Source organism: Hydra vulgaris, chromosome 11, assembly GCF_038396675.1.
Source record: "Hydra vulgaris chromosome 11, alternate assembly HydraT2T_AEP".
Taxonomy (NCBI): Eukaryota; Metazoa; Cnidaria; class Hydrozoa; order Anthoathecata; family Hydridae; genus Hydra; species Hydra vulgaris.
The window spans coordinates 9,253,454-9,306,099 of record NC_088930.1 but is presented as its reverse complement, the minus strand read 5'-3'; the positions used below and the strand labels follow the sequence as shown (position 1 = coordinate 9,306,099).

Here is a 52,646-nt window from a genome sequence, read left to right as displayed (position 1 = left end):
ATTTGATTATTTTATGGCTTGTTGTTTGATGATTTTTTTCGATCAGTCTTCAAAACCAAGCCGATAGGACCTCTCCCAATATTTAACCCTCTCTCCACTTGCTCCACATCATACAAATCTGTCGAAGAAAATCTTTTGTATCTGATCGAAATGAAATCAATAGATTTCGATGGCATCCGAGCGCTTTTAATTATTGTGCAGCAAGCTTTGACATTCTACTGTGCATCATGTTCTTAGAGTCACTTCAGGCCGGTGAAGTACCGTCTCAACGGAAATCACTCTTATCTTCAAAAAAGAAATCACTCCTATCGTGCAACTTCAATAATTCAAACTACCGACCTATTTCACGCACTTTGGTCTCTTGCAAGGAAATGCAAAGTCTTACATAAACGCATGTTTGATCACGTTGCCATAACTAAACATATCAGCCCTGTCCAACACGGATTCCGAATAAAAAATTGCCTCACAAACGTGTTCGAAACTTGCGATATCTTAATAAAAGCTGCCACAAAGGTCACCCAACTGACATCATATTTACGGACTTTGCGAAAGCATTTGACAAAGTTTTGCACCGTCATCTACTTAACAAGCTGATATTGTACTGGATGATTGACACCTTACACAAATGGATCGAGAGCTGGCTAACCAAACACTTACAAAGAGCAACTTTTGGTAATAACAAATTTGATTGGAAAACAATCACCAGCGTTGTGCCGCAAGGATCTGTTCTTGGGCCACTCCTATTTCTTATCTATAAAAATGATCTACCAGACAAAATACTACACCATTTCAAAATGTATGCAGACTGTAAAATAATTGAGGTTATCATAATTATAATCGTTCATAATATGAACAACTATGGTGTCTTCGTTCATAATCGAACGAAGACACCATAAAGCTTCAAGACGACTTCAACAATTTAGTGAAGTGGTCACACACACAAGTACTCAACTTTTTTGAAACTGCATTTGGAACAAAACAATTTCTTTACCGACTGTATGGTCAAACCGTGGAACACCTAAACCTTAAAAGAGGTGAATTCAGCAAATATTAATAACAATAATATAAATAAATATGAACTATCTATATTAGCACTTAACTGTAATTTCAAAGCTAAAGACTTTTTTTATTTGAAAGTTAGACTGTAATTTCTTCATAGAGCGACCTGGCACCCGCTCTTTATTAGTAATTTGTAAATTTTATAGTTAGTGAATATGTTAACTAACTAAAGTTACAATATGTTCCCACGATCGAAATGGATCTTGTTAATAAAAGCGTCCTTCAATACCGCGATCCTAAATCAAATGTAAATTTAAAAAAATATTAAACGATGGCGGGCTTGATAATAAAGAAAAATCATGCGAAGTTAGCCGAAAGTCTTTATAAATCGACACATAGTAATTTTTTTTTTTATTAAATGATTTTTTATAATGATAAAATATGAAAATAAACTATAGTATTTAACTCATTTATAGTCACTTTTACAATTTAATTTTTAATTAATTTTACAATTTTAAATAATTTTACAATGACATATTAATAAAACTAGATGCATGACTTTAATTAAAAAGTGAAGCCATCGTTCGCCATCTTGCGGTACGGCAAAAAAACTGAAAGCAGAGAGTGTAACATGTGAAAAATACAATACATCCTTGTTATTATCTAAACAAGAATTTGAAAAAAGCTTTTGGTATTAAAAAAATCATATGTTTCTTTAATTGTATAGAAATGGTTATTTCGTGCTGAGCATATGGATGCACAAATCGGCAAAAATTGAAATCACTTCAGAGGTATCATGAAAACATTATTTTATCTTTTTTTAATTAACTAAAGCTGTTGCTGAAAAAATAATAATTAATTATAGCCGTTGCTTGTTGTTTAAAACTTTAATATTATTTTTTACTTAAAACATTTTTGTTCTCTCTATTAATAGAGAGTTATCAATAACTCTCTATTATAAGAGAGAATAAAAATGTTTTAAGTGGAAAATAATATTAAAAATTTAATAATGTTATGATATATCATAACATGTTATGATATCAATGTTATGATATATCATAACAATGTTATGACATATCATAACAATGTTTTGATGTATCATAACATCGTTAACTAACTTAGGTTAACCAACTTTTACTTGAGGTAGGGACAAAGTGTTGTCCTTACCTCAAGTAAAAATTAGTTAACCTAAGTTAGCTAACAATGACATCTAGGTTTACAATGTAACATTGAATGTTACATTATTAAACTACACCTTTTTAAGATGTAATTGAGAGAACTTGAAAGATGTAATTAAGAAACGTAAGATGTAATTTAGAAGATGAAAGTTGTAATTGAGAAACGAAGGATGTAATTTAGAACACGAAAGTTGTAAATAAGAAATCGTTAGATGTAATTGAGAAGTTAAAAGTTGTAGTTGAGAAAAGTATAATGAATACAAAGTTCTTTGTGTTTTGAATTTTGTAGTCTTTATATACTTAGTATTTAAAGCCTGGAAATAATAATATAATATCAATAAAAAATAAAAGTTATGAAAAAGGCATTTTAGGTTTAGGCGGTAACTGGAAAAATCCTATTGGGTGTCAATTAAAACTTTATTTTTGTTTGTGAAAAATTTAATTGAGGTATTCAGATGAATAATAAATAAAACACAAATAATTTATTTACATAAGAATTTAAAATTTAAATTTAAACAACGTCATTAAAAATCATTGCAATATTCAGTAAAGCACCAACTTGGACGTCTTCCATTTAAAATCGTTGCGTAATGCGTGGTCATGTGTTGTACAGCGCGTGTTCAATCACCTCCCATTAACGTATTTTTGGCCGTAGTAACAATTCTTTCTAAATACTGCATTCGTTGTTCCATAATCCCAGTACTGAATACTGGTGGAATGCAACTCACATTTTTAACGTTTATTTTTATTTTGGACCAGATAGTTTCCACTGGGTTTAACATTGAGCTGTTGGGTCCTATTCGTAACAACTAAGCCGGTGAATTCTCAAACACCCTTTTTCAAAACGAGCGTGACATGGAGCATTGTCTGTTACGACGACCTAATCCTCTAAACGATTTCCGGATGTAACCCACTGGTTAAACAAAGTCAACATCCGCTCGTTACAAGAATCTGCTTTAAATAAACCTCTGCGAGTCTCCATCATGACGACATTTTTTGTTGATATAGCTGCAATCAAATGTATGTTTGCACCTATTGAAGAAGGTATTTTTATTATTGCTCTTTTCCCCTGTTTCTCGTCCTTGCGTTTTTCTACAAAAAAGATTAAAATTTGGTTCATCCAACCAAACTATCTGATGACCATTTGTGATGTGTTCGTTAATGTTCCTAACATATTCAGCTCTTTTTTGTTTGTTTTCATTACTATTCATTATAGTAGGCTCCTTATGCACTTTTTAAATGAAAACAGTCTGCCTTCAAGGTATTTGGCAATTGAGGTTGTGCTGACGCTAATATTAAATTATCTTTATATCCTTGTTTTAATGGCCACCAATGTCAACTAACAGTTACTTTCAATCCATGTTAGTGTTTCTTCGTTTTGATCATTGGTAAATTTTTTGATTTTAAACCACCTCTTCCAATAAAATTTAAATTTTCGCTGCGGACCCAATTGTATGCTGTCTTATGTTTGACACCTAAAGTTTGCACCAGAGTCACCCAATCGTCGTTTCGCTCAGCACATTCAATTACTCTTCTTCTATCATTCGATGAAGATAAAACATAATGTTTTCTTTCAACTAGTTCAGTTGTATTTGTTTCATGTCTACAAATTGGACAAGGTGGTTCTGGTTGTTCCAGAAGTGGTTGTAAACAAATTTGGTGAAATAAATGCTTGCACGGGTTCAATTTAATAACAGACTTTCTATTTATAGTGAATTGACAAATAACACAACGATCTTTCAATTCTATTACTGTATTGTTGGTGAATACAAATGCCAAATTTGATATTATTAACTTGCATATATTAAAATGCATGTCCAAGAAGGTCTTTTTTAATGACCTTTAAGCTTACATTGAATTCGCAATTACAAATAATGTATTCTTGTTTACATATTACGAATTCTAAATTACAACTTTTGTTTTTCAAATTACATATACGACTTTTAAATTACATGTTGCATTTCTCAATTACATCTTACTTTTCTTAATTACAACTTTCAAGTTCTCAATTACATCTTGAAAAGGCGTAGATTATATAGTTAACTAACATTGTTAACTTAGATTATCAAACCAACTATTAATTGTTAGTAACAATTAGTATTTGGTTCGATAATCTTAATCAATAATAATTTTTAAGATTAAATTTTTAAGATTAATAATTTTTAAGATTTAAAAAAAAAATCTTCATATAGGTTTTATGTCATATAATCATAAATTATGTATATTATTATTATATTATGTCATATTATATATTATTTTATATAATATATTAGTTATTAATAACTTATTATGCATCAAAGTTTATTAATAGTTATATACTATTAAATGTATTATATTTTTTTTTTTTTGCATGTTCCATTATAAGTTGTAATAAATGTTGTAATTGAAATACAATGTGAACTACGCAGCTTTTTTAGCTATTTGTTGTACTGGGTGTTTACATACTTAAGATTATTTTCAGATTTCCATTAAAAGATCAAAATAGAAGCAAGCTGTGGCTAGTTGCGCTGAAGCAAGATAAATTTGTTCCTTAAAAACATCATTATGTCTGTAGCGAGCTTTTCCTTGCTGAAGATTTTTTAGTACGTCCTGGGTGTGAAATACATCATATTGCGTCCTAATGCCATACCATCTCTTTTTAATTTTCCAAAGCATCTAATTCAGAAAAAACCCATCGGAAGTCACCAAAAAAGAGAACTGTGCAAGAAATTTCACAGAGCAGTAGCACAAATTATGCTTGCTCATCAGATAAAAATAAAATATTGAACAATATAAATTACATGATCCCTATATGAACAATATAGATATCTAAAAAAAATTTATTTTTGGTTTTTAGAATCTTTTATAATTATTTTTTACTTAAAATTAGAAAGTTACAAAGTTTTCACATTATAAAGTTTTACATTTTTATTCAAAATAAGAAAGTATACTTTTAATTCAAAATAAGAAAGTATACTTTTTACTCTTTTATTAGAATTTAGCTGACCATCCTAAAGTTATTTGTAGCAATTGTTATAAAAACCTTTATTGTTCATAAAAAAAATGATACAAAATACCTTAATCAATAGCTGAACGAAATTTCTCAGGTTAGTTATTTAATTGAATTTAAAATTATATTTATGACAAAGCATTTAATTACTTGCATTATTACTATCATCACTTTATAAATCATTTTGTATAGTTTTAATTTAAATTTTTTTTTATATATATAGTGTGTCGCAAATAGCTAAATGTACGCCGTAGTTGAAACATAACTGGTAAATTGCTGAGCACAAGATGACACAATATCTTTATCAAAAGGAATATAAAAATTTTTTAAATATTTTACTTCCGAAATATATATAATATAATAGAAATTATATTTATGATAAAAACAAGAAAAAATTAAAAAAATAGAAATAGTTTTAACAGTATTAACAAAGTAAATTTATATTTTTCTAAATATTCCTCTAACAACTTTAATTAACTCACCTGAGCTGATTATAACAAATTCATCGGTTCATATCGTTCTAAACACTTTGGAAGAAGCTTTCTTAGTATACATTTTCCTGACAACTCTTTTGTTTTAAAACATGATTCCACAAGTCTTTTTAACTCATTACAAAAAGTTTCATTAATAAAGCATTTTATTTCTGTAATGGGCAATATACTATCCAAGTAAACACAATTAAAATCTTTTTGAAATATGTATGCACAACCAGTTCATATAGGGATATAAAAATAATTATAAAAACAAAATAGATCAGTTTTGCTCTAAATTTTGCTATGCATCTTCTAGCAGGCCCGTTTATGCTTTATTAGATGCATGCCATATGCTTAAATTAGCAAAAAATGCTCTTGTTGATATTGGTTTTTTGTATGATAATAGTGGTCATGTCATTAAATGGAAACTCTTGCATCAACTTCGTACTCTTGCACTCGTACTCTTGCATCGACTTCAAAAATCAGAAGGATTGACACTTAGTAACAAACTTTATAGCAGACATACAATTTCAACAACATAAAATGAATGTAAAAGTTGCTGGTCAAACACTGAGCTCATCAGTAGCGGAAGCAATCAAATTTTTGATGAAATGTTATCTAAAAGGGTTTGAAGATGCAATAGGTACTGTGAGTTTTATACGTACTTTCAATAGATTATTTGACATGATGAACTCTAAGAATGCATTTGCAAAGAATTATAAACAACCACTTAAACCTAGCAATAGTAGTTACTGGATGTAGGCGTTTAGTAATAGTATTGGATATCTGCTATCTCTACGTCTTGATAACAGAAAAAACGCAGCTTTGTTGGTTTCACATTGCTGTAAAACATGTGTTATTGGATTTGTCACAAATGCAATAATTATGCAGGCTTGACTCTTAAACTATGTAATCGTGCAGTTAAACCGTTGAAGTATTTATTAACTTATAAGTTGTCATAGGACCACCTTGAGCTTACTTTTGCTTGCATTCGTGGGAAAAATGAATTTAATAATAATCCAGATGTTGTGCAATTTAAATATTCAATGAAGCGGTTACTGATACACAGCAGTGTTTCAATGAAGCGGTTACTGATACACAACAGTGTTTCAATGAAGCGGTTACTGATACACAACAATGTTGCTCCGAGCAGAAGTGCAAACTGTTCAAATTTAGATTATAGACCTGAACTCCAACTTTTTAATCTGAAATGGTTACGGCGAAGAACACCACTACAAGACTACAAGATGAACCTTCTATTGAGTTCAGTGTAGAGCCATTTCTTCAATCATTATTTTGTAAACTAGACGGGGAAAACATAAGCAATTTTCAACAAGTTGTTTTATGCTACATTGCAGGGTCCATTGTTCGTGATTTATTACATCATAATGAGTGCACAGTATGTGCTCAGCCATTAACAACAACTGGAATTATTTCTTCAGTCAATAACCACCTTGGTCATGTTAAAACACTACCAATTGAACACAAGCACGGTTTTGTTTTTCCATCATCAGGTGTTGTCAAAGTTGTTGAAACTTTTGAAAAAGCATTTAAAGGTAGCGTATGTGGCTCGAATTCAACAATAATTACTGCTAAACAGAATATAAATGTTTTTATTCTAAGTGTTGTTTTACGCAAAGTTTCACCTTATGTTAATATTTTTCCAATGCTGGATGATCACTTTGACCACGATTATTGTTATGAGGATTTGCGTGTTGTACAGTTAATTAAAAAAATTTCTGCTCGATTTTTAACTATTAGATTCAAAACGTATATTCAAAAATATTACCGCGAAGTTATTCAAGGATTTAAAGCAGGACTTTGTCAGAAATTGAACAAAAATATTATTTTTCTTGGACTATAGTTGAAGTGATGTGCTTCATAAATAAGTGTTAGCAGTTGTCACAATGTGACTTAATATTTTTGCAGTACTTATATTAAAATCAAGCTTACAAAACGTTTCACCATTTATTTATTTGTAGTTTTATTTTTTATTAGTTTTTGTTTAAAGGAAATTTTTTCCTAATAGGTTTCAAAAGATTCTAGTTTGTGTCTTTTTTATATTTTTGTTCATTTCTTTTGTTATTTCTTTAGCTGCTATTTAGTTATTACATTACTGTTATGTTTATTCATTTTTTAATTTTAATTTAGTTCGTGTTACTGTTGAAATATGGTTTAATTTAGTAAAGTTTCATGATTTGAAATTTACTTTATTGATCATTAGCCAACAGTATAGAAAAAGTAATTAAATTCAACACCATTAGGGTAAGAATAATTTTTTAATTGGTTTTAAAAAATTTTTAGCATTACAAACATGTGTTTTTACGGCTAATTAGGCGTAATAAGCAGTAAAAACACAATATTACGTAGTTATATCCGCGGTAATGTTGTTGTAATAAGACATTGTGTATTTTAGATTTTTATTATTTAAATAATTAGAGTTTTGTATATGCAAGTAGGGGTTGGAGTTCTTTGTAACAGTAAGCCTGAGCACCAGCGGATTATCATTAAGGCAATTGCCTCAGGCCCCACAATGTAAGGGGTCTGATATTTAATTTTTTTAGATAATTTTTTTTCTGAACACGTATAATTAATTCTTTTATAAAATTGAATTTTTATAAAGTTTATTTTATTTAGCACAATGCATTTAGTTTTAATGCATTTACTGAGATTAATTTTTAAGCTTTATAAATATATATAAAATAAAAAATAAAGTTAAAAATAGTTGTCAATAAATTCTTTGAAACAGTATCATTAAGTTCTAATTTTAATTATTAGTTATTACTTAAATTATTAGTTTTTGCTTTATTTTTATAGTCACGTTATATATTTTTGCCGTACCGCAAAATGGCTTACGCTGGCTTCACTGCATCTAGTTATTTTATTACGTCATTGTTCCACGATCGACATGGATCTTGTTAATAAAAGCGTCCTTCGATACCGCGAACCTAAATCAGATCAAATGTAAATTTAAAAAAATACAAAACAATGGCCGGCTTGATAATAAAGAAAAATCATGCGAAGTTAGCAGAAAGTCTTTATAAATCAACACATTGTAATCCTTTTTTTTATTAAATGATTTTTTTATAATGATAAAATATGAAAAAAAACTATAATATTTAACTCAATTATAGTCAGTTAATTTTTAATTAAATTTGACTAATTTTAACAGTTTTTTTTAAGTACAACCTAAAAATAGTAATTATTTAGTTTTACTACTATTTCATATATATATATATATATATATATATATATATATATATATATATATATATATATATATATATATATATATATATATATGTATATATATATATATATATATATATATGTATATATATATATATATATATATATATATATATATATATATATATATATATATATATATATATATATATATATATATATATATATATATATATATATATATATATATATATATATATATATATATATATTAGTAAGCGTATCTGAATTTTAAAAATTATGTATTATGTACTTTTAAATATTCAGAAAAAAAAAAATTTAATAAATTCTTTTATTTATATGAATTAACTTATTTTTTTTTAGTTGAAAAGACAGAAGTTGAGAAACTTTTAGCGATTTTTCGGGAACTTGTTCCAAATCAAAAAGCTAAGATGGATCGCATTAAATTTAGAGCAATTCTTCATAACACTTTTCAAATGACAGATGATATTCTTATGGATCGAAGTATACCTTTGTTTTTTTGTTGTTGTTTCTTTTCTTTAAGGTAGAAAAGTGAAAAAAGATATAATATGTTTATATATAAGTATTAATTTTGGCAATCTGAAAATTTTCTGAGTCTCTTGAACTTCAGGAATTTAGTAAAGCTCAAATATTTTAGATTGTTTTATTTGTTTTATGTTCAAAAAGAACTTTAAAAGTTTACTATAAATTACTATTTTTATAAAAGTTTGAGTTTTTAGGAACCATTGTGGTTAGAAAGCCATCATCCTTTAATTTCTTTAAGTTCTAATTTTAAATCTTTAGAAGCTTTATTTTTTTTGTTGAGGTTTTTAGATGATTTCTATATATATGGATAACAGGGGCACATTCCCCACTTTTTTTGTAGCCTAATTATGCGATTGATTTTTCACTATCTTCCAGAACTTTTTGCTTGACAGTTTTTTTAAATAATAATCAAAAAAGAAACAAATAGTTCCTTGCCATTATTTACAAGAAGTTTCAAAAGAATTGAATAGTCATATCAGCTTTAAACTTTATTATTAATAGCATAGCTTGTTTGTGGGTAATCCATGTGACCCAGGTCATGTCACCATACATCTCAGTTTTTACTGATTTTTAATTGAGAATACTTAGTAAATAAAGAATTCTTTGAAAATTTTGCCTCTTGTAGTAACTGACCGGGGTTAGTATTTGACCTGGGCTGGGGCCAGGTTTGTGACCGGGGCTGCATAAACATTTATACATTCTAAATTATATTTTTAAAATTCAAAATTCGTGTTATATTTTGTATATATATGCATATATAAACATCACTATGACCAACATGATCATCATCATCAACATCATGATCATCATCTGATCATCTTTTTTTTCGGCAAATACCACACTATATAAATACTAAAGTTTATATAAATATGAAAGGATATTGTATGCCAGCATCTGAATAAATAGCAAACATATATGTTAATATCCATAATATGTATGTATAAGGCGCATCTCGGAAGCATTTATTCCTTCTGGACTAAAAATTTGGAAGCTTTTATTCTTACTCTTGAATTTTAAGTCAAGCCTCATTCTATTCCACATTTTTTACCATCTTGAGCAGTTGCTTTATTAAACATAAATCATTTTTTTCACCTTTTTTACAAGAGCATCTCTCTTAAGAACAAATATCTTTTTATTATTCCAAGAAGCTAATGTAATAAGGTCCTGCCTGATGTTAAGCTCTGCTATTCTCAATTTACTAAATCTTGTATCAAACTTTTAGTTAGTCTTCAACAATGTCATTAAATAAAGTAAGTCTAACATTTAATCTCTAATTCATGGGTCTGATCTTTTTACTTCTCCCTAGAAAAAAACAGAGTTATTTGCAAGAAATCTTACTTTAATTTGACTCTTGAATCTAATGGCCATACTCTTCCTGCTAGTTAAACAGATTAACCCATTGTTAAACATCCAAATCACTCTGGCTTCCAGTAATAAAGCTAATTCCCAATTAAACACTTCTACAGTTTGTGCTTCAGACAAGATTTCCATCATAGTCTTAAAAAAGTGTTCTCCAGAACTCTCTTCAATTTTTGCTAAGTTTTTAAAAAGTTCTAAATAAGTGGTTCCAATTTTTCAAAACTTTAAAAAACATTTTGACCTCTCCAACTCTCCTACTATTAGTCTTCTCTCTGTTATTAGTTTCTATACATAAAGATTTTGAGAATATTAAGTTATTCCTTTCTTACTGCAGTATTAAAATTATTCTCGAAGGCCTGCACTCTTTATTTCAAGTAGTTTTAAGGGTACCACAAGGTTCTATCTTTGCTCCTGTATTGTTTCTTATCTACAATAACAACCTTCGTGAAAATTTTACATCTAAATTGACTTTATTAGCTGACAACTCAACTTTATACTCTTGTCTCAGCAAAAAATCTTCACTTTTTGATTGCTTAGAACAAGCAGCCAGTTTTTAATCTGATCTCTCTTTTGTAACAGCCTAAGGCTTACAATGGCTTACGGATTTAAATTCTGGACTTAAAATCCACAATTTTGTAAGACAACAAAACTCATTTATTTACTGCAAAAAAATATTGCAATAATGTTGGCATTCCTATATTGATGAATAACAACCCTCTTACTCTTAGACAAAGTCTTAAAGCACATCGTAAATGTAGTTAGACCTGCTTTATCTGCCAAGCTTGAGTCACTCTCCCATTGTTGTAAGGTAGCATTTCTTTCTTTTTTCTACAAATACTATCATGGTCAATGTTCAAACAAGCTATCATCTCTATTAAGATAAACTAAAACTCATTCTTGCTTGTTTCTTATTCAACAAGTTGCATCCTTTTACTGTATCTGTCCCTTCATGCTATAAAAACTTTTATTAATTCAGATTTCTTACTTAGCCATCTTCATGTTTTTTTTTATATACAACCTACAACTTTTTAAGTCTTCAGTTAACCATTTCCTAGTACTTTTACTTATTCTCTATTTTAAAGTAACTCATAACTTAATAGTGGTTGCTTGCAATCATGTTGGAAGTAAATTAGAGTTTGAAAATGAATAAATATATGCCAGTATTTAATAAATAGTAAATGTAAGCATAAAATTGTAATATATAAAGTATTGTAAATTTTTTTTTAGCTCAAACTATCAACCCCTGCTAAATCTTATACTTTTGCAGGGGCCAGGACCGGGTTTGAATAAAGTCTTATTTTTAGCTAAGGATAAGCTGGGACTGGGGTTCTGGTCACTTACTATCCTCTGGCTCTAAGACAATCTTGAAATATTATTATTTTACTTTTAGCAAATATTGGCCAGACCCCTTTTGTCCCTTCAGCATCACAACGTTTATTTAGAAGTTTCAAGTCACATAAGGAATCCTCCATAAATTACACAACGTAAAAGGATTTTAAAAAGTAGAAGTAGGAGACCATTTGCTATTCTGTGCAGCGGTTTTCATTCAACTTAAAATGCTTTAAGCCCTTTAAATTGAATGAAAACCGCTGCACAAAAGCGCAAATGGTCTCCTACTTCTATTTTTTAAATTCCTTTTGCATTGTGTAATTTATGGACAACCCCTAACTTTAAAAATATTTGATCTTTAAACTTAAAAATTTGTACCTGGCTATTTTCAGGCGTGTTTGTACCATGCCTTTTTTCAGGGGTGATTAATCCAATTTAATGATCAGAAATTTAAAAAAATAATAAGTAACTGTTTTTATCAATTTAAATCAATTTAGGCAATTTTTTATATACATGTTTTTAATGCCCAAGAAATCCATGTCACCTTGATGATATCAAAAATAAATTTGAGCCTCATTCTATGTTCATTGATCTTTCAGAAACCATAAGGACTTTGATCCTCAAGTATATGAATTTCTATATATATGGATAACAGGGGCACAGTCCCCACTTTTTTTTTAGCATTATTATGCAATTGATTTTTCACTATCTTCCAGACTCGCTAGTGCCCTGAAACTTTTGAAACTTTTGGAACGCTGATAAACGTGCGTGTTAAAATTATTTCCGGGGCCCAAGACACTAGGCCCCCTTTGTGTCTTGGACTTAGTCTCATACATGGTCTGGATAGATCACTACCTTCTTGACAAACTGGAGCTCTAAAAATTCTGGCATTTGTGTAACCCTAATGAATGTTAAAGTTGTTTCCGGGACTGATGACCAGAGGGGTCAATGAGGCTAGGGCACCAGGGGCCGTGCCCCACTTTTTATCTCAAAAATTTTTTTTTCAGAATTGTAACAAAATAAAGATAATTAAATAATTAAATCAAGCAGAGCAAGTTCAAACCAAAAAATTTTTTGAAACAATGTTTCAAAAGTTAAGATAACTTTAAAAATTTATCTCAACTTTGAAAATATTGTTTCTAAGTTTTTTTTGGTTTGAACTTGTCCCATTTGATTTAATCATTTGAAAAATAAAATACCAAAAAATATAGTGTTAAGATTGAGTTAAGATTTGCTTAGATGCATCAATGGTCACAGCATACATATGTCCAGTTTTGCTTTGGTATCTTCTCTATAACAATCAAATCTCTTTAAATCAGTTTTTTTACAATAAATTAGTTTATAACAAGTATCATTTAACAGTTTTCCAAAATCATGTGAATTTATTCTTACTGTAAAACTAATTATTAAGTTAGATTTCAGATTAAATTTTTTAAATTAAAGTTGTTTTTTAGATTAAATTATTAATGAAAAAACAATAGTAATTTAATGAAAGGAACTTAAACACCATGGTAAACAAAAGCTAAACAGAAATTGATTTCTTTTATCTTTTTTTGAATGTAAATGATAATTTTTTGTTTCTTTTAACAAGGTTGTATAATTATAGTTAATTTGTTAATGTTAAAGGTGTTAAAGATGAATTTAATAGGTAATAAGTTTTCATTTAATAGGTAATAAATGTTCATCAGTAGAAATACTAATTTTTCTTTATTTACTAAGTACTCTCAACTGTATAAAAATCAGCAAAATCTGAGATATAGGGTGACATTTACTCTTGTGACTTACTCTTGTGACTTTAAAAGTTGGTGTTTTTTTAGACATTTCAGATTGAATAAAAGAGATGTGAACAATTTTATTGAATACTGCCATGAAATCTGTTATGTGTTTTTCATAAAACTTTTTTATGGTAGCTAGAAATCTTTTTAGAGAATCTTAACATGTCTCTATTAATTAAAAAAAAATTGTTAATTTAGTTGGTTGACTGAACAGTTAAAAGAATTTTTAACTTATACAGAGATATCACATCACTTTTTCTAAGCAATTAAAGTGGTAACTTTTTATCAAGTTTAGAATATATACATGCATCATTATTTAATTATCAGAAAGATTTATTATAGATAAGAAACATAACAATCATCAGGGATTTAAGAGGAACTTTGTATTACCCCTGAGTTTCTGGAAGTTGAGAAGAATTTTGTCAATCAACAAAACTTAAATGCTGCTATTGAAAAAGAAAATCTAATTATTTTGAAAACTCTTCTTAATTCATGCATGTCAGACATTAGTGAAAGTTTTTAATATCTTGTAAGCAACATTAGTTGCATTACTGCTTTTATTAAATATAAAATTGTTTATTCATTTTATTAACACATATATAAATAAAATTGGGAATAATATATAAGAACACAGCTACTTATTTTTAAGAAAATTTAAAAAAGCTTTAAATAACTTCTTTTAAATTTATGAACAACATGAGAAAGTTTAGTCAATACGATTTTCTCATGTATCAAATGTATGAGTATTATTTAGGGTCTAAATTACTTGTTGCACATTAATAAAATGGAAGACAATGTATAAATTTTACGTATTTTTAGTAGGTGTGTATATGTATAAGTATGTATAAATTTTTGTTTACAATTAGTGTATATTTTTTGGTTATAACCTAAAGTTTTTTGGTTTTTATGTTCATTAATTTGTATCATCATACTTTATAGTTATAATTAAGCTTACAATTATTTTTTATGTAAGATTTCATACAATATTAAAATGTTTTTTCCAAGTTCTGGAAAAGTTCTGGAATTCCTGAAATAGTGCAATACTCCTTTATCATGTTTAAATCTTTCACATAGTTATTAATTTAATTACCATAAAGATTTATAATACATTTATGAAATATGTATTGTTTAATTTTAACTAACATCTACTAGTAACCAGTAAAGAACTGTCATTTTTAAACAGAATGGTTATATTAAAAAAGTATTCTTTCTGGTAAATTTATTTATCTAAAATTCTAGGAAAGCAACATGTAATTAGGATGTAGTTAGTTAGTTTTATTTTGATTAAGCTTTTTTACTTTTACTTTAAACTATGTATTTTTGATTTTTAGAAAGCTTAGAGCAAATTGATTAGCTGTGCACTTTAAAGAATAATTTTTTTTTTTTTTTTTTTTACACGTTATTTTTAGATTTTACTATAGAAAATTATCTGGCATGAAGCAGCTTCCAGTAATTTAAAGAACAGTCTCTTAATTTAAATAAAGTTATGGACTACAAACTTGCACAGCCTAATATAGAGGATCTTCAGCTCTGGTCACACAGTGCAACATTTTTTTACACGCAATGTAATGCATGTATCTAGAGTAAAGTTTTATGAAATTTTAGCAAATGCACTTATTTTTATCTTTTGAACAAGTGGTTTTTATGTAAGTTTCAATTTATTGTTTTTTAGTGTTACCCTTTTGGTGTATTTTTGATCTGTATCTGCCTACCTACTCACCTGTCTTGCTTTTTCTTTTTTAATAAATGCCAATATAACTAGCCCAGTGTTCATATTCCTTAGCTACCACACATACTTCCTGCTCCTCCATTTAATATGTAATTTCTGTTTGAAAATTTTTTTACAATTTCAATAATGAACACTAATGAACATTGATTAAATCAAATTTGAATTTAAATCTGAATTAAATTGAATGTAGGTGCTTAATGTGATTGTGTACCTTGTTTTTTATAGATTGTAATAAAATGGTAACTTCCACTTGTTAAAACGAGCGAAACAAGTTTTGCCATATTTATATATCGAATATACTCCAAAAAAGAAGCAATATACAATTAATGAACATATTCGAAAGCTGTATGCTGCTTATTTTGATACAAAAGTGGATGTGGCTGCTTTGTGGCTACTTGGGCACCACAATATTGTTGCACTAGCTATTCTTCATGACTGCATCAATCCTTCTTTTACTGCTATTAGAACTGGAAATATATCATATCCAAATGTTCCATCCACACTCAGATTCAATTTCAGTACCCAAGAAACCTGATTACTTGCTTGAAGAAATACACACAGAAAAAAGGCGTTAGAGCATCACTTCATCAGAAACGTTCTCATAATGACATTTTATTTTTCAAATGAAGAATGAACTTTGTTATAGCTGTGACATAAACGGTTTACTTCAATTCTTTGAACAGGAACACAATTCTACTGAATGGCGTCTTTTTATTGATGCCTCAAAAACTAGTGCCAAAGCTTTATTTTTACATATTGGCAATCAGCTACCATCCATGTCTGTTGCATATTCAATGATCATGCAAGAAACCTACAATAATCTGAAAGATATTCTGAATGTCACACAGTATAATAAGCATCAGTGGATTGTATGATCTGAAAGTTGTTGCAATTCTAACTGGACTACAAGCAGGGTACACTAGGTTCTGTTGTTCCCTCTGCCTTTGGGATTCACTAGTAAGCCATAGCCATTACAAAGAGAAAGTATGGCCTAAGCAAGATGAATTTACTGTTGGACTAAAGAATGTTGTTAATCCTCCACTTGTTTCCTCGAACAAGATCATATTGCCACTTTTATCAAACAGTTTGTAAAAGTACTTGACAAAGATTGTTATGTAACTCTCCTAATTAAGTTCTGTGAAAGTAACAGAAAGTGTTTTCATTGGACCACAGTTAAGACAGCTGCTTCTCGATCAGAACTTTGATGACACTCTGACACAAGTTCAAAAAGTAGCATGGCTAGCTTTCAAAATGATTGTAATGTTTTTTCTTGGATAACACAAAGCTACAAATTTTGAATCTCTAATAAAGAATATGATGAAGAGCTATGAAAGCCTAGGCTGTAATATGTCATTAAACTTCTTTTTATGGATTCTCACCTGAATATTTTCCCTGAAAATATGTTTTATATATCTGATTAGCATGGTGAACAATTTTAATCAAGAAATCAGTGAGATAAAAGGAAAACCTTCACCTTCATTACTTGCTAACTACTGCTGGACTGGACAAGTGCATTATTCAAAGTCCTCTCACAGAAGATCCAGTGTGATGAAACATTTTTTAATTTGTAAAGGCAAGACTATTTTACATATATACTATTAATATCAAACTTTACATAACACATACCTATTCAATCCAAATAAAAGTGCCAGCATCAAAAGACTATTATTATATATTTATATTATTTGGAAATTTATCATGAAAAAGAGAAACTGCTTGTAATTGAAATTTATGTGTAAAATGTTAAAACAAATGCCAATTTTGAATTTCACACCCCAAAATTAACAAGGTACAAATATTTTTGTAAAAAAAAATTTCATCAAATTTGGTTGGTCAGTGTCACCGGTCAGAATAAATATGGACTTTTAACATTGTAATTAATTTTGTAATTGTCACTTTGTTTTTTAAGAATAATTTTCAAATTTAAAAAAAAAATTAAAATCCATGTTTTATGATAGTAAAATAATATTAAAAAATGTGGTTAATTTTGGAATAGGCTATACTATTGAGACCAGCTTATCTCTAAAGTTAGAGCATCATTAATTTTTGCTTCCTCTAGTTAATGTAATCTTCAAAAATTAACAATGAACAAAAAAGAACTTCAAAAATAGAATTAGATACTGGAATTCAAATTCAGGTGTAAAGTCTAGAAATATTGACTCAAAGTTCCTCAGACACTCTAATTTTCAGAGTTTGTTTTACAAATTCATTGAAGAGTTGTTTGATCTTGGGAAACTAATTCAAGTATTAATGGGTGGTTCTAATGTAAATTTGGAGGTTTTAAAAATTTAACAAAGATTGAGTGAGTTAAATCAAATGACCAGCTAGAATTAGACAAAATGAACATAGAAACAGCACTGTAACATATTTTAAGTTTTCATTGTAAATTAAAAGAGAAATAGTAATTTAAGTAGAAATGTAAGCAGATCATCATACCATTAATCCAAAAATTACAAGCAAGAAGATAATTGAAATTTTCTTTATTGAGGAATGCTTTATCTTGGTCTCCATATAAACTGATTCAAAACAAGAAAGTACCCACCCTGAAATCCAAGGGTCTTCAATTGAGGATGTTGAAATGGCTTTCAAGTGACATGCTGATTATGCAAAACAAGGATATGATTAATTTGTTGATTCAGAATGTATTTAATTTTTAGAAAAAATTTAATCTTTTAATGAATTAACTGATTATAAATTTATTGATGTTTATTATTTATGTTATTTTTTTAATTCACCTCATCAAGGTTGAGAAGACCACTACAGACACTACAGGTTACTAAATTGTGGTTTTAACCCTCTCCCAACTCTATAACTCCGAAGCACGAACCTTGGCGAACAAGGACGCTGCACTGAGAAACAAGTTGAGCGCGGTACTACCAAGGACGTGGTGGGGATCAAACTCTGAACCTCTGGTTTATGAAGCAAGCGCTCTACCTCCACACTACTACCACGTTTTTTCATTTGTACAAAACTCTAATGTGTTCAGTGTTGCAGAAAGTCTGCTAATCTTTTTGTTTTATCTAAAAGCCAATGGGCAATAGAGTGAGGTTTTAGTGTTAAAAAGCAGTAGTTGTTGGTCAAAAGTCTACTAAAGAGATCACTTATTTCTCAAAAAAAGTTTTATGACCGCGTCAATTCATTAAAATTATATTGTTATCCATCAAAATTAGCTTCCCAGTGATCTTTTTAAAAGTTATAAGTTAGTATACAATCAGTACAATTCAATGCTAAATAAAAACAAGGATCAGTTAAAGGTAGACAAAATAAGCAGGAAACATCAACTGATTGATTTATGAAGATATTAAAATTATGAAGGAACAGAAAGATTATGTTGCAGAGTGCATCAATATTGTCATATCTGATGCTAACTAGCATTGTAGCAGAAGAAAATCAAGACCTAACTGTCATTGTGAAAGCAAATTTCTTTAGAAACACAGTTTTAGAAAAAGAAAAGGCAGTTAAAGACCTTGATTTTTCACTAAATAAACTTAAGCATCTTAATAATCTAAATAAACTTAAGCATCAATAAACTTAAGCATCAATATAACTTAATATAAATTGAGCATCAAATAAACTTAAGCATCTTAATAATCTAAATAAACTTAAGCATCAATAGTTTTTCAGCTTTTGTAGCATATGTATATATATATATATATATATATATATATATATATATATATATATATATATATATTATATATTATAAACAAATATATATATATATATATATTAAAAACAAAAATATATATATATATATATATTATAAACAAGTATATATATATATATATATATATATATATATATATATATATATATAATATATATATATATATATATATATATATATATATATATATTATAAACAAAAATAGTAATAAAAATACAAAAAAGACAACTGCAAACCAGTAAAAAAAAAAAAAAAAAAAAAGAAAATTTGAATTATAAGATTAAAAGTGGAAATTTTTTTGTTCGCTTACTTGTGCTTTAATTTGTAGTCATTTACTATAATTTTATAGTTTACTTATTTTATTTTTAGTAATATCTAATTATAATTATATTTATTTTATTACTACTTAAAAAAATATTATCTTTTTAGTTACAAATTTATTATACATGTATAATCCAACATTTGTATATTCGATTAATTGTTATAAAATTGTGCTATTATATTTCATAAACTATATAGTATAATTATTGTTACAAAATGCTATTATAATAAATATTATGAATTGTTTTTTTATGTAAATGTTTTCATTCATATTGATTACTTTTTACTTATTGCTGATTTTTTTGTTATGTGTGAATCTATGCTACGTTTTTATTTGACGTGTTTGTTGATATTTATCTATAACTTAGTTCTTTTTTTTTCCCTCTGTTTTTGTTTGTAAAAGTGTTTTTTTTTTTTCTATTTATGTGTGTTTTCATTTCAGAAGAAAATTTAACCAAATGAAATTTAAATTTAAAAAATTTATAATTTTCTGTGAAAATTTTTCTTCTTTCTACTTTTAATTGAGCATTTTTCTATTATGTTTTTTGATTTTTTTTTTTTGATTCTCTAAATGAATGTAACAAGTGTTTTTTATTCAAAGTTTTTAAGTTTTCAGGGCATTTGATAGAGATAATGACAGTAACATAAGTATGGAGGAATGGATAAATGGGCTGTCTGTATTTCTTCGTGGTACTTTAGATGAACAGACAAGATGTAATTTTTTTAATTAATAGTGACTTTTTAATAAATTCAAATTATTTTTTAATTAGCTATTTATGTACTTTATGTGTTGTATTGAAAAAAATAAGAAATAAAAATTGAGCATTTTTTTTTTTAATTTTCAGTTTAAAAAAAATCGATATAAACCATATAATTTTTTTTCTTAAACTTTAGATAAAACAAACCATAAATTCAGATAAAACAAACCATATGGACCATATAATTTTTTTTTCAAACCTTTTATTTCTATATATAGTCCACATGTACCATACAGTCCATACAAATGAGTTTTACCAATAGTCAACATGAACATAATCAATAATTGATAATGAATTTTGTTGCATGATCTACGGACAATGTTTCAAGTTTAATTGGATCCTGATTTATGGTAATACCATAGATGATTAAATGGTGAATCAAGCCAATATGTCAATAAACAATATGAATAATTTTAACAGGAATCATTATTAATAGCATAAAATATAATGATCATTAATAATATAAAATATAATGATCATTAATAACATAAATCAATTAAAGACAATCAATCAAAATTTATTTATAAATGGAATTAGGATAACAGAATTTAGGGTTAATTAAAAGGGAGTTAAAAAGAAGGAAACTGAAAGATATGAAATTAGGAATTATGATAAAATAAAAATTAGATTGTTATCCATCCAAAAGAAGTTGTTTTTCTATTGTCAAATGAATTGTGACAACAGAAGAACACCTTCATTGATTTTCCAAATAGTTTATTTTAACTACTGGCTCAAATAAATTCAATTATTTATTTGTTTTTGATAAATTGCATGATTTTGTTTATTCTTTCATAAATTTCATTGTGTAAGCTGTGTTGTAAGAAAGTTATTGTTTTTATTATTAACACCAATTAATTGGCATCAGCTTAATTGAAGACATGTTAAAAATGGCTGTAGTCCAATAAGTCAGTTTTACAGTAGAGTAAAAAAACTTCACTTCTTCACATTTAACCTTTTATATTATATTTGCTATTGAAATATTTTTTCTTATTTCTGATTATGCAAGAACCAGAAAAATTATCTTTCACAAATAATAATGAGAATTTGTTGATTATTATATATGTTCTCAATTTATTTAGCTGTCCAATAACATGCTTTGATCTATCTTTTTAACATTGAATGGACTTAAGACTTAAGTCTTGCAAAGTCTTAATCAGTTGGCAAAAAAGAATGTTCTCCAATAGGAAAGATATAGGTAATGCTATCAATCATATGAAGGCAGTGAACTAACATCTATAGCAAATGAACCATGACATAGATTTATTTTGTCGCACTCCTCTGGAAAGAACACTAATTTTTGCTTTGTTCTTTTGTACATTTTGTACATTATTGAAACAAAAAATCATTTTGTAATGTATAAAATATTTTTTCCTAACACTTTGATGATAACAACACAAAGAAACATCATCATTGCTGATGTCATGCAAGCCAAAAGCGTAGTTCCAAAGCTGTCAGCAGGTTGAACATGCGATAACAGTAAATTTTTTGCATATAGTTAAAAGAAATTAACATGGCTTGTGCCCTGTTTTCATAATTGTTTTAGTTCATAAAACTTTTCAGCTATTACAAGATGAAGATTCTGCTCTGTAATATTTTTGTTATTCTTAAATTCATTAAGTATCAACTCACAAGTTTAATACAAAATTGATTACAGGCAGTGCAAGTTTTAGATCTAGGCACTCCAAATTCAATATCAAAATCTGTAGTGAATATGGACCAATATGCTTTATATGGAACTAATAATCTTAAACTGATTTAGGAGAAAATCTTCCATTTTATTGATACCCAGAGTTTCTTACAAATATAGTCTATTTAAATAATAGAGTAATTTGATTGCCTTGCTTTAAAAGACTTGATAAAATAATAATAATTTAGAATTTGTTAAAGTTAATTTAAAATTTTTATTACTTAGAATTCTGTAGTCAAATCTATTATTGAACTGCTAAGAGTAGCTGTAAAGAGGCAAGCATACTAACATGCCTTAAATTTGACGTTTTACAGGTAAAATATAACATTTTAGGCCTGTTGGTATGTTTAATTCTTTGATTTAAAGATATAAAAGGCCTATTAATATATATATATATATATATATATATATATATATATATATATATATATATATATATATATATATATATATATATATATATATATATATATATGTACAATGGGTAAAATAAAGTGGATTAGAATAAAACAAAGGCTAACGCACTTGAATATAAACAAAACCCAAGAAAAAAAATAAATAAATAAAATAAAGTAAAGATAAGAAATTAAAGTGTTATAAATATAACTCAGCTCTCCATTTAAACATCAGTGGAGACTGCAAGAACCTGTCTGAGTTAACAAAAGCTTTTATGACAAGGTTCTCACTATTCTGCAACAGTAACAATGAGGAGTATTGTTGCTTGCGAATAACAACATCAAGTGAATGGGCACTATGTTTCACAAATAATTCACTTGCACTGTTCCATGGTGGCTTGTTTAATATCAAGCGAAGTGCATTATTATATGCAACACATAGGCGATGGAATGAGTCTTTTCTCCAAAGATACCACAGCTGACATCCATAGATTGGGCTGCAAAAGGCATTAAATAACATGATCTTTGTTTGTATTTGTGTAGAGCTGAACTTTCAACGGATGAGGTTAGCTTTAGCATAAATAGAGCGCACGTGTTTTAAAATATCTTTGTCATCCTGCATATCGTTTGAGATCAAGTGACTCAGATATTTATATTGACTAGTGTATATAAGAACCATGCCAGATAATGTGAAACTAGGGCTATTTATAAGGGGTTTATAAATTTCAAAAAACATTATTTGAGACTTAATATTGTTATAAACTATATCATGTTTCACAGCATAACTGGGGCATAAATCAAGTAAGATCTGGAGACCTTTGGCTGAGGGTGCACACAGGACAATATCATCAGCATAAAGAAGATGGTTAACAAGAGAAGGACCCAAGCAAAAACCTACAGTAGTTTTATTGAGTAAAACACTAAGATCATTAATATATATATTAAATAGAAGAGGAGACAGTACACCTCCTTGTTGCACGCCATTACTTATATTAAATGTTTTGGATAATATTCCACCCCAAAGGATCTGAGCTGTTTGACCAACATACCAGACAATGAGTAAGCGTAAAGTTACACCAGAGATAATATTGGATAGTTTCGTAAATAGTGTATCAAAGCGAACTCTATCAAAGGCTTTACTAATGTCAATAAATGCCACATGCATATTTGAGCCATGTGATAGGTAAAAATTTAAAATATCTTTTAAAATAAGAACTGGCATAAAAGTGCTATGGTTTTTCTTAAATCCGAATTGGTTTGGAGTCCCAGTGAAACTTTCATTAATCCGTGAGACAAAAAGATGTTACAAAATCTTGGAGAAAATTGTCACCAAACCAAATGGATGATAATTAGCAGAATCGGAGATGTCACCATTTTTATCTTTAACCACAGGAGAAACAACAGAGTGCGAAGCACCAATAGGCATGTATCCATGGCAAAGCATGGAGGAAAAACACAAAGACAAAATATTAAAGTAATTTGGGCTAGCATAGAGATAATGCTCCAACTGAGGTCCAAAATGGTCAGCTGCTTTTCCACAGGACATACGATTTATGATAGATTGGACTTCATTAGGAGTGACAAGATAGGCATCATCTTTAAGAAGATTACAGTGTTTAACTATAAAGTTGTTATTTATATTGCATGTTGGCTTGACTGATTTGAACAGGGTGGAATAGTTATTATACCGCATGTGGCATAATTATTAGTACCTAAGGCAGAGTCAATAGAAGGTGGAAGACTACATTTATCGTTACGAATAGAAGTCACGATAGACCAGAAACTGGTATAGTTCTTATTTGCTAAACTGTTCGCCAGCTTTTCTGCTTTTATAGTATCTTCTTTTTTTGCAGAAACGAATGGCATATTTATATAAGGCTCTTGAATTTTTAAAAAGATTGAAGATTGGGCCAAATTTTGGTTTATTATAACTGCGCCATGAGCAGAACGCATCTTTAGCAGCCTTATGAGCATCTTTTACATAATCTGTCCAACCTTTCATAGGTTGTTTTCTATTTATACTTGATTTAGAATAATTAAGACACTGAGATGAAGATTGAGTAAGACATTCATTCAGAATATTGTACAGGTGGTTAATCTGCTTAACATGCTCATGTGAGTTACAATGTACATTATTACAGTTAATTACTTCAAACTGACCCTTGTTAATTGAAGACACCAAGTTTGACACAGTGGATGTATACTCCTTTATCATAATGGTCGACAAAGCAATAAAATTTATTTTAGGAGATCTTGTCTAGTGAGCAGTATAGGAAGAAGATATATTAATTTTAAACGAGATATTAAACGCTAAAGGTAAACGATCAGATGAACTAGTTGACTGAATTATTTCGAAGTTATTAACATTGCATAGAGAACTTTGGGAGACAAGGCAGTGATCAATTTAAGAAGAGGTGCCCCATGCTTCACTAACTAAGGTAAAAGAATCATGTAGAAGACAGATATCAGCTGTAACAAGATGTTCATCTGTACAAAAATCAGCTAGGAAACTACTACATGGAGACCGAAATCTTGGATCACAATTAAAATCACCAGTAATAACAAATTTACCATTTAAATCTGAAATAAGAGCTGAAAGACTACCAAGGCATTCAAGATACTTATCAACATTCTCATTTGAATCACAAGGCATGTAGACATTGATAATTGTGAACTTATCAGAGAAGTTATTTACAAGTTGGATAGTAACAGATCATGAATTATCAGTAGTAACAACTCGAGTTCTGCAGAAGACAGAATCACGACACAGGATAGCAACACCACCTAACGGTCTGCCACGAATAAAACCTGCTGAAGAATCAGTTGGAGACACTCCAAAGCCAAAAAAACCAGGTACAATGTTGTTCAAGAAACTAAATTTAGTATTGAGTAACCAAATCTCTTGGAGACAGATGATATCATATGTTGCAAACAAGAGTACTAATTTATGTGTAGAACTTTGTACACCACGACAATTAAAGCTTACAAATCCTTACTGCCATTATATATATATATATATATATATATATATATATATATATATATATATATATATATATATATATATATATATATATATATATATATATATATATATATTTATATGAAAGATATGTATTTTTGACGGCACTTATAGATGCCATCAAAGATTCAGTTATTTCTGTATATGTCAGTATACCATGTAAACTATAAAATATCTGCAAATATAAATTGGTTGACAATTTTTTGTCTTCTTTGATCCACATTTTGTAATAGAATGCTGTATTATGATTGGTAATATTCAACTCATCATCACTTTGCATGTTCAAAGCTTTCCTGGGTTTTCTTTGTTTAGCATCCTTGACAGTTATAAGTCTCAATAAATGAGCATCTTTGGAGGAACAGTGTTTGCTTAATAAAAGCAATTATCTCATAAATAAACTTGTTTTTGAGGAAAGGTAAAATATAATCAGTAACCTTACGATTTCTTTTATAATATGGCATGACTAGATTATATCATGACATTTTTGACATATCTGCATTATGGAAATAGTTATATATTAAATAATCAAAACTCTAAAATTTTTAAACTATGAGAATTTTAATAACAACCCTTCACCTTAATATAGGTACGCTTGTTGTTTTTGAGAAATAATTTATGTGATTTAGTATTGTATGCATTTATATATTAAAACTTTTAAAAACTGGTATTGCCATGGACTTAAAATGTGCAATTGGTACATCACTAATGCTTATTAACAATAATAATATCTCCTAAACAATTTTTGAATTTTTTTAATGATATTTAAAAGGATTGTTTTTAGAAATTTTTTTGTTTACTCTTTTTGTCTAATAATGTTATTTCTTTAATGAAAATGTTTTACTTTGATTTTATTTGTTACATAATATTGTTCTTATATTGTAAATAGAATTTTAAATTTGTAGTAAAAAGTAAGTAAAAATTTTATTTTAGATTGCTTTGATGTTTATGACTTGAATTCAAATGGTTTCATCACAAGAGAGGAAATTTTTCACATGCTCAAAAATACATTAATTAAGGTTTAATAAAAGTACTTAAAATAACACTAATTATTTGATTTAACTTAGGTTTGTGGTTTGTTCTTATAATCAGCATTGAAATCAAGTTGTTGTTTTTTTTAGTTGTTTTAATTTGAGTTTCAATCCTTTAAACTTTAATAATATATTTGCATTCAATTTGAATTTTATATCCACATTTCTACTTTTTTGTGTAATGTGTACACAATTTTTTGTATATCATTTAATTTGAATTTTATGTTGCCATTTCTACTTTTTAGTGTACTATGCAATTTTTTGTGTATCACTTAAACAAGTTAATGTGATTAAAAATTGATTTTGTTTTTTTTTTCTCCCATTTTCAATAAGGCTACAGGCTGCTGATTTCAATTAAGCTACAGACAACCAGTATTTGTTTTAGGAGTTATTTGGAAATAAAGTAGGTAGTTAAAAACCAAAAAACAATTGACAGAAATCTCATAAATTATTTGATTCAGGAAAGCATTAGGAATTTTCCATAACACTAGTGTTTAAGAAAAAATTGAATGATGAAATGCAGTGTTAGACTTCCAAATGCAAAATTTTCCAAAATTTTCAGAATTCCAAAAAATTGAAAGATGAAATGCAGTGTTAGACTAAATCCAAAGGTCTGGAGTTCAACTTTCACTCTAATTACAAAAGCATCATTTATACTGAGAAAAATGAGAAAAACTGATTTTTTTAATGTTTTCTCGTGACAATGTGCTGCAAAAAGGTGCTGCAATAAGACCATGAAGCATGCTCTGAAAAAAGTATAACTAGTTTATATTTGTGAAACAAATACAAAATAGTATAACATAATGTTAACTGCTATTTTAAAAAAATCCTAAACAGGATTTTTAATTCACATAGGTGCAATGTTTCTCTGAATTACAGATGACAGATATAAATAAAGGGGAGGAGCTATTCACACATAAATTATTTTTAGCTCATTATACTTCTGTTTAAATTAAGAATAGTAGTAAAGAATTCACTTTAGTCTAAGTTTGTTATTTATTTATTTTTTATTATAGGATACTTTTATATTTGTTGTGTATTTAGACTGTAAGTACACAACAAAACAAATAGATAATAATTTTTAGAAAACAATAGTTAATAGTAAAAGGTTCTGAATTTAAAATTTTTTATTTTTATAGCAACCTTCTGAAGAAGATCCAGATGAAGGAGTTAAAGATCTTGTTGAAATCACACTCAAGAAAATGGTAGACTTCAGTTATTTTTTTATTTTTGATTTTAATGTTATTATTTTGATTATTGGTTGCTTAACTAGTTTATTATTTAGAAACTTTATATTTACATAAATAATTATTTTGTTAGTAATAGTATTAAACCCAAGTGTTAAAATAAGTTTTGTTTATTTAAAAAATTCATTCAAAAATAAATTTAGAGTTAATTAAATTTTCGAAAATAAACCATTTATTGAGATTTATTGTTTGATGTTATAACAAAAAATAATTGTTTTTTTGCCCTTAGATTTCCGGTGTAAGCTTAATTTTGAATTCGCAAATCTTTATAATTTTTCCTGCAATAAAAATATATATTTTGAGTAATAAATGTGTGCTCTAATTGCAGAGTTTTTCAAACAATTTAGTTTACACAACTAAATAGGGTTTTCCTTTTCTATACTTAGTCTGTGGGGACTTTTCTATAGTTATTACGCAAATGATACCCTATATCTACATTTATTTAAAAATATAACAAATGTTTTTATCTTTATACAGTAAATCATATTTTTTGGTATTATTTTTACCTCTTTTTTTTTTATTCTGATTCACTTTCAACAGGGTTGCAAGCAACCACTATTAAGTTGGGAGTTACTAGAAAAAAAGAATAGAGCTATAGAGCAAGGATTCAGTTGACAGAAGATTTAAAAAGTTGAAGGTTGTATGTCAGGAAAACACAAAGATGGGAGAGAGTTCCAAAGGGTTGAAGTGCAGGGAAAAAAACTAGACAGATAAAAGTTTTTGGAGCATGCAGGATTAGATACAGTAAAAGAATGAGACTTAGCTGAATGACGAGTCAAGTGAGAATGAGTTTTAGTTAATGGAACTAGAGATGATAGCTATTTTCAGCAGTAACCATGATAGTATTTGTAGAAAAGAGAAAGAGTTGCAACTTTACAACGATGGGAAAGAGGCTCAAGCTTAGCAGATAGAGTGGGTCTGACTACGTTTACAATGCGTTTTTGGACCTTTGGAAGAAAAAAAGCATCATTAGAAGAACCTGTCCAACTTAATTCTAAAAATTGTATAGTATTTTTGGTATTAAGATTTTATAAGCGCAACTAATCTTTTACAAATGTCAGGATAATTTTTTAATTTTAATAACTCTTATGCTTAAATTATACTTTTGTATAGTGTTTTTAAAATGAAAAAAATACAAGTATGCGTTTGTAAGTTTTTTTTAGCTGCGAAAAATATTTAAATCACTAATAAAAGAAAAACCTTTAAAAAGCTTGGGTGGTTTATCATTTCAACCTTAAAGTCTTATATTCTTTTTAAAGCACAGCATGGAAAAATAACAAAATAGGTGAATGTTAATTTGAAAGAACAGTGCTTGTTTTTTCCTATTATATTATTTTTATTTCTATTATAAAGATATAGCATTTAAAGTACTTGAAAAGAATATATTTCTTAGAAACCAGGTATTCAATTTTTTTAATGATGGATGACAAGAAGCAAACTTTGACTTAAACATAGTGTGAATTTAAACTCAATCTATACTTAAAAATCAACAAATTTTGAAAAGCTTGAAAAAATAAATTTCATTTCCGAATGCAAGAAGCAAACATAAAATCTCAGGTTATACTTCAAGTTTGACTAAAGCATAATGCTAGAATCAAAATCAAACTAATTCGCAGTTGCTTTATTAAGTTTTATTTTTTTTTTAGTTTTGTTTTTTTAAGACCAGTTTTGAAAGCAAGTTTAAAATTAAAAAAACAAAATACCATGATCATTTTGTAAATATTCAGTCAAAACATAAAACAAAATTTTGTTTGGGAAATTTTTTTTCATATTTTATAGATGAATTATAAGTCATTATATAAATACATTAATGTCATTTTGAAAAATTGTCTTTTTATGACTATGAATTAGCTTTTTGATTTTTAATTTGACTATCTTTTGTTGTAAAGGTACAACTTAAGGTTACTAAAAAAAACTAACACTCTAAAATTCTAAATTATCATTCATTGTAAAGTGTTCATCTTTGTTCAATATTCAATCAACATTCAACTCTGATAATGAAGTAATTACACAAATTAATTTGTTTATGCCTAATAAAACAGTCTTCTGCAATCATGAGTTTTTTATGTGACGCATAAAACTAGCTTCTGCTTAAAAATAAGCAGTTTGAGTAATAAGTAGTCAAAAAAAGTCAATACACAAAAAAAAAAATTTTAATTATTATTTCGAAACATTCAAACATCAATCAATATGAGAGCTACACTTTATAAGAAGAAAAAGAAGTATACCAGTTCACACTCCAAAGTATTGTTAATAAATTCAATTCTTTAGAAGTCTATAATAATACAGATTTTTTTTAAGTTGATATAGATTTACAAAAAAACCTTTGGGTACTAGCTAATGAACTTATTAAAAATACAAGTCAACCTCTTTACCAGTGCAAAAACTATTAATTGTATTTCCACTTTAACTTTCTCAAGTATGATTTTAAAACTTGTTTACACAATTACTGTGTTTTTTGTTAAGTCAGAAACCATTTTCAAAATGGTTATTTACAAATTTTTAATTCAAGGTAATCATTTTAAAATTTTGATTACATTAGTTTATTCTTATAATTCAAAAAACCATTTACCAAAAGAATATATACATATATATATATATATATATATATATATATATATATATATATATATATATATATATATATATATATATATATGTATATATATATATATATATATATATATATATATATATATATATATATATATATATATATATGTATATATATATATATATATATATATATATATATATATATATATATATATATATATATATATATGTATATATATATATATATATATATATATATATATATATATATATATATATATATATATATATATATATATGTATATATATATATATATATATATATATATATATAAACATATATACATATATAAATATATATATATACATATATATACAAGTGCAAAACAAGTGCAACTTTTTTGGTTTGTTTCATTTTCTTAAGTCTGGTCCGTGTCAACGTCACAGAAGTTCTTTAATAATTAAAGGAAGTATCCAGAAGTTTCCAGAAGCATGCAGAAGCTTCCAGAAGTTTCCAGAAGAAGCATCTGGAAGCATCCAGTAGCATCCAGAAATATCCAGAAACATTCAAAAGCATCCAGACACATCCAGAAGCTTCCAGAAGCATCGGAAAGTGATTATTTATTTTTATTATCTTTATGACTTCAAGTGCAAAAATGGCTCTCAACAGTCTTGGATTGGAACTAAGAAAGAAAATTGCAAAGAAACCGCTGATTTCACTAAAAACCAGCTACATCTCATATTGACTGGAATGTGCAGAAATGGCGAACTGTCCTGTTTAGTGATGAATCGAAGCTCAACATCATTGGGAGCGATGGCATTTGCCATGTACGTCGACCGGTCGGAAAACGCCTCAATTTACGTTACTGCCATAAGACCGTGAAGCATGGTGGAGGCAATGTAATGGTCTGGGGGTGTTTTTCTGCTAACGGTCTAGGTCCAATACATCGAAACAATGGGATAATGGACCGTTTCATGTATAAAAATATCCTGAAAGATGTTATGTTACCTCATGCTGAATGGAATATGCCAATAAAATGAGTTTTTCAGCAAGACAACGATCCGAAACACACTGCAAAAGTAGTCAAGCAGTGGTTTTAAGGCAACCACCTATCAGTGATGGATTGGCCACCTCAATCTCCGGATCTCAACCCTATTGAGAACCTGTTGAAGATCGTCAACCGCAGAAATAATCGTGAAGGTGTTCGTAATAAGGATCAACTGTTTGAACAAATCCAAAAGGCCTGGGCAGCGATTCCACAAAGTTTCATTGATCTATGCCTCGAAGATGCAAAGTTGTGATCGACAACAAAGGATTCGCCACAAAATATTGATAGCGAAATACAGCTTCGTCAACATTTTGTCAAGTTGCACTTGTTTTGTCCAGAAGGAAATCAACTTTTTTTTAATACTTTTGATTAATTTATTAATTTTCGTGTACTTTGTGATGAATAAAACTTGAACTTTGATGAATAAAAATGAACTTTGTGATGAATAAAACTTGAAGAACTTAGTCTCTAAACAGTTACATAGTTATTTCTCTAAATTGAAAAAATGCAGCACTTTTATTTAAAGAAACTAAATTAGCATTATTTGGTTGCAATCGTTTTGTCCAATACTGTATATATATATACATATATATATATATATATATATATATATATATATATATATATATATATATATATATATATATATATATATATATTATATATATATATATATATATATATATATATATATATATATATATATATATATATATATATATATATATATATATATATATATATATATATATATATATATATATATATATATATATATATATATATATATATATATATTAGGGTGGGTCATTATGATGTAAATGTTAAATTGGGGCTGTGAAACATTACTAAAATGTTGCATTACAGTCTACTTATGAAAAAAACTCCTTTTGAAATAAAATTGAAGCCTTTCTTGGATCCGCATCTTTGGGAATTAAAATTACTGTATAATCGTATAATGTAAATACACGTGGTTTAATGCTATATTCCATTACTCGACATCTTGTTACATTAAATTTAAAAATGCAAGTAGTTGTTAAAGGAGAAATAGTCAGAGTGTAGTAGGCAACACATAACAGCAATTTGTTTCAGTTATTTTCTATTTGTTATGGCTCAAGAAGTCAGATTTAGAGTCAATTTTCGGTAATTCTGCTCTAGATTTACAACACTGCAAAATCATTCCATGTCGTGATTTGTGCCTGAAAACTTTCATAGTTGTTGCTGAGATGTCTTTAATAGTACGTTCAACTGCCTAAGAATGGCATGGAATACCACTCAAGACATCAACGTGGAACTGGAAATGTTCAAGATCATCATTAGAAACAGTTGATAAAAGCGGTGGTGGTGTTGCAATAGCAACAGACCAGTCAATCATTTTTATGAATGATGAAGCTTCCGGATCAAGCTTGATGCTTGATTTATCAAAGACACGTATCTTGCTAGTTTGTGATGTAGCTCGTGCGTCAATTATTTTGTCACACGAAAACTGACGAATTGATACATTTTCATCTGTAACTCCTCCAATAAGAATGTTCTCAGGATGAGCAAAATAGCAGTTGTTTTGCAATACTGGTTCAAGAATTTTCCACTCTTCTTTCCCTAGTTCATAGCACTGCTTCATAAGATAAAAGAAGTTTCTTGCTCCGTCAAGGCAGGAAGAATGACGCTTTATGTTGAACCACGATGGCGCATAAACATTTACGATGAATCTTGTAATTCTTTGCAATGGTTTTGAAGGATTTTCCTTAGACATATACAAACGTAAAATACGATTGGCCTTTGTTAGCCACCTTGCATGGTTCAGATTTCCTGGCATAGCAGTCTGGAGGAACAATATTTGATCACAAGCAGTGTATCCCTGCTGAACAGCTAAGCAAGCTTTTAGAAGGTATATCTGATCAGAGCTTAAATCTTTCTTGACATCAACACTTACATCCTCAACTTTACCAGGTATATGTTTAAAGTTCACAATATCTAAATCTTTTGGATCAAAATCAAGTGCAATGTCTATTTTACCTGTTGAAGTAGCTGGACCTGTTGAACGTCCACCATCCACAACAGAGAAATATTTTCTAAAAGATAGTTCATTTGCATGTAACAAGCAGACCAACCATTGCAATGTTCTCCCAAGACCTTCTTCTAATTTTCTGATTACTCCATTATGTTGACCTGTGTTATTCACAGAACCATCGCAAACAACTGCTGCTAAAGTGTCTGATGATTTGATGTTGTTGATGCTCAATAATATCTCTTGTGCAATATCAACAGCTTTACTACTTTGTGGCGTGACATGATTGACATATTTGTTTTGCGGAAATGACACTATCACATAATGTTCTTCTTTGAAATTTTGTTGGACACCACTTTTTTTAACGGAAGTGATATCTTGCTTTCCATCAAATCCAATGCAAAGTATTTTTTGGACTTCAGCAGCATGCTTCTTAACTTCTTTTTTCCTCCACATATTTCTCTGACGACGAAGTTTTGCTGGATCAATAGCATTCTCTGGTGTTATAAGATCTAAATCTTTTAGTACAGCATTTGCTATTAGGCAAGCATCCCTGTTACTGATTTTACACCTATCCATAGCCTTATACAACTCAGGATATTGTTTAGTGTTGTAAACCTTCACCTCTTCATCACTTGACATCTCATTATCACTTGACATCACTTCATAACTTGACATCACTTTACCATCTGACATCTCAATTGGCAAAAATTCTTCATCTGGCTTTGACTGTTCATTATCACTGCAATATGTTTCATTTGGATCAATTTCTTTATCAAACTTCATTTTCTTATCTGTAATCGGTAAATTGCATGTTTTACTTCCTCTTTTTTCTCTTTTCTGCAGCTTAATTGTTTCTTCTTTGTCTACTTTTCCCATTACCATCTTCCGTACCGTTTTTTGGTCTATCCAGAACTCCCATTCAAGTGTTGGAATTTTTTTTGGCAGTGGACATGAACAAGCTGACCTTTCTCGAACACCTTTATTAAAACACTTACACAGACAAATATCGAATAGTTGGTCTAACATCTGTAAACTTGATTTAAATGTTGCAGAGGACTTCTTGCGATCAGAGTATTTATCAAGCTCATGTACTTTGTTAACTAGTCTCTTTATGCGAATAACTAAGCTGCTGACTGCAATGGTAGGAATACTTGCTTTGTTGTACAGTGCTTTAATTTCATTAGCTATGACTGTTGCTCTTTCAGTAATACTTGCGCAATTGTTATTTTTTAATAAATAGTCATATGCTTTGAAAACATCAGCAGTAGTTGGCAGTTGATTTGTTTAGAATGGTCTAGGTTGTCCAAGTATACCATGTTCAGTTTCACTTCTTGTTTTAACAGTAGCCATTTTTATTATCAATTTTAACTAATTAAACTAAAACAAAAAAACAAACAACGTAATTTAAATGTAATATATACAAGTATATATCTTATAATGAAGTACAGGATCATGTTATCGGAAGTCAACAAACAACACTAACAGCTTTTTGTCTTATATTTCGTAGGGTGCTCTAAACTTTTGCAAAGTTCTGTATACTATTAATAAAATATTATTAACATGAATCATCAAAAAACCTAAATCTTAATGCTTTTATCCTGCAATTATACAACTGTTGTAAAATAGCATCATTTTGACCTAATATAGTAAAATTCAAGTTAAAGTTGGCAAAACTAAATCAAATTTTTATTACATTTCTTTTACATATCATTAATAGAGACAACAAAATGCAACTTTATTTTCATGTTTCATAAAAAAAAAAAAATTTGACCCACCCTAATATATATATATATATATATATATATATATATATATATATATATATATATATATATATATATATATATATTTTTTTTTTTTTTTTACATCAGATAAAACCACACTGACTGCCAAAATGATTAGGCTCGCCAAAATAAAAATAAACCAGAATTGTGTACAAAAACTTAATTATTTTAAATAATTAAGTTTTTGTGTTAATAATTGTGATATGATATAATAACACTTGGACCATACAGGAATAATTACAATTTAAAAAGTTCATTTTTAACTTATCTAAATTTTTTTCTTGGAAAAAAATTCATTTTTTTAATGCGACAAATTTATAAGATTTTGTTTACAAATCTTAGTTGTTGGCAGTTATGAATATTTATTTGATGTAAACACCACAGACAATTATTTAACTGTAATCTGTTGTGAACTGTCAAAAATACAAATTAGGTTTTTTTTATTAAGTAATGAATAAAAAATTAATTAGTTATCGGTTGTGCTGCACTGTTGAGTCCAGATGAGAAAAAAATGCTCTTTAACTTAGCCAAAATGTGTTATTCTATTAGTTACATGGTGAGAGCCATTGGACATAGTAAGCAACCGGGGTTAATATTTGACCGGGGCTAGGTTTGATAAAATATAGCTGGGACGGGGGCTGCAATTGTGACTGGAGCTGCATAAACATTTATACATCTTAAAGTACAAAACTTTTTTTTAATCTCATGTTATGTTTTGTATATATATGCATATATGAACATCATTATAATCAACATGATTATAATCATCATTAACGTCATCATCATCGCCATCATCATCATTATCATCATTATTATCATCATCATTGCCATCATCATCATTATCATCATACAGATGCAGGCTTTAGCCTTCCTCTTTTACGCTGTTTCTCTAATCATGGTCAATGCTCAAACAAGCTACTATCTTTATTGCAATAAACCAAAACCCATTCTTGCTTGACTTCTTATTCTTATTCTCTATTTATTAAATACTATTTATTAATACAAATATGTGCCAGAATTTAATAAATAGTAAATATAAGTATAAATTTTTTTCTAGCCCCAGCTATCAACCCCTGCTAAATCTTACATATTTTCCGGGGCCAGATTTGCAAAAAGTCTCATTTTTAGCCAGAACCAGAGCCCCGGTCACTTACTAATTGGGTGCAGTCAAACTGTGAAACTACATTAATAATCCTCATAAATATGGAATAAAAAATAGTCCCAGTTGTCCATAAGCATTAAGTGACTGTGATAGGTGAAGTTGATGAGACAAGCTTCAAACTCTTCATTAACAGCACGCCTAATTGCTACAGAAGCAGGTGTAAATGCTAATTTATGCACAATTCAGAGAGTTATTCAAAATGTTTTTCATCTTTTGCTAAAAATACCTCAGCCAAAACCACCATTGAAAACAAAATGCATAAACGATCGCATAGCTTTTGCAAAGGACCATGTAACATGGAAAGAAGAGTAACAACAAGTAGTATTTTTTGACAAAAAACCCAGTTTGTCTTAATGGATTAGATAAATAAAATTATTATTTTCACAATTTGTGTAAAGAACCAGTAGCACAGCAGTGGCGTGAAATGGGTGGTTGTGTAATGACTTGGTGTGCGCCCTGGGTAATCAATAATTCATTTTGGTGACGGAAAAATGAAGGCTAAAGACTATCTTTAAATTGTTCAAGAAATTAATTAATTATTTATTATGTTGTTAAAGATTAACTGCGATAGGGAAAATCCAAATTAGTTTTATAACTTGATTTTAATTTATATAAAAAATACTTTTTTCACATAAGTAAGATTTGTGTGAAGTTTAATTTACTAGTCTAAATTTTTTTATTTGTTGCAAACAAAGTACTTTTTAGATTGAATAGAACTTTGTCTAACTTGAATTTCTTAATTTCAAAAAATACAAATTCCTCAATTTGAAGGGGTTACAAATTTTATTAGGTCATCATTTTTGAACGCTTAGAGACTATTGTATGAAATTCAAAATTTATCAATGAATATAAAATTAGTTGAGAATAGGGCTTTTTTGTTCCCAGACTCCAATCATTACAATTTATTGAAAAGCATTCTTACTTGATATAAGTATAAACATATAAATGTTTAGTGTTTGCTCCATGTCTAAAAAGTTAGCTCAAATATAAAAAAATGCTGTGTCTTCCCCTGAAACTCCTCAACATATTTAGTGGTTAATTACTTAATTACATCATCAAGTAAAAACTAAGAAGTCAAGAGGCTTTCATTACATATTGAATACAATAAGTATATGCAATTGTCAGAGCCTGACAAAAAATACATAATACTTTCTTATAACATAATACATAGCATTTGCTTGTAAAGTATCCGAGTAGGCTATCTTAAAAAATCTCCAATTATTTATCTTAAAGAAATATGCAATAGAGATATCGAAAGTGTAGATATTTACATTTAACACTGTTGAACAGTTATACTTGTTAAATGCTAATAATTAAACTATATTAATTGAAAGTTGTTAATTAAATATACTTTTACATATAAATAAAATAATAATTATTGAATGATCTTTGGTTATACCTTTAAAAATACAATTAAAAGTACCCATAAAAACTTAAAAAGTAACAACTAGACTTTTTCCTCATATTTTTCTTATTTGAGGAACAATTAAAAATTTGTTTAAGTATGTAATGTTTTATTTTATTTTTTATTTTTAAAAAATTGTGTATGACGAATACTCAAGTATAAAATTTATACTTGTGTAGTCGTCATACGCAACACTCATGGAAAATCAAATAAATCTTTTTATAGATAAAAATCTCAGTAAAATATTTTTCAACCATGTATTTAGTGGATTTGAACGCATCAATTCTTCTTAATGCTTTCTGTTTCTTCATGTTTAAGTTTTTTTTTTTTAAATGCTTAAATATTTGTTTATACTTTGAAATGTCTTTTAATTGAAAGTTTAAGATTTAAATGTTTAAATTTAATTAATAGGATTTTGATCATGACAATCGAGTATCATATGCTGATTTTAAACAAGCTGTTGAAGAAGAGCCACTTTTACTTGAGGCGTTTGGCCCGTGTTTACCTGATCAAGAAGTAACTTGTGTTATTTTTTGCATAAAAATTTTTAGGATAGTTTGTGTTTCGTATTTTTTTTTTTTTTTTTTTATTATTATTATTTTTATTATTATTTTTTTTTTTTGCATTATTCATTTATATATTTTTCAATTTTGTTTTAGCATGTCGACTTATTCACAAAACAATTTTGTAGTGCTTCTTAATCGAAAGAAATAGTTACCTAAATATTATATTACAAATTTTATTAAATATTTTCATTTAATAATGTAACAGCGATGATTATACATCCTGAATATTTTAATAATCAACTAAATTATTATAATAATCAAATTAACTTAGAGCACTGTAAAATGGACGGGCTTTTCACATAAAAAGGACGGGCTATTCAAGTATCATAAGAGTTAACAACAAAGTTACAAAATTTCAAACAAACAAAAAAGTTGTTGGACAAATAGCCAACGTTAGTCTCATAAAAAAAATACTTTTCTTATCATTGCGGCATTGGTTGAGAAAAAGAAAGGGAAAAAAGAGAGATAGTATTTGAAATTGAATTCATAGTATGTGAAAAAATCAATTTTGATCCTCGGAACATCAAAAGTTTACTATGAAATAAAGTTTCATAGTTATTTTATTTGTTGATATGGCAACTTTTTCTCTTCTTTTTTTTTTTTTGTCATATAATAGTTTATTTTTTACATTGTAATAAGATAAATGTAAAACTTATCTGTCAGAAGTAAAAAAAGTTATAATAAATAACTAAGTATAATTTTTAAAACTAAAAAATAGTCATAGCTTTCTACTTTAAACATAATAATTCATTAATGTAAGTTCATTATTATTATTTTATTGAGTTCTGAAGATATTGTTTTCGAACATTTAAATTTAAAACATTAAAATATCATCTAAAAATCACGGAAAATAAATAATTTTGAAGGCCAACGGTTGGTTCTAATATTTTGTTGACGTCTGGCAACAAGGCTCATTAAAGTGTTTAACTCTAATGTTTAAAACTTTAAGGAGTTCGCCTACGAGCTTTGTAGGTGAGCTCCTTAAAGTTTTAAACATTATAGAATGTCATTTGTTGTCAAACAGCAATAGCCATTTAAATCCTCTTTCTCGGAATATTTATTCCAAATTGAATCATGTTTTTTTCTTGATTAGGAGCTTTTTATAAATTACAAATTTACTCCTATTATCACCATTGATGATAAATAAATATTCGATTTGTAATGGATTACGTCAATTGCAAGACAATACCAATTGTTTCGAACTTCAAGACTTCCTCTCATCGAAATTGATGCAGGATTCACTGATAGACATCTTTTAAAAAGAACACTAATAGATATCTTTAAAAAAAACACTGATAGACATCTTTTTAAAAAAACACTGATAGACATCTTTTACAATTTTTGATGACTGTTTTGACTTCTTTTTAAAATTTTCTTCAGATAAAATATTCGATTGACCCTAAAGTGATAAAAATTGTTGAGCAACTTCACAGATGATAGTGTCTAATGTCTATTAGCTGTCACTGCAGAATGAGTTGAATGCAGCCAGTTCTGAGGTACCCTGGTTAGAGAATTAAATTTATTTATTTTTTGACTTCTCAAAATAATGTTTTATTAGCAGATTGCATTCTTTCACTAGATCTTTTATTAACAATAACCAGCAATGAATAAGAGGTTCTCCAAGACTATGAATTCAAACGGCTTTGTCTGCAATGATTAACGAAACCAACAACATTTGCTGAATCACTAAATACGGTAATATGTTCAAAATCCTAATTCAAGCCGTGATTAACAACGACAACGAAGAGTTAAGCCTTAATTACGTCTTTGCGAGATAAATGTGAGTCATATAACCTTGCCATAAACAATCTTTAACTACTTCTCTAGCCATTTCCAAAACTGTGTCAACGCCTAAACTGCTTCAATGCACTACACAGTTACTTCAGAAGTTTTTCAATGTTCTATTATCTTTGAACAAGATCTTCTTTGCTAATTCTTTCCCTTAAAGAAAACAATAAATACCCCATCAAACAAAATAAAAGCATTACCATATGCAGATCACCAATATTTAAAATAAATTTTTTTCAAATTCAAATTTGCCACAACCATTATACTGTGACACCAAGTCTGCAAACCTTTAAAAACTATGCTCATTGCCGAAATAGCTTAAAATAATAAGTTTGAGTTTATTTTTTAAATATATATATATATATATATATATATATATATATATATATATATATATATATATATATATATATATATATATATATATATATATATATATCTGTCGGTCTGTCGACATTTTCGTTTTGCGCGGTAAACTCGAAAACTATAATGTATAACGAAAAAGTAAAAAATGAACTTTTTTCTTTATTTTTTAAATATATATATATATATATATATATATATATATATATATATATATATATATATATATATATATATATATATATGTATATATATATCTGTCGGTCTGTCGACATTTTCGTTTTGCGCGGTAAACTCGAAAACTATAATGTATAACGAAAAAGTAAAAAATGAACTTTTTTCTAATTCAATCGGCGGGTAATCTTGGCGAAAAAAAAAATAGAAAAAATTAATTTATTAAGGAGTTTGGTTGTTTTAGTAAATAAAAAACGTTTTAAATAATTAAAAAAAAAGCGCCATTGTACTTTCGTTTGGCGTTTTTTGACGTCATTAAACAGTTTTTTGTACCATTTCATTTTGACGTTAAAAAACGTCAAACAAAATTGCGTGTACAACTACTGATTTTACATTTTATTTTACATTGTACTTTACATTATATTTTACATTGTACTTTACATTATATTTTACATTGTACTTTATATCATATTTTACATTATCTTTTACATTATATTTTACATTTTATTTTACATTATGCTTTATGTCATATTTTACTTTACACTAAATTATATTTTATACGTAGTGGCCGGGTATTCAGCGGGTATAGTAGAAGTTTGGCAGCAGGTTACATAGCGGGCTATGTAGGGGGCAGGTAGCCCGCGGGCATTGTAGTAGTTGTGTTGCCGGCAATGTAACTTGCGATTAAGCGTGTGGTTAACCCGAAGGTTTTGTAATAACTATGAGCAGGCAATGAGTTAGTTATGCAGCGGGCTATGTATATCGACTTATGTCCTTGAAAAAAAAGACAATTAAAGCTAGTAAAAAGCATCAACCGATTCTTTCAGCGATTGCGCGGGCTATCCGACTAGTAGTAGAAATAAAATATTAGATGTATTGAAAAAGTTGTATTGAAACTATGTTTTATAATCTTATTCAACATTAAAAAAATTTTAAAAACATTCCATTAAAATCAGTAACAGGAACTTTTCTAAGATCTTTTCTTTGTCAAATTTTTCTCCTATTTAATCTTAAGATCTAAAGCTGTAGGTAGTATTTTTGTATTACATTATTTGTCTTTTTTAAAATTTACCAAGTATTTTTAGTGTTTCTTTTTTTCTTTTTCTTATTTCTTTTTACCTCCTCTTCAGTCAAGCTTTTTTTTACTTTATCAGTTGTAAGAACTTCTCCACAATACTTTATCCACAGTATCCACAATACTTATCCACAGTATCCACAATACTTTACCACAGTATCCAATACTTATCCACAGTACTTTATCCACAGTACTTTATTAGTTGTAAGAACTTCTCCACAACTCCCTTTAACCCTTCGTCTCTTGGTTTTAGAATTTTTTAAAGCTGGACGCACATCTTCAGGTTAATCAGGTGGTAGTGTGGTTATAAATGCATTCTTTAGCTTTCTCATTGGTGATATCCTAGTTGATGGGCCTGGTGATTTTAAACAATCTGAATTGGTAAAGGGTTTCATGACGTTTTCGATATTATTCGATTAATTAGTTTCCTGAGCTTGAGAATTCCAAGTTCAGGTTCTGTTTGAGTTGAAATTTTGGGTTGGATTGAAACAATTTTGCTTTCCAGAATGTTTGAGTTCATTGGGTAAATACCAGATTCTTTAAAAACCTCAATTATCTGATTAGTTTTGAATGAGACTTTTACAAGTCTCTTTAAAAGACTAAAAATAGCTTTATCTACATTTTTAAGATGTGACTTACGGTACCATGTCTTCAATATACTTTTCCAGTTATTTTTCATAGGAGCAAATACACCAACTTCTAATGGTTGAAGAGCATGTGACGTATGAGGCGGTGAACATAAAAGTATAAGGCCATTATCCCAAGCTGTATGGGTTCCGTTATAAGTCAAGTGACTTCCATGTCCATCAAACAATACTAAAACTGGTTTTTCAAACTGTTTTATTTTCTTGACAAAAGCATTTAACCATTTTTCAAAAGCATAATTGTGCATCCAACCAGGTTCTGTATCCCCATACAGCTTACCTTCTTTTATCCAAATAGATTGTAACTCTCCTTTTCCTTTATAAATAATACAAGGTGGGTAGCGTTCACCGTCAGCACTTGCTACAAAAAGAACATTGTGCTAGAGTCTCCCAAGACTTCCTGAACGTATATACGTTATACTGGCATATTTAGGAAAAAATACTTTATCCTTAGTAGGGTCAGTATCTAGGCCAGTTTTGTCTAAATTAAATATTCTCTCTGAATCGTCATTTAAATTGCTTTCTTCCAGGACGTTTTGATAAATTTTAAAAAATTCATCTACTACATATCTATATAGCCCTTCGGCTCTTGTTTTAATCAGTAATTCAGGCTTACGCTTTGCAAGTTCTTCTTTCCATCTTCTCTCAAAATTTATAATGAAGTCATAACCGGGTGTGTTATTTCTAAATAGTGTCTTCCTACCTATTGTATTTGGGTATAAGACCAACAAAAATGCAATTTTGTTTATTGATATAGATATATTAGCTTTTTCTCGTTATAAATATTACATCAAGAAAATACAAGCAATGACTACAGCCTCGAACTACCTAGCGTGCAACTATAAAACTATTTTACAAATTCACATGGCGATCACGTGACAACAAGAGTCAAGCACCAATTAATAATATGCGATAGCCATTTGAGCGCTATTGCAACACTCCCCCCGACAAAGAGCCGTCTACACAAAGCGGAACTAGTCCTTCGTCAACAAATTATATTTTTAGTTTTTTTATTTGTTCTGTAGCACATTCAATTGGGTAAAGCTTATTCACAGGTCACTCTTTGACAGCTACTATTCTGAATATATCTTACTGTGGCACCTCTCAACTCATTATCTTTCAAATGTTTGATATCTTCAACTATACCAACTTTCCACAGTATGCAAGATTTAGCGGAATCGTTATTAAAACTATATTGCCATTTTTAATTAGAGCTGAGTCTTTAACTTTAGAAGATTTACGGTATTCGCGCAGATTCTTTAAATATTCGTCCTTCCATTTGGATCGGAAACGCGTCAATAACACGGAAAAATGTTTATTACGTTGATTTATATCAACATTATAATCATTTGCTGACGATTCAAGTATAACTTCCTAATAAAACTCCAAAAAACTAAATGATTTAGTAAAAAACTAAATGATTACTACCTCATCTTCTGACTCTTCATAACTGAATGTTAAAGGTCTATTGTTTAATACGCATTCTACTTCAAGAAGTAAGGTTAACATCTCTTCATACGTTATAATTGAATTAGAATTCTTTTTTAAACAGCGTTTTGTAGATCTAAAGAGTCTTTTAAATACTCCTCCCCATCAGGGAGCCGCTGCTACATTGAATCGCCATTTGATTGTCATTGGTGTAATTGCTTGTGTTTCTTCTGAATCAAACTGTGTGCCATTGTCTGATACAATCTCTGAAGGCACCCCTCGCCGTACAAAAAGTCTTCAAAGACCACCAATGGCACTTGCTGCAGAGCAATCAGAAACTAAATTTAAAATAAGAGCACGAGAACTACAACATGTGAACAAAAATTTCCATACTTTATTATTAATATTTGAATCATTTAAAGATTTGACATATAAGGGACCAGCATAATCCACCCCAGTTTATTTAAAAGTGTATTCATGATTTAGCCTACTTACTGGTAAGGGTGGAGACGGAAGATAAAAATATGGTTTCCCTTCAAACCTTTTACAAATAAAATATTTTTTAGTTATACTATTTATTAGAGACCTCGCCTTAGGAACCCAGTATCTATTCCGCAATTCGCCGAGAGATTCCGTAACACCATTGTGTTTCACAAGGACATGAGCTTTCAGGATAACAAGTTTCGAAAAATAACTTTCGCGAGGTAATAAATTGGAAATTTAGCATTGAATGATAATGGTGCATTTTCCATTTGCCCTTGTCAACGAACGATGCCACCCACTTCTTTAAGTCTTAAAATCTTTAAATATTTATTTTAATGAAGGTTTTGTTAAAACATCACGCTGAATGTTTTTTATCAATAAAATATTTGCATTGTCTACTTCCTCAGCTGATAATATCGGAGAATTCAACGGAATTGATTTATTAATTCTTGCTTTGAAATTATTATTGATTCGTAATATCCACACTGTAACTTGCAATAATTTACCATACGTATTAAACCTCCAAATATCTATAACAAAATCATCTATATTATAAATAGTATTATCAATAAAACAGGTTAAATCTGATATTTCCAAATTATCCTGAAAATATTTATAAATGGGCCATTAAATTTAAAGCTATTGAAAAAGTCAGGTCCATTGAACCATATAGTCTGCTTATCTAAATCAGTTAAAAAACAGCCACGTGAAATGATATCTGCTGGGTTTCTATTGAATTCGACATACTTCCACGACGTGATATCATATAAACTTCTAATTTTATTAAGCCTGATCTAGATGATAACTTCATATTTCTTTGTTGTATTGTTAATCCAATGGAGGCATATTGTAGAATCTGTCCAACATGTAACTTTATAAATATCGTATGCAGATTTAAGTTCATTTTGTACATCATATAACAACTCAGCTTACAGCAAATTAGAACTGAGTTCAAGGCGAGGTATTGTTGACTTACTTATAAGGCAACCCTAGACTTAAAAGTTACTAAAATAGAAAACAAACAAGTTTCATTAAAAAAGCAAAGGTAAACACAACACCCGTAAGCCTTATTACTTGCATCTTCGAATCCGTGAAGTTCTAACTTATTTAGAGGTTCATTTAAATGGTTAATATACCATCGTGGTAAATTTGTACTACCTGCTAACCGCAAATAATTAATTATTACTTGCCATTCTAGCAACCTCAACCTATTTTTAAAATGTTCAACTTTTGATATTATAACTTTGGCTTAACAACTTTTTTATAAAAAAAAGGGATTTATAAGTCCTAAAAGATCATATATACTAGCAATAAAAACAAGAACGTCTCTTTTTCTTGGCATGCTAATAGCAACTTTCATTAAACTTTCAAATCAATAAATTAAGGTGTCATTTGGCTTGCTCCAGATAATACCAAGAACTTTTGTTTCATCTTTTTTGATAAATGGCTCATCTTGAAAAATGCTTCCTAAATCTTTACAATTGAATTCCAATTTCCGAAGATGGAATCCACCTTCTTTTAATATTAATTTACACTAATTGTAAAAGTCAATGCATTGGCTTACTTCTTCAAAACAAGAACTTACATCGTCAACATAAAGACTATTTACAAGTTTATTAGCATATGAAGGATTACTTCTTAAATATTGTTCCAAATGTAGTTTTAACGTTCTATTAAGTAAAAATGAAGACAATGTTACTCCAAACAATACTCTACATAGACAGTATGATACTAATTTTTCATTTGATAAATTTTTAACAGTTAAATTGTCAATGTCATCATACCACAAAAATCTAACATAATCTCGGCATTTATTTGTAAGACCTATTTGAAGAAAGGCCTTCTCAATATCTGCAATAAAAGCAAATCTTTTCGAACGAAATTGTAATAAAGTTCCAAAAAGTGATGTAGTCAAACTAGGATCTGAATATAGACATTAAGTGATGCTCATTAAGTGATGCTACAGAAGATTTTGCACTGACATCAAATATCATTCGAACTTTGGTAGTAATTTTATCATCACGCTTCACCGGTCTGAGGCAAAAAATGTACATTTTCAGCACCTAAATTATTAACTGAAACTTTTTCAATGATACCTTGAGATAATTGGTCTTTAATAATATCATTACATGAAAATCGTTTTTTGAGAGAATGTACTCGATCAGGGTGGCCAGCCAAAGGCTAATTTAAAACTCCAGGATAATTCCAGGAGTTTTCAAGGATAATTTGGGATTTTTTAACATTTCGTTTTCAATTTGGAATATATTGATCTTTTCTCGACCAGAAAAAAACAAACTACGTCGTCTTCAAAATAGGCTTTTTATATAAATACAAATATATGTTTTAATATAGTCATATATAGTATAGTACAAATTAAAAAATATTTTATTTTGTATATATATATAGACACACTAGGTTATCAAACACTTCTATTTAATCTCTTTCTTAAATTGTTCATGTTTTTTTAGTGAAATATCAAGCTCTTTAATTGCCAGTTCTTTTTCAAAAATTGTGTTTCTAAAGGAATTTGCTTTCGTAAGGATAGTGAAGTTTCGTAAGGATAGTGAAGTTTTACTTTTCTTCTGCTTAACTTGTCAGCGTTAGTTTTAAAAACTTAAAAAAATTTTTCTGTTTCTTTATATTTACAAATTTATCATCAATCAATTTAAGTTTCTTGCTTACTTCGTCTACCGTTATTTTCCTATTCTTATTTTCCTTCAACCCTGAATTTTACGTATTTTATGCTAATCTTCAGCTTTTTAAAAGATCACTGGGAAGCTCATACTGAAGAATAATAATGTCATGGGAATTGATGTAGTCATAAACTATTCTTTGGGAAACAAGAGATTTTTCTTGTAGATTTTCTACTAAATGCTTGTTAACACTAAATCCTTGTTCTATTTTTTATTGGCCATAAGATAAAACAAAAATGGTTGCACAGACTTTCCACAATGATGAATGCTTTTGAGTTTTGTGCAAAAAGATACGAAGAAATTTATCAACAGAATCAGTTAATTCATTAAAGGACTCGAATTTATTTATTGTTTCAAAGACTCTAAATCGAACACATTCTACACCAAAAAATTCATCAAATTGTTGTTTTGCATCATCTGCATCGTCAGTTGAAAGCCATTTTAATGCACTAAATCTCTTAGCAAGACCCTTGAACTTCAGAGTGGGTATTTCTTGTTTTAAACCATTTTATTTGGAGACAAAGATGAAGCATTCCTCCCTAAAGAATACTTTAATGGGCATCTTTCTTGTAACTTTTGCAATAACATCATGATAATCTGCCTGCATTCTTTCTTAAATTCTAATTTCTCTTCTGTTTATCAATGAAGAGAACTTCGCACTTCAGTGCTGTTCCTATATCAATTTGGTCTACTTCTAGTTGATTATTTGATTTTTCTGCTTTAATCTTTGGTAAACTAAATGCTGTTGCAGCTTCTTTTAAAATATTTGGTTTGAGAATCATTTCCATCAAGTTTCGCAACATATTTTCTAAACTGTTTAATAAAAATGCTACCATAGGTCTGTCTGTTTGAAATAGAACTAGAAATCTTTTCAATTTTTTAGCGAAATCTTTAAAAAACTGCATTCGAAACTTGTAAAAATATATATATATATTACGGTGTCCCAGAAAATATTTTTTTGAATTTTTTGATGCAGTCCCTCTTAAAAGTTTCTTTGCAGTCTCTTAACAACCCATAATTTTTTTTATGACAATTGAAAAATATTTAGGGGTCCCTAAAGGGTCTAGAATTTTTGTGTAAATGGGCAATAGCAATAGAAAACGTAACTTTTTTATGCTTGTTTGAACACAATTAAAGACAATAATTTATTATACAAAATGGCAACAAGATTTCAATTGTTCATTCTAAAATATGATAAATAACTTCTAAAATCTAAATGTCTACAAGATTGTCACGATTGCATTTGGAAAAGTCTTGTCAGTGTTTTTCAACAACCTGAAAAAGAAATTGTTTCTGTTCTTCATTCTTTGTTATTGCTGCATTAAAATTTTGGATGAGAGCAACGCCCCGCTCAGCACAATCATTAACACATGGCAAGTTATTGACAAGTTGATGTGCCATCTGATAGGAATGGTTTTCGTGCCACTCTTCCACTGGAATATCGAGAAAGCTATCATCAATGGCAGTAACTAGGAAGAAACTTCGAGAAATGAGTAACTCCGCTGTTGATTTTGGAAGAGACTTGAGCAAATGCGATCCTCGATCACTTTTCATTGTCGACGCAAGCTGGGTTTTTTCTTCAGAAGACATATGCTGAGAGAACAAGGAAACTGTTGCTAGCTCTTGGCTGAGGTACCAGGAGTGACGCTTCATCATCTTTAAACCTTTTGTCTGCAAAACAGCATCTTCATACGTAAGCAGCCTTTGAATCAATAGAATGTCATTCAATGGTGCATCAGCAATGGCTCGACTTAAAAACCAAGATTGAATGTAGACATTGACAACAAATCTATTAAGTCTCTGAATGCCCTGTAATTCACGAGCAGTCAACTGTATAACAGCTTCATTACCATCAAAAAGCAGTTCTATCTTCATTGCATGAATCGCCTTGGCCATCCAACGTGTTTTGTGAACGGCACCAGGCTTGCGAACTGGTGCTGCCCCGGCGCATTTTAAACCAATCATATAAGCCGCTAGTTGGAGAAATTCTTGATAGTCATCTCGTGGACGGCTGAGTTGAAGCTGCTCTGCAATTAACTCCTTCAGGTTGTCACTTGCACTCATCAATGGCACTGTTCGTGGCATAGGCTGACGGTGGACCAACTTTGACCATTTCTCTCGGAATCTTTTAAAAATCAAAATATCCGGTCCAGTTGACGGACCTAGACACACTCCATATGCATCAGACAACAACAACTCAAACATGTGGTGGCGACATGCCATCCATAGCAGATTGCGACCAAGAGCCTTTACCAGAAGAGTGTAGACTCCACTCAGTCTGCCGGTATTTGAGGCTGTTGTGTCAAAGCACATTCTAATGACTTGTTGATCGCACTGCCATGATTTGAGTTGGTCAAGAATTGCCTCCGATCCCACTTGTCCTGTTCCAGAAGTCAACTTTGGTACTCTCAACAGTTTAATATTTTCATCAACAAGTGAAGAAACAAGAACTGCCAATCTATCAACTTGGTTGGTGTCTACTCCAGTGATGTCAGGTAGTAGTTTGCCATCCCAATGAACGACGGACTTACTAGGTAGAAAGTCATCCTTGATCTTCTGTGCAGCTTCACAATGAAAAAACTGTCGTTGACGATGGACTGTACTTTTTGAAAGAACAACAGATGTCGTGGAGCATCCAATTTCATTAACCATTGGTGCAATTATCATTGTTGATTTACGAATGCTGATGTTTGTGCGGTCTAACACAGCAGCCACTTTTGAAGTCATCACACCAGCGCCCTTGGGTTGCTTGGTCGGTCTATCATTAGTTGGAGACTTTACAACAAATTCATCCATAGATTTTTCATCATCTGAGGAGCTCAACTTCGATGATTCTGCTGTTTCCTCATCTTCATCTTCAGTTTCCACATCTGCCTGCATTAATTGATGTCCTGCTGAAGCTGCTCTTTGTTGGAGTACTAATCTTTCCTTACGTTTTGTTGAACGCTTATCGCGGAAATACATTTTATTGTCCACAGATCCAATGCATCCGGTTCTAGATTCTTTCTGCAACTTTAGAAACTGTCGGTCTTCCTCATTCTTGATAAAGTTGTCAGAATCAGCATGACTGATATCAAACAAAATATCCAGCTTTTCATTGTATTCTTTTTGGTTCTGTTGATCCTTAGCATTATTCCTTGAACGATTTTTCATTAGTTCAAAGTTGCTGTGAGTAAAGATCTTTAATCTTTTGAACAATATCTGGTTTGTGTCGGACCGGTAATCTCGATTTGATCCAGAAGGGCAGTTGTCGGTCGTGTACTTGCTGTGCACTTTGAGCAACTGTCAGTTTCTGCTTCCTCTGGAAGTAAACAAAATTCTGCATAACATCACGACCTGAAGGAAGGCGAGCTCCAGTTATTATGTCACGTGGATGGCCAATCAACCAGAGCAAGTCGGTACTTCGAGTTTTGTTAGGTTTACACTTTGCCATTGCTCCACAGTCTTTATTCTACAATAAAAGTAAAAAACTTGTAAAAAGTAAATATATAATTATTTTTAATTGAATAAAAGGCTGGGGTGGATTTTCGAAAAAAAGGTACTTTGGTCAATTTTTCCCCATTTACACAAAAATTCTAGACCCTTGAGGGACCCCTAAATATTTTTCAATTGTCATAAAAAAATTTAGTTGTTGTTGTGGGACCATTAAGAAACTTTTAAGAGGGATTGCATCAAAAAATTCAAAAAAAAATTTATCAGTGATAAACATGGGACACCCTATATATATGTATATATTTATATATATATATATGTATATACTATATATATATATGTATATATACATATATATGTATATATATATATATATATATATTATATACTATATATATATGTATATATATATATATATATATATATATATATATATATATGTATATACTATATATATGTATATATATATATGTATATAGATATATATATATATGTATATACATTTATATATATATATATATATTATATATATATTAGATTATATGTATATATTAGATATATATTATATATATTAGATTACATGTATATATTAAATATATATATATTATATATTAGATATAGATATATATATATATTAGATTACTTGTATATATTAGATATATATATATATATATATATATATATATATATATATATATATATATATATATATATATATATATATATACATATATATTAACAAAGAAAAAACAACTTTTTCTATGGTACTTTAAGTTTCATGCCTACGGCAATCATCAGGCATTGAATACAAATTCAGAATCAAAAAAACCCGCTAAAATTACAAAATACTGTGTAGTGGGATCTTAACGTCGCTAAGAAAAAACAAAATATTAGCTAATCACCGGTGGCATATTTACATACTCCACAAGGCGATAGCACACATGCGCCCGCGCACGATTTTTCGTACTTTTTTATAAAGAAACATATTTTTAAATTACGTACTATATACTATACTTTATTTACCTTTGTGTTTACATTTGAAGTGTCGCTTTATAAATGTATAGTAATCAAAGAACACGTAAGTATATTAGAATAACATTTTTTTAATTAAAGTACACAACTATACAAAGATCGTGAGGGTTTATTTTAAAAGAAAAGTTGAATGTAATTAATGCCCTTCTCCATGACTTTTGGCGTTTGCTCTATCTTGGGATATATTTAAAGCCAAATTTCATTATTTTTATTTCAATTTCAATTTCATTAAGATTTATTGCTTTCAATGAAAAATAAATATTCTAATTATGAGTTTCAAATTTTTTTTTTGTTTTAGTAATATAGTCAGAAAGAAAACAATATATAGGTACAGTAAGTACTTCTTCAAAAATTTAAAAATATGTTTCTTTATAAAAAAGTACGAAAAATCGTGCGCGGGCGCATGTGTGCTATCGCCTTGTGGAGTATGTAAATATGCTCACCGGTGTCAAAAAAAGATAAGAGAAATTTATTCTTGTGTCTGGATTTTGAAATCAACTCATTTCGTTTATTCAACAAGTTATCACCTTTATATGTTAAATTAAGGAATTTTTCGTGTAAACAAAGATTGCAAATTTTTGACGAAGTGTTATAAGGATTGCAACGTTTTACAATTTTCGTTGCAATCCTTATAACACTTTGCAACGTTGCAATCCTTATAACACTTCGTCAAAAATTTGCAATCTTTGTTTATACGAAAAATTCCTTATTTTAACATATAAAGGTGATAACTTGTTGAATAAACGAAATGAGTTGATTTCAAAATCCAGACACAAGAATAAATTCCTCTTATCTTTTTTTGACACCGGTGATTAGCTAATATTTTGTTTTTTCTTAGCGACGTTAAGATCCCACTACACAGTATTTTGTAATTTTAGCGGGTTTTTTTGTTTTTGAATTTGTATTCAATGGCTGATGATTGCCGTATAGGCATGAAACTTAAAGTACCATAGAAAAAGTTGTTTTTTCTTCGTTAATATATATGTATATCGCTCTATTTGTAGTATCTTTTTAATATTGAGCACTCTTTTACGACTATGAGTTTTGTTTTATTATTAAAATACAAAATAGCCTTAAATATCAATATATATATATATATATATATATATATATATATATATATATATATATATATATATATATATATATATAATATATATATATATATATATATATATATATATATATATATATATATATATATATATATATTATACATATATATATATATATATTAGATTATATATATACATATATATATATATATATATATATATATATATATATAT

At 28.7% G+C, this 52,646-nt stretch overlaps 1 protein-coding gene across 1 annotated transcript; it reads left to right on the top strand.

Moving 5' to 3' along the window:
• Positions 1 to 8,534: 8,534 nt before the first annotated feature.
• LOC100210625 (calaxin) lies at positions 8,535 to 38,407 on the top strand. Its single transcript, XM_065810023.1, has 7 exons — positions 8,535 to 8,694; positions 9,213 to 9,353; positions 20,185 to 20,289; positions 26,368 to 26,453; positions 27,605 to 27,670; positions 38,091 to 38,195; positions 38,339 to 38,407. Exons 1-7 carry the CDS (start codon positions 8,628 to 8,630, stop codon positions 38,378 to 38,380), a joined length of 612 nt encoding a protein of 203 aa, XP_065666095.1. The 5' UTR covers positions 8,535 to 8,627; the 3' UTR covers positions 38,381 to 38,407.
• The last annotated feature ends 14,239 nt before the right edge of the window (positions 38,408 to 52,646 follow it).

Excerpts from the sequence above, each read along its gene's own strand:
- LOC100210625 (XM_065810023.1), top strand. The coding sequence starts at position 8,628 with ATGGCCGGCTTGATAATAAAGAAAAATCATGCGAAGTTAGCAGAAAGT. Across the intron at positions 27,671-38,090 it reads AAATCACACTCAAGAAAATG|GATTTTGATCATGACAATCG; the intron begins GTAGACTTCAGT and ends TTTAATTAATAG. Across the intron at positions 38,196-38,338 it reads CGTGTTTACCTGATCAAGAA|CATGTCGACTTATTCACAAA; the intron begins GTAACTTGTGTT and ends ATTTTGTTTTAG.